Below are 60,948 nucleotides of genomic sequence, written 5' to 3' on the forward strand. Positions count from 1 at the left end.
TGGAAGTGTGATACTTAAGATACATGGAAGACAAGAGATGTGGAAGTCAGTGGCAGGCGGCACAGGTAGAGAAAGCTTTCCAGCTCTTGCTGCCACTTCTTCTGGAGGAAGGTAGACCAAAATAGGGAGGACTGTGATTTCTGTGCCACTAGCAGTGTAGCTTTTGCATCTGATACCACAGGAGGCTATTTCAAGGCATATAAAAACACTGGTGGGTGAGGTCTGGGACAATGAAGGGCCTGCTCATGTTTGGGGGTTGTGTGGGAGGACAGTGAAGTAGCATCAAATTTAAAGCTGCATTTGATCCTTTATAATGAATTTTTGTAATGTTAGATATGTAGTGCTTTTGTTTTTTTAAACTCTTTTCAACTTTGAAATGCAGTGTTTTAACATTCTGCTCTGTAACTGGGTATATACAACAGTGATTAGTTTGGGAATTTCTTCAGATCTTTAGGGAGGCCACAGTTTTTTTCTTGACAATATAATAATATATGAGAGCCCATCTTGGAAGCAGGCTGTGATAATTAGCTTGTTTTGGTATAAAGCTGTTCTAGCAGCGCTTTGAAGCTATGCCAGCTGACAAAGCCCTTCAACTTAGCTAGGGCCGTGCGAGGTGCTGAGAGCTGTAGGTTACTTTTATTGATGTTAGCCTCTAAAACTACGTATGGCAAATGTCACCAACAGCAGAATCCAGCTGGATTATGGGGGTTCAAGAAAAGTGTAAACACTGTATTTTTGTATGAATATTCCAGATCAGTCTTCTTCCAGAAGGCAATGTGAGCGAATAAGCTAGGCAACAGTGGTCTAAATGAAACAAGTGATAAAACTCTGTGCAGTGAATATAAGGTTGATTAATTCTTACCTAAATCAGAAAAGCTGGATTATCTCCAAAAGCGTTCATATTTCAGAGGCTTTGAGTGGTTACTTGATGTTTATTTTTAAAGACATCTAGAGGGGTGCTGCTCAGAAGATACTTTACATAGGAAAAGATTATACGTGGTAAAGGCAGTGAAGAGAGGGTTAGGAACCAAATCCAGTGAAACAGCCTAGGAATAGTATTTGTGAATGATCAGAGGCATTTGTCTGTATGCATGCTTCTAAGAGTCTTTTGGAAATGACTTCAAGATTTAAGCCCTTTTTCCTGCAGTAATGCTAACACTTCAGCTATATTTCCTTTATTTATTGTCTGTAACATATGGCTTGCTCTACTCTGCATGCTTTCTCCTTGTGAGTAACACCTCATAAGCATTCAAGATTATATCTTTAAATGAAAATATGATATCCCATGTTTGTCCTAAAGAACAAACAGCTATGGCACAACACACTATTTACCTCTTTGGGGTTGACACAGCAAAGCTGCAAAAGAGCTCTGATATTTAACAGTCACTACAGTTGAATACAAGTAGTTTTTAAGACTGCTGCTTTGTCTTTTATTACATGACTGCTTATCTTTATTTACATTATGTTTTCTCAGAAAAGTTTGACTTCAATAGCCAGCATTCATCTCTTCAAAATGTTGTAGAAGTACCTACTGGCTCCTTCTCACATCAGTGGCTCCAGAAGCTGCGTTACTTCTTACCATCCCATCAGCCACTAGCTGAACTGGTATGGAGATCTGTGCCCAAATGCCAGTTAGGATCACAGTGAGAGAGAGCTGTGGCTGTTCTTCATTATGTTTGACCACATCACACCCCCAGTGAGGCTACAGCTTGCATGAGATCAGCTCATGGAGGAAAACCAGCTGCCATGGCAGGCAGGCAAAGAGCATTCTCAAGGACAGAAGAAAGCATTCTGAAGAGCTTTAAGATAAGGTGTGGTGTCCTTGGTTGAAAGTAGAAAGCCATAATTGTCCAATTCCATCTGCCATTTAGGAGTACGGTTGGATTTCACAGTACTGCTAAGCTGTCTCACAATGGCACCCACTTGTCACTCTTCCCAGTACCTTGGGAAGGCTTGAAGTCTTGGGTCATTTCATCATTTTGTCCAAACATTCCCACAGATGGGCAGAGAGGTACAAAGCCATATTGTTCAATGCCTGCTGGGCATTTTTCAGTCAGGTCTAATAATAAGATTGCACTTCTGCGTTAAGCAGGAGACTTCCCTTTAGACGTGTCCTACAAGCTTTATCCGAGGGAAAGCTGGACGTTTTGCACATTTGTTGGGATTCCTGCATGTCTGGAAATCCAGGCTATGCAAGTGCTTACCTGGGTTTCAGTGTTTACTGGCTGATTTGGACCTCTTGTAGCTTTCTGACAGAGAAAGGCTACAGGTATTAATCTATCTGACGCATTTGGTGTGTCAGGCATTTTGTGCATTTGCAGTCTGTGCAAGGGTGTTCTGAGCAGGTTGGGTACCTCTCAAACACGTTGGTGCTTTGAGACAGTTATGCCTTAGAGACAAGGAAAGTGAGATGGCTGTCTGTGACAATGAGTGCTGGCTACAGGCAAGGTGAAAATGAAGGGTTTGGCTTCCTTCACAGATACTGTTTTTCTATTGCGTACCTTCATCTCTGGGCCAGTCCTGGTCTTATTCACCATCTCCAAGGGAATGATGAAACCTGCCACTGAATTCCTCCTGATTTCATCCTCTTTTCCTGCTCTTTCCTTAATGGCCTTGTATTGGCCAGAGTCAGAAACAGGGTTAGGCTAGATTGGTCTGATCCGGTCTGACCCACTATGGTGGTTCTCTCCTCCTTAAAGAGTGCTGTTAAAACCATAGCCTTTGCTTGTGTGCTGGAAGTCCTCACTTGTTAGTATTGTAACACACGTGAAAGCTGGAATGATTTGAGTTTGGTTTTCTTCTTTAATGTGAAGCCAACCCTACAGAAACTAATGGGTGCAAATGGCCCCACAGGGTAAACAGGACTTGGAGGACTGCTGGGAAGAGAGATCAGCAGAAGCAAGAGTCTGCCTGGCATAACTGTACCAGGCACCACACACTGTGTACTTTCAGGATTTGGGTCTCAACGCCTGCTGCTGTAGGAGGTACTGTGCACTTATATAGTCTGGTGCCCATGGGCTTTAGGAAGAAACATAATTTCTTAATACCTTTTCCTAACATTTTTCCTACAGCCTCCTGTCTAGCAAAATGTATCCAGCTGATGCTGGGCAGGCACTACCATTCCATTCCAGCATTCCCATCTCTGCTGCTTCGGTGTGGGCTTTCCCTGACTTGCTCCACCAAGTGGGTTTTGCACAGGGCTGTTTGCTGGCTCTTGACCCGCTTCACAGTGGAAAATTCTTCCACAAGTGTTACTTACAGGAAGCAAATGAACATCTCTTTAAATGGTCTGGCCACATGGGGAGGAAACGGGTCATTTAGTGAGGTATACTGTTTACCGGATAGCCAGTGGACTGTCTCCAAAATACATACTTAGCCCAAAGGAAGAAAAATATCTGAGGTGATTCAATTTTTATGTCAGTGTTTAAATATTATGTAGTTCATGGCTTATGAAACTGTGGGCTAACCCCCTCCTATCCTGTACCAGGAAATTGGTAAAGCCAAGTTTTCCATTTCTAGAAAAAAAAAAGTCCTGGGTGTGCATGGCTTGCACACTTTTTAGCTTCATTATAGTGGTTGGTGGTAGGGGTATGAAACAAAGGGAGTGCTTCCCTGGGATACTGACAAATTCTGTACTTGTTTCACTCTGTAGCTTTAACGCAGCAGCCAGCTCAAGGCTGGAGCATGATCTCAGCTTCATGCAGGGCTGGTTTCGTGATGTCTTCATTTATAATTACAGTTTCTGCCAGAGTCTCTTTGGTATTTTTGGTCCAACCTCAGGCTGAAGGGAAAGTGCTGCATTCCCTAACCCAAGAGACATGAGTAAGCGTGTTGACATGGATTCAGTGCAAGATTAGCGCTGCTTTGGCTTCAGATTATCTAGATCAGACACCATCCTGCAATGTGATACTCAATTCATCCAAGTTCAAAACACTGTAATCTGGCATAAACAAAATGCAGCCAAACACAGTGTTTAATGAGGAGCTAAGGCGAAATGCCATGCTGTGGCATGGACACTGTCAGGGAAGGCAACAAGTGAACATGAGCGCAGCACCAGGCTGTTGATGGTGTTTAGGGGGAACTCTGCCTGCGAGCAGTACAGAAATGCCTGTAACATTCATTACGTGGGTGCTCACTGCTTCACACTGTTAAATACATATCATCTTTTCAAAACTGTCAAATATAGAAGAAAACAGAAAAAAAGCAGCAGAAATCCCTAAGTATAGAGGCTGAGCTCCATGAAAGTGAGCAGCATGTTTGGGTCTTCTCTAAAGGTTAGTAGTTGGTGAAACACCCAAGGGTCATCCAAAGCTTCATGGTCAACATTTGAAACTGTCAGAGCACAGAAAGCATCCTGCATGTGTATGTGTCTCTGGATCAGCTCCATGATCACTATCGGATTTGGTGTTATCGGTTACATGACTCCTCATGTTTCCAACAAGTAGGTGTTTGCACAGTGGATAAGAGCCTTCATTTTCAATCCAAAAACATTCATCAGTCTGCTCCAGCAGTCAAATCTTCAAACAGATGATTCTACCATCACCTTCTTCATGTGATTCCAGCACAACGTGGTTATGACTTTTACTTGAAGGTATGTCCAGGGCTATGGCAAACTCCTCTGAACTGTTTTGTCAGGCAAACTCCCATACCTCTAGACTTTGCTTGATAATTGCAAAATGGTTAGCCAGTTAGTATTTATCTTATTGTTACTAAAGCTCACAGTTCAGTGTGTCTTACTTTAGAGAGCAGTATATATGTCAGTAGTAATTACAAGTTGCTCCTTGAGTTAGAGCCTCCCAAGCTAAATGAAAAGCAACTGTGGCTTGAGCTAAATGACTAAAGGACATGTTTCCAAAGGCAGCCAATCCCTGAAAGATGCAGTTACATTCAGTTCCTATCACTTATGCTTTCGGGTGGGATTTTCATTCCTAATTTATAATGGGATCTTTGTGAGTCCCTGTGGATATCCACCCGTTTTAATTTTATTTTTTAAGTCCTGCTTGAAATCTCCTTGCTGATGACTGTTCCAGTCTAGCATCTTCTGTGGATAGCACACAGAACAGCACAGACCACATCCTGTCTGGAAACTGCATCGCTTCATGAGTAGCAGAAAACCCAGCAGTGGTCAAGCAGAAAAACAGTTGTAGAACAGTACCACCCACTGAAGGCTTTGCTAGGGTTTGAGAATCTGTTTGTGCTCCGAGTTTGGATGTCTCAAAGGGACAAGATTTGTGTGAAGCTGTCTGTGAGGCACTGTAAGTCTGGGACACGATACAAAGGTAGGCATAATCTGTCTGCCATGGCTCTGGATTGTAACGGTCTGTGTGCAAGAGCCGCAGCTGGTGCCTGCCTCCTCGCAGCTCCCCGGGAGCAGTGCTGCCCCTCGTACTCCACAAAGCATCACAGCCACCTCCATTGTTTTCCAGACCATGGAGTGGTACCTGTGAGATTCTGGGAGGTGCCAGATGGGGATGGCTCCCAGATGACTCCCTCCTTTTTGCATTGGGCCGGTCCCCATCGGCCAGAATCATTCCCTCCAAATGCAGAAGTGTGCCCTTGTGAGGGCTGGTAGTGGGTGCAAGATGCTGGATTGCCAGTATAAAATTGGCTGGAAGTCCTTGTCACAAGGGTTTGTTTCCACTTGTGTAGAAAGAGCCACTTTGGTCCAGTTTGGAGTAAGCTGTTTTCTAGTGTAGAAAGAGCCACTTTGGTCCAGTTTGGAGTAAGCTGTCTGCAGGCAGTCCGGCTGGGAGATGTGATTCAGTGCAACCACTGCCTGGGAAGCTGTGCACAGCCACGCGGTTCCTGTGCCGAACAACTGGAAAAGATGACTGGTTTAATGGGATGCAGGTTCACGAGCTAAATCAGCCTCGGCAGCGCTTTTGTGGTTTCAACTGCTTCATGCATTGAAAACTCCACGCCATGGCCATCTGTGAAGGCTGGCTACGTACCAGTGGTGTAAGACGAGCACTGGTGATGGGTGCTCACTGCGAGGGTGAGCCCAGCCCCTGGGCAGAGGGGAGGTGGAGAGGGGCAGGTTAAACCTGTACCATTTGCTCTGCGGTGGCAGAGCTGAGGAGAGAGAAGGTGAACAGCCTAGACAGCAGTGCATGTCCTGTGCCCTGAGCAGCAAAGCACAGGCTTTCTGTGGAGAGCAGAGAGAGCAAAGAGAGAGGCAGCTGTGCCAACCCACTCTGCATGCTTAGTCCATTAAGGTTTTGTCTGTCAAATGCATGTGGGCTGCAGCCACAGCCATTGCTGCCCTTTGATGGAGGCAACTGGGTGCTGGAGCTCTACTGGACAGGGGACCTTCAGGATCTTGTGGCTTGCAAAGGGAGATGCTTTTCAAACCTCCTCCTTCCCTCCCATGTAGAAATGGACACAGAAAAACAGATTTGCAATCAGGGAGCCCTCCTTGCACTTGCCTCCCAGAGTTCTCAATCGACTTTTCCTTGCCTAGATGCAGTGAACCTGCGCGTTCATGTCACATAGCAGGGGACTATGCACACTGGCTGAGGTAAATGGCAGTGTAGCCAGTAAGACCCAGACAAGTGATTCTTGGGCCATGTTCAGCAGAGATGTGGCTACAGCTGTAATTCTGGGTCTGGGTTTTGGGTGCTCTAGTTGATGAAAGTGGTGGATCACACTAGAAAAAAGCAGCAAAAGTAACAGCAGCACTACTCCCCTGCAACATATTCCATATGGAACAATTGAAATAAGGGTTATACAGGCTAAACTACAAAGAATTAAAGAGGGGAAAATTAGGGTTTAAATGTGAAGTCAGTACCATACTAAAGGACCTGCTCCCCAGGTGTATGGTGGATGACACAAGAAGAAGTGGGCTGAGCCTGCAGTGAGAAGGGTCATTGTGAGGCAGGAGCCTGGGGTCAGACTCCTGCCTTTCTGCTGCAGAGGATCTGATCAATGTGCAAAGCATTGAGTTGTTTTACCTGAAAATTAGGGATGATGCCTCCCTCCTTGCGTGTATGTCTTTATCATACGTGGGGGCCCTATGGGAAAGAGTGCTATGCAAATGTCAGGTATGAAACCTGCAGGAGCAGGTCTGCAGCAGAAGAAATATTATCTGGTTGCTTTGATCCCAGCAATCAGCTTGTTTCTGAACTGCTCGAGTGCTTTAGAGGTGTAAGGGAGCTCAGCCAAGCATTGCACTTGAGTAGCAGCTTGTGTTTATGGTGTAAGGCTGTAGCTGATGAGCATGTGCACACACGAGGGGTGTATGTGTGTGTACGCAAGCCACTGGCACTCCTGCACACACAGCAGATGCTCCCTGTACCTACAGCCGCACAAGCCTGCTGACTGCATCCTGCAGAGCAAATGGAGAGCAGCCGGTGTTTTGCCTTGTGACTGTATCCGTGTGGCTGCTAGCGTTCTCAGATCTGTTTTAAAGCATGGCAGAGGGTTGTGCTGCATTCAGGAAGAATCTGATTTTGCTGGCAGTGGACTCCTGCGCTGAGGTCCTCGGAGCCATGAGAATTTATGCAGCCAATATTGTCTCTGGTGTGATTCTTGTGGATGGTAGAAATAAGGTTGAAAGTAGGGATGAGGCTTGCCTTTCATCTCCCAGAGCCTTCTCAACCACAAGCACAGAGAGCTTTATCAGCTCTTGAAACTCCATTGTGAGTCCCAAGATACTTGGTAGCTTGACAAAGAGACAGCTGCTGAATACACAGTATTTCAGAGAAACTGAAGTATTTTTTAAAGGGCAATGAGGAAGAAGAGATGTTTCCAGCTCCAGTGCTTGCAGAGACTTAAAAATGCAAAGGGGTCATAACCTTTTTTTCATGCTGAGCATTGGTTTTAAGTTCAGATCTGTACAAAGTTTTGTACTGGTACTACTGCCTCTTAAAAGCCCCTAATTCAGAGTATTCCACTCCCAGGCATTGTGCAAGACTAATGAACAGCAAGGAAATGACTGCTAGAAGAGCCCTTTGTTAGGCTTGTCCAGCAAGCTGTGGAAGGTGCTTTACCTGCCACGCAGGTTGGCTGCAGACTAGAGAAGTGTGATGGGAGAAGGATGGTGCTGGGAAGAGGTTGGGAGGGGCAGAAATGCCACTCTGGGTTCCCTTATAGTCACCACTGGTTTAGACAACCAGCAGCATGCTTGCAGCAAGGCTTGTCTGTGTGGGGCTCAGCACAGTCCCCACGAGGTGAGATGCTGCTCTTACATGTTCTTGGATGTCTTACATGTCTTTGGATGCTTGAGCTTGGCTTCAGTTCCCAGCAAAGCCTCTGAAGTCCTTTCAAGGTGCCTGGATGAGTGTTTCTACCAGTCTCTTCATGAGAGGATCTGAGAACCTTGGGTCTGAGGGAGCGCTGGGAGCATTGTGCCAGTGCCTCCATTTTGTACTTTAGCAAGATTTTATAAATAGCAGAAAATGTGGTCATTCTCAGTGTGCTTTTCTAAAGCCCTCATTACTCACCCTGCAGTGAGCCCAGCATCTTCTGCAGTTAAGGCTGTCTATAATTTCTAGCTTTGACAGCCTTGACCGTGACCTGGCTGTAGTCAGACCTCTCTAAGCACTGCAGGGCATCTTGGAAGGATGCTTCAGCACAGATCTGCTTCTGCCTGGATCTGATGCATGGAGGAGCTGAAAGCTGTTCATGCAGATTGCTCATTGAAATGCAAACCTCATCCCAGTAAAGCTTCTGTCTGCCAGCATCCCCTTTGACAAACTGATAATCTGTGATAATAGAGAATTTTATCTCCATTCTTAAACATCATCAGGCATGATTATTAATGTCTTCCCATTGCACAATAAACACGGAGCCCTCAGCTTTTCTGAAAGTGGGAGGCATGCAAGTTACATCTGCACCGTGGGTGAGCTGTGCATTTACTGCTTCTGCAATCAGCCAACAAACCCCTCCAGATTTCCGAGGCCAGAATGTTGCTGCTGGCAGCTTATCTCCTTACTCAACAGCAGAGCAGACTCTTGGGGTGAAAAGCTGGGCCTGTTGAAATCAGTGGCAAAGTCCTGCTCGTTTTACTGGAGTCAGGGTTTCTCACTTGATCTCCTCATTTCTGAGCGGGCAGGGGAAAAAGCCCTTTCTTTTCTGAGAGCCTCTTTTGCGGTGCAGACTGTATAGATGTTCTGCTCTTGGTCGTGCAGAAGCTGTGCAAGGTGTTAGGGGTCCTGCAATCCTGCCCTTCCCCAGGTGAGCTGTGCTTGGGAAGGCAGGAGCAGGCAGACTGGATTGGTCTGCGCATGGCACATGGTTTGCCAGCCCAAATACAGTACCTGTTTTTCACCCTGTTGGGACTAAAACACATCTCAACAAAATACCCTGAATAATTCTGGTTAGGGTGGAGGTCAGGAACTTCTCTTTTTGATCCTTTGGTAATTTGTGTGACCCCCTCAATCTGATTAGGCAGTTTGCTTAGTGCTGTTGGAATCAAATTTACAATTCTCTTTACCAAGCATGAACTTTCCTACAGGCAGCCTCAACTTGTTCACAGGTATGTGTATGGAGTGTTACTCTTGCATGTAGGGAAAGTACAAGAGAAGTATGAGCCACCTTCCCAGCAGCTGCAGCAGGCAGTGACACAGCTGAGAGATCCATAACAGTCTGAGAAATCCAGTAGCTGCAACCCAACCAGATAGATGCTTATGATCAATTCTGAATCAGAAAGAGCCGTGGAACTAGCAGTTCAAAGATGGTTTCTGGCCAAGGGTAGATGGAATAGCCACTACGCTAGATCTAACTGGGAGTAGATGCTCTCAGCTCTGGTGCTCACAGTGCCGCACTAATTGCACGTGTATTGCAAGTACCTTGCTCCTTTCCAGAGAATACTCTGACCTGCCAACTGGTCACCTCCAGCTTCTGTGAACAGAGCAAAGTCATGGGAGCCAATGGCCCCAGAGGGCAAAGACCCCGTGTCTCGCCTCTGAGGCACAGCAACAGAATTGGCTTTTCTCTCTTATTTCCTGAAACCTGCCCTCTGGTTTGTTGTTTAAAGAGCAATTACACAAGCCTTTATCTCATCTCCTATTTTGTGCCGAGGATGTCAACTGCACCTGGTTTGTTGGGGGCTTTTTGGTTGTTTGGTTTTGGGGTTTTTTTCCTCCCCTTTATCTCCTAGAGACTTTGATGCACCCTTGTTCTTAGGACACCACCTTTATCGCAGGCCACCTAACAGATAATTCTGGTTGTGTTATTTCAAGGTATTTCCTCTTTCTCTCTTTTTATGGTAGACATTGGTAGAGCTCTGCTGAAGCACTGGCTGAACCCCTTCCAAGATGTCTTTCCCTGTGCTCCAGCAACATCCATAACAAAATCCCAAGTAAGGTGGAGGTAGAAGGATTTAAGCTGTGAGTAACCATGCTTCCAGCGATGCCGGGCTTGTTGGTTTTTACCTGCACGCTGCCCCAGTGCCTACAAGCCTGTGCTGCACCTCTGTAGAGCTGACGTGTGCTTGAGTCACCGTTAAAACCTGCTTCCTGCACAGCCTCTGTCAAACTTGATCAAATAACCAAAAATCAGAGGTGAAGGACAGAAAACGGCTTTTCTGCAGCTGAGACACTGCCGGGCTCTAGACTGCAACCACAGACATCTGACAGCCATCTACAGAGGGGGAATGTGGTGGTCCTGTTTGCCAGTGCCGCAGAGTGTGGCACTGCTGGCTCTCATTTTCCATTTCTCAATTGAAGGCCTCATTTTGACACCTTTCATTTTTCCCCTAGCACAACTGGTGCTGTGAGGAAGCTGTGGGACATGCCAGCTGTCAGTCACTCTTGGCTGGATGCAGCTCACACAGATACATCCGGTCTTTGGCTGCAAATGAAGCTTCTTTGTGCTCCCAGCAGTGATTACACTTGCCTTACCCTGGTATTCAGAGCCATATGTGCCTACCAGGTAAGAAACCCAAGTAATCACCGGGTTGTAGGAATATCTTTGAGGTATTTCATTTCTGTGGGAAACAGAAGTGCACTTGCCTCAGCCTTTCACCTTTTGCAATGGCCTGTGTTAAGGTGCTGTCTGCATGAAGGAGCAGGGCTGTACAGGACTCTGGAGGGGCAGTTTCTGTTGCTCCTCATTCAGCCGGAGGCATTGGCATTAAGCAACCCTGGGCACACATTCCCCCTGGCACCCCAAGCACACTGCCTACATGCAGGTTGGCCCTGGGGTGCCACCACCAGAGCCCTGCCCCTGGCCCTGGGGTACCACCAACCCTGGGGTGCCACCGGCTCCCAGCCCATGTGAGGTACCTCCGAGCAGGAGCAGCAGAGCTGAGACCCTGCCTGGCTCACAGAGCTGGGGATGAAAATCCAGCAACTGCTCCAGCGCTAAGGCAATCAAACCCTTAGCACTGGGGCCGGACCCAATGCCAAGCATCTGCCGGAGCAGCGCTAGGCACAGCGTTAGCTGGAAGCAGGAGCTCCCTTTGCAGAGAAATGCGTGTGTATTTGTGTGTTTGTGTGTGCACTTGCATGGCCAAGGCATCTAATTGGTTCATTTATATTTGTATTATTACCACCTATTTTGATGCATTTAAATATTGCCAGCTGTGTTAATGATGGCTGCAGCACATCAACCACTTCTGTTCTCTCCCAGACTTGTTATTTTTCCCACTGGTTCTCTATTCTATTTCATGAAAGTGTTACAGTGCAGTTACTTTCACACAAATGGTCTCATGTAGGCAAGGGTGGTGTAGATTATATATTTTAAACATTACTCAATTTGTACTGGCAGGATCCTAGGTTTGTTAGAGCAGAGAGAGACCTCATAGCTAGGATCAGCTAGCTGCAGAGGCTGAGGCAGGCTTTAATAAAAAAGCTCTATTATCATCTTTGGGATATTTAAAAAGCATATGCCTCCTCTCCAGTACTCCAGACTATTGAGCTTTATCAGTTTTACTGCAAACTACAAATGCTTTTTGTGTAATGACAGCTCTTTAATTAGAACTTGGAAGCAATAGCATCTGCTGATTATAGCATGGTCCAGCTTGTTCATATTCCTCAGTTTTATTTCCAGCTCTGCAACTAAATTGTTGCATGCCTCAAGGCAAGTGACTTCACCTTTCTGTGTCTTTGCCTCCACAGATAGGATTAAAACCTCTGCTGGAGATCCCTGGATAGAACCTGCTCAAATGGCACAGTCTTGGGTTACTTCTGCATCCTGTGCATGTTTGGGATCCCATGTATCTGTCCAGTGGATGAGGGCTTGGGATTTTCCTTGTCCAGGCAAATACCTGTGAGAGAATCTAGGTTTGAACAATGGAAATTTTATAGGCTCCAATTAACTGGCTGGGCAAGAAACAACAGTTTCACAGTAATGAGTCCTCACTTGCATGGTATGTCATTTAGTGTCTGATCTCTCCTTGGCAAAGAGAGATGCTAAAATCTGTCAATCCAGAGTGTACTTCTAAAGTGATGAAAAAGGGGGGAAATGCTTTCAGTCTGAAGCGATTCTCAGTTCTGTTAGCAAAAGGGGTTGTTTCCCAAGGGGGGTATTATATACTAGCAATTATGGAAAGAATGAGGCAATGCAGTTCAGAGACAGCATGGCTAATTTTGCTGCCTGCAATCTTTTCCCCCACCTTGGTGGGGATACTGGTGTAGATGAAGGAAGATGAGAAGTGGTTGCTGTGATGCCTCTCTTTAAATCCTTCTTTTAGGGATTGCCAGTTTGAACAAGAGGAACAGAATATTTATCCTTACAGCCAAAGGTAGCAGAGTGCTGTGCAGTCCCATACCATGTCACTGGTGTCCCTTTCATTAGGGATTCAAATAAAGGAAATGAAAGATTGCTTTAAAGTAGCCCCTGTTATTAGATCAAACTGGGGTGAAGTCAGAAGGGATGTACACAAGGAAACAGGGGTCAGACCATAGAATAGTTACAGCTGGAAAGGACCTTAAGGTCATCTAGCTCCACCCCCCCTCCCATGGGCAAATCAGTACCAAGAAAGGACAGTTAATCAGTGTTGTGTATGCTTACAGGCAAGCAGTGCTGTAAATCACAACAAGCAAATTATGTTCTTTTTTCTAGTCTTACTTAAAAATGTTCCCCAAATCCATGAGTACAGCGTCACTGAACGCCTGATACTCTTTAATGCCGCAAACACTGACCTTAAAAGACACCAGAAACCTCTCTGGGAGTTTTATCCATTTGCGGTGGAAACATGAGGTCTGTAATAGTGAGAATGTTTCAGTAACTTTCCCGGATTTTCTTCCACTTTGGCACAGCTGTTCCCCGACAGAGCGCAAAGGAAAGGAATTTGGTAGTAACAGCTTGATCCTGCAGGATTCTACAGCCTTTCTGCCCAGCGCTGCATGCCTTCAGCCCCTGCCCAGGGCAGCTTGGCATCTCACAGGATTACTCTGTGTGGAGCCTTTCCTACCCACTTGGCCTTGCCAACGACTTTTCTATTTCTATTTCTGTGGAAATGAGCCAAAAGCAGTGCCATTCTCTGAAGGGACTCATTAGCCTTCCTGTCGAGGAAAGGGCTCGGTGTTGTCAGAGGGAAGCAGCATACGACTGTGATGATACCACTTGACAATTTATGCATCAATTTGTCCCTCTTAGAAAGGCAACATCTTGATGCTAGGTTCAGTAATGGTGGCAGCATAACTGAAAGGTTTATTACGTTGTATTAAGGTTATGTAGAAGAAATGTCAGGGGAAATGGATTCCTCCCCCTCTTCTAAAACTAAGTATAGGCTCCAAATGGGTGTTTATTCTGATAGAATTTAACAGTTTGGGAAGAGGTGGTTTTTTAATTGATTAAATAAATGAAACAAAAAGTTATCTTCGCTACAGCTGGCATGGTCAATGTTAATTACACCTCTCATTCAGCCATCAAATACCCACTGTTGCATAAACAGTCCCTGGGCTTTACCCATACAGCATTTATAGGGCCAATGGTAAAGTTCTTGCCAGCTTCATGAGGCCAAAGGAGTTTCAGACTGTTCTGTCCCTTCCTGGTATTTGCTGTTTCACAGATCAGTGTATTGCAGAATCCTCTGTTGCTCAAAAGAAGGCAGAAAACATGTTTTCCCTCTTTTCACCCTGGCCTTTCCTTCTCAGAACAAGGGAAAAAAGCAGGAGACTGAAGCAAAACAACCATGAGCAGGGCAGGATGGTATTTGGTTACTTTGGGAGTAACTTAGCTGGAGTGAACTGCTCGCTGGTTTTAATACAGTCTACGTATGAGAAAGACAGCCCCACTTTCCATCAAGCATTCCCAAGCTGCTGCTGCTCTGCATGGGAAAGGGGATGCTTTCCCTAGAAACAGACCCAACTGCTGCACTGTGTTGTAGCTGGGAATGGCGATTCTGACACCCAGAAATCCCACTTCCTTGCAGCACAGCATGTCAGTCTTTGCCTTGGCACTGCTGCCAAATGCACTGCTGCCAGAGCACAGCCCAGGGGACAGCAGAAAGCCAATCCCTCCCTGTCCAGTTTTGAAAGCCTTATAGCCTTTTGCTATAAGGGCCCCTATAAGACCCTATGCCACAGCAGAAAGAATGGCCAGACCATCACAGGTGAGCCAGTGGTGGTTGTAAGGATGTCTTGGCTCCCTCAGCAAGGACACATGAACTGGTGTTGGTTGTGTTCCTAGTGCATAATCAGATAGGACACCTTCAGTCACCTGCTGCAGGGAGCTTAAACTGATCAGGGTGGTCCTTCTCAGCTGCTGGGATGGTAATTTTGTTTTAATTGTTCCAACTTGCTTGCATGCAATCACCTGCCCTCTGAGGAGAACATGCAATGCTTTAACACTGAGGTCAACCTCTTCTAATCACTCCTTTAGGCCCACTTTGCAAACTTCCTATCTGACCAGTGTTGAAACTCAGGCAAGCATTTATCTGAATGAGGGCTGCTTTTGCTCCTTCACTAATCTCTTGGTCATTAACTATAGAAATTAATGTAGGGTCTCAGTTCATACATATATAAAAAATAGATGTGCAACACAATGCTGGATTACAGTCCACTGAAGTGTATGTGTAACTAAGTGGGTCATATCCTACAGTGCTATCTTTCCTGTGATAACATTTAAAACATGCAGCCATGGGTAAGTAACTTCAGAGGTAAGCCTTGCTTTGGTTTGTTTAGTTGTTGGGCTTTTCTTAATACAAAGCTTTTCAGCAATGGACCGCAAAGCCTGCCTTTGAAGTGGGACATGAGACACTGCACTGATTCAGCGAGCATGGGGCTGGGAGCAGCCAGCCCTGGACTGGGTGCTCCCAGGGACCTGCTGTCCTCACTGGGGGGCTTCCTGCCCCCCCCCCAGCACTCACTTCCTCCCTCCAGGGAGCAGGGCTTGTTCTCTCCCTCCTCCCCACAGCAGCATGACATTGGGTGTTTATTTTCAAAAGCTGGCTGCAAAACTCCTCAGGGCAGTTCTCTATTGTAAGGGGGGAAATTAAAACTGAGTGAACAGTCACCTCTTGGAAAACAAAACCCAAAGCAAGTGATTTTGCTTTGTGTAGCAGGGTACACTGCCTTCTGCATCTGAAAAGGACAATGGCTGCAGATTTTTCCAGCATAAAGTGACTTGCAGCTTAAATTTGTCCCACAGGTCCTTAGAACCAGCTCCACACTAGAAGCTTATGATACTAAGGAAATGCTGATTAAAGAAAAGATTTCTTTTATGCCATTTCTGTATCATTAAAATCCCATTGTAGGTGTATAATTAAATCAACACAACTTTTTTCCAGCTTAGGTTATTTTACTTACTGAACTGGGAGATGCTCTGCCAGCAGAAGTACCCTTAGTAGGGAAGTTTGTCATTTTTACTGCTCTGAGAAAATCTGGGGTTAGAGACAGGGCTGTTATGTAAAGGCTTTTTTTAGTCTAGGCTGTGTCTTCAGACCAGAGATTTAGGAGTACTTTGGCTAGCAGGTAGTTGCCAAACTGACTCTAGCAGCCTGACTCCTGGGGACCAAAGCCCACTGACTGTCAGCGTCACTTCTGACAAGGTGACCACCTGCTTGTGCCATGCAGCAGCGCCGGTCTTGCTGATGAAGAATGAGTTTTGTTAGAAATGAGATAGACAGTCTTTGTACAACAATATTGCCATCAAAAGCATGGAGAAAAGAAAGATGTATTTCACTTACATGTACTGCTTAAGTGAACAGCACAGATGAGGTATCAAAGCAAGTACCGAGTGGAGTACTCTTTTGATTCTGATTCAGCAAACTGTTTAAGCATACACTTATCTCTGCTATAGATCTGCCTGGTTAAAAAATAAAAGAGAGAACTGAGGTGTAGTAGCCAAATCTCCAGTGCTGATTTAAGGGTTTTTTTTTTTCCTCTCTGTGGTTTTCTTCTGTCTGTGGTTTATAGGCAAAAAAAAAAAAAAACAAAACAGAGAGCAGCTTCTGGATGTTCTGGCAGCCCTGGAAGGCACAGAGCAGCCTTTTATGAAGGGAGGAGAGCAGCAGATCCAACACACGGGAGGGAAGAGCTGTTCTCACATTCTCCAAGGCTTGTGATGATGTTTGGCAAGCCTTAGTCCTGCTCAGGGAGCCAGGGGAGCTATTCCTGACATGGGACATCCCATCCAAGTGCTATCGTGTCCTACAATTTTAGCATTGCTAAGTTTATAACTGATCAGGAGAATAAGCTGCTAAAAAGAGTAAGTGAAGTAGGCTCCCAGCTTGGATTGCAAGAGAGGGAAGGCACAAGCTCATGGCTGGAGCATGGGCAGACCGTGGGGTGCTTAACCCACAGAGTGGCCACAAAGTGGGGGATAGCAGGTAGCTTGTCAAGCGCCTGTGAGTGTTGGAAAGGTTTATGGTCCTTATACCCAGTGGGCAGCAAACAGATGTGGTAATTAAGGCAAAGAACCTCGTCATCACTTACAGAGATTTACACTCAGAAATGCTGACAACTCAGGAACAGGTTTGAAGGTTCAAGCAATAGATACACAGGGTTGCGGGGCTGCACAGAGCAGCTTGTCTGCTGCTCAGACAAGCAGGCTGGGCTCCTGACTTGCCTGCTCTCTCTGCCTTAGTCCTGCACCTGGAGTCCCTAGCTGATGTTTTCCTCATCAGCCTGAAACCCCTTGCCCTGCCTACAAAGATATTTTGAGCTAAGGTAGTTATTTTGGGTGGAGATTCTGTAAAAGCCTGTGGTTTCAGCAGTTTTTGCTTTGAGTTTTGGGTGGAAACCTGCACCCAAAGCAAGGTTCACATGCTGCAAAAGAACCAGGCAGAAGTGTTCACACAAACTCCTGAAAGTTCAAGTTTCAGATTTATTCAGCTTCAAATCACCCTTCAGTTCCCAGAGTGCTGGAGCAGAAAGGTATGTCTTGGTGAAAGCAGAGACAGTGAGTATCCTTCTGCTTCTCATCCTTATCGAGCCTTACCTGCAGGTGTTTTTATCTGCAGGCTGGCATCTGGCTGATCATTCCACCAGAAAGGACACCCTCCTCTTGTCTGCTGGGCATGCAGTGAGACCTGCAGCATGCACTGCCTGGCTGGTAATGCACTCACTATCAGCTCTCACAGGGTGATGGGACCTGCGCTCAGCCTCTGGAGGGGTGGTGGAGGAGAGAGGCAGGACAGAGCAGAGGGGATCCCATTGGGTGCTCAGATCTGGGACCCTGCTGAAGAGCAGGGGAACTGCATGGCTGTGGGAGCAAATTGATGGCAGCCTGGGATTTCAGTCCCAAACTTCCCTCTGACTGTGGGAGCCATGAATGGTAAAAGTGAACATCTGAGAAACAATGGAACAGTGAACTGACTTTAGCGGGGATGATGAAATGGAGTCGTAGCATGGCCTGCAGCAGTCCTGCTGCTTATGTGTACAGACCTGCAGGCTTTTTCGCCCTTTTGGTTGTGTGTGTTAAATATAAGGGTTGAACCTTAGAGACTTTTGACCTGCTTCTCTTTGGCTATGGGCCTGTTGCTGGTTCCCAGGTGGTTACTGGTCCTGGCGAGTGGGTAGTGCTCGAGCTCCTGTCAAGCCCAGAATTGGAGACTGCTCTGTATCACTGAGCTCAATCTTTAATTCAATGCTAATCAAAGATGTAGTTTTCTTTCCCTTCCCTTGTCCTTTAGTCCTGGGTGGATGCCTTGGCTGCATGCTGGAGGATTTCTCTGTGTCCTGTGCAGGGTGAGGTTGAGGCTTTGCCCTTTCTTCTATGAAAAGTTCAGTATCTTTTGGAAGTACCTGGGCTGAAATCTGTGAGGAAGGAAAGATGGGACCCAAGTGCAGGTGGTGGCTCCCAGCCCTCCCTCTATTCTCTGCCTTCCCAGCCCCAAAGGAGAAGCAGTACTGGTCCTAGGACTTGGTGTGACATCTGAATACATGTAATAGCTCTGTCCTGTAATGGGTTAAACAAAGAGCCAACTATTAATACTACAGAATGCTGGGGGAGCCTGCCTGATTTGAAGTCCAAGTGTGTGGTATTTTTCTAATTGTCACTGTGTGTGTCCATCCCTAAAGCCACCCCCTCTCCAAATACACAAATGGAGCATCTAGAAGAAAGGAACTCTGTGACTTCTCAAGCTGAGAACAGATATTGCTCCATTTGCCATCCTCCAGTGTGCTCTCCATGCCGGAGCTGGAAGTCATTAACTGGCATGTTTCCACCTACTTTGGACTCTGATTTAAGCTTGTTATGGCAGAATTTCCTCTTTGGATCTGTGCAGTGCTGATTTCACTGCTGCTCTGATGAAAGAATAGCTGTTTGGCAGCTTAAACACTGCCTCTTTGCTTCCAATATGCCCTTGTGACCTGCTCAGAAGATACGGGCTTAATAATGCAGGATCATAGGTACTTACAGTCCCACCTGCATGGTGGGAAGGAAGCTTGTGCCTGTTTAAATGGGAAGCTGTCTGGGATACAGGAAATCTGCTCCGGAACAGGCAGCGCTGGAAGGCCCTGGCAGTATATACGAGCCATATGTAACCTGGAGCATTGTAAAGTACGTTTCTTGTCCCATGGGACAAAATGAGGAAATGAGCCCCATTCATCTTTGCAATCAATGAGAGTTTGTCTGAGCAAGTAGGGTAGGACTCAAGGTGCTGACTAACCTCATGGCAAAAGCAAGGACTGAAATAAAGTGTACTGCTGCACAAACAGCAAGTAGTGGACTTCGTATCTGGGGACAAAAGCTTTAAAAGTAGGATATTGAAAGCAAATCTGTGACTAGGTGGTCCTGGAGAGATCTAACTGAGGGATATCTAAACTGTTTATCCCGTCCCAGGGGTATGGAGGGGCATGAATAAACTGAAGTGTGCTTTGACAGTTAATGGCTGCATATAGTTCTGTCCCTTATCTCACCATGAGAAACGGTTATTGAACAAAGCCTTACCCAACCTGGGTGTATAAATGTATTAAACAGTTTCCATTTGAACTTTACATGCTGATCTAAAGTATTCTCTAACACAGGTACATACCACTACTTACAGCATTTGGTTCCAAAATGAAAAAATACCACAGCATCCAGGCTATTGTAATAATCACTGAGGGTAGCTACAGGTGCCCTGAGAATAGCTGCTATTTCATTTTACTGCAAGAACATTTGTGTAAAGGATTTTATGGCACTTTAAGCTGCCTGATCCTCATGCACAATACAATCTCTGTTGAATTTTTTACCTTCCTTATTTCGCTTTCCTCTTTCCCCTGTTCCCCCTCCTTATAAAAGTTGTTTGCTCTGGAGTCTGAGCTCCTGAGAAAGGCTTTGCTACTTTCACCAGCATTAGGCACTGCTCATTTACAGGGTCAAGACTGAGCCAGCTACAGTGAGGATGTAGCAGGAATATTTCTATGTTTGGGGTGGTGTATCTGTTGAGGATATTATGCTTCTAGGCTCTGAATATACACATCCAAACATCTTGGGCCAAGTCAGTAGGCAGCAGTGTGAATTGCTCGATTTACCTCTCATGGTTGGGCTGTACAGCAGGCCCTAACACCATCTCTCATTGTACAACCACCTGTCTTCAGAGAACTTGTAGGGCTGTATAAGGATGGTTGTGTCTATGCTGCCCTGTTACAGCTTCCTCCCAGCTGTGACCTTAAGGCTTAATGTTTCACAGACCGAGTTGCTGAAATGACTTTAGCTGGGCCAGGGAAGGGCTGCAAGGGAGGCTGAGCAGGTAAAGCAGGTAGAGCAGAGAGCCGGGCTAGTCAAACAGTATCTCAGCCTGCTTTAGTATCTCTGTTGAAAGCATGAGAGCTGCTGGTGCTGAAGGCACAACAGTGAGAGTTCAGCCACGGGCTCTGGAGGGAGAGGTCAGCCAAGAGCGTACCCATAGATAGCTCCTCTGCCAGCTCCTTCGTGCTGAGCCAACAGGCGGCTGAGGACCCGCCAGGTGCCAGCACACAGCAGTCCATGCAGGTGGCAGCATGAGGCCCACGTGCCAAACCCACAGCATCAGGAGGTGGGCTCTCCAGGGGCACTTGGCCTGGCAGTGGCAGCTCTCATGAGCAGAGGTGCTCAGTGGACATCAAGACAGCCGAGGGCTGTATGGCTTTTCCTTTGGAGTTCTGCTGAGCCTCGCAGGTTGGGACTGGAGACCTCTTGGTGAGCGCGTAAATGGGCAGCCCAGCATCTGAGTCTCTGGTCCAGAAGCAGATGGCACCTCAGGGCCCTTTGTACACTGTGCCCAGCAGTGCTTGGCCAGGACATGGCAGGAACTTTGTTCCCTGTGACCGTTAGGAGCTGCCCAGGGCCCCTCGGAGCACGAGTTGCAAAGAGAAGCTGGGGCACAAAGGGAGAGCGGGACCAGGCTTGGCCAGCCCTGATGAAAGCTTGGGGCTGCCAGGGAGCTGTGGACTCTGAGCTGTGTGAGCTTGTTCCCGTAGGCTGACCTAATCTCTCCTTGGCTGTCCCGGCTGTGCTGTGACTCGTGTGTGCAGGCTGCAGGCAAAGTGCTGGCTTCTGAGTAAGAGCAGGGCTTTTGTTTGGTTTGGCCTCCTTCTTTCTCCTGGTGCAGCACTGTCAAGTCTGGGCCAGCTCGCAGGGCTGGAGCTGCCTTCCTGCGGGAGGCTGTGCGGTCTGCCCGCGCTGAAGGAGAAGTGGGTCCTGTTTTGGTTTGGTTTTTAATGAAAAGGAAAATATTTTCCCTTTCTGGATCAGTGCTCTTTGTGGAAACATGAAGCTGGCCTGTTCTCCTTACCCAGCCCTTTCCAGAACACTCTTCTACACTTGCCTCTTTGAACAACTTCCCTTGCTAGAGTGAAGCATCTTAATTACAGAATAGCTCAGGGCTGCTGGCCCAGGCTTGGCACAGCCATGCAGCCCACCTAAGATGGGATACCTGTGCAGAGCAATGCCACCAGGCATAAACCTCCTGTGGAGAGGAAGCAGGAAGGGAGATCTGGTGTTCTGCTTGGTTTGTACCCCGAAAGTAGGGGCCTGAACAAGGCTTCTTTTCCTGGGCTTGCTAGCAAGAGTGAACAGTGTGGCATGGGCTTGTCAGCACAGCCAGGCTGCATATAATGAGTAACAATTGTGGGTGTGGAGAAGAGTGGGTGTAGAGAAACTACTCAGTGGAGGGGTGAGGTTGGAAGGAGTGGATAGGGAAGATCCAGAGGCATAGGTGTCAATTAGGATACTGGTGAGGTTGCTCCTGCCCATGTGATGCTCCAGCATCATGCATGATCTTCTAGGCAAACCCTCTCTGGTGGGGTTGTTGGACCTAGGAGGAGTCTCTCAGTGCATCTCATCTTCTGAAACCTTCAAGAATTCATCACATGGTCCTGGAGCTCCATGGAACATCAGCCCTGGTGTCTCCAGTGTCACTGCTCCTGACCAGCAGCAATGGGTACAAGTTTGTGCCATCTTGCTGCAGGCACAGCCAAACACATAATGGCATTCAAGTATGTGCCACCCATGTCCCTCAGCCTCGGGGACCTCTGGGGTGACAGTGGTGCTACTGGACATGCTGGTGCTGTCTGACTGTGCTACCAACTGCTGGGCATGGCTGTGTCCAGGGAGCAATGTCAGGGACATGTGTCAGGTCACCAGTGTGGCCCCTGCAGTCCCATAGCCATCTGGTTCTGCTGCAGGCATCTGCCCTCACTCTCCTTGGCAGCATATTCTTCCTCTTCCTCCCCAGCCCTCATAGCAACAGCTCTTCTGAGTGTGCTGGGGTAGCAAGATCCCTGGGTGATGGCAGCCAGAGCTCTTTACATCAGGTAGCTCCGCTGCCAGGCAATGGAATGTGTGTGTGTTGGAGAAACCAAGCACTCTCAGATGAGGAACAGGTAGTCCTGGCATTATCTGTCCCCTTGCACTGCATATAATGGGTAGCAGACAAGGAAGAAATGAAAGCTATTTTTTCCCATCTACTTCTGTAAGTGTAGGCACCATGTAACTCAACCCCAGAGGTGTGCTGAAAATACAGGAGTCCACAGCGAGGTGAGTCCTGGGTCACGAAGCAGCAAAACACAGTCTCTGCCACCACGGGCAGGGAAGGGGGTTAATGTTTCACAGTATAGTTAGCTGAGCAGAGTAGCTCTGTCAGTGTTTCACTTGGTAGAAATTATTTATTGGCAAAGAGGTTTTCCAGACTGTCCCAAGGAAAATTCTTTGGGAAACTGTTGGGATTTCTTCCAAGTTAAGAGGAGCTATTTGGATCAAGAGCTGAAAACTGACCCAGGGATGCACACTCCCATCAAGCAGTTACATTTAGGAAAGGAAAGATTAAAAAACTCTGAGGCAGAGCCAAGCACTTAAAAGGCAGAAGTCTTTGCATCGATTCCAGTGGTAAAATGCCAAGCCTTGTGCTTTCTTGGACTGAGTGCAGAGAAATAAAAATATGAATAGGCCAAATACTGAGATCCTTATTACAGAAAAGGGCCACTTGAGAGTACCTAAGACCTGGCCTCTCATCAGGGAGATGCAATAACTGAGGAAGCTCATGCTGCAGTTCTCAGCTGTAGCCTTGTGCTGAGCATCTTCAGCAGCCTTCTTCTTCCTCATCTGTCAGCTTTCTTTTTGTTTCCATTCCAATTAAAAAAAAAAACAGGAGACGAAAGTACCTGCTCTATTTTTAATTCTATTTGTCTGTAGATAAACTTCGTGTTAGATGATTAATAGATTGTTATCACTTCATAAAGTTTAGACTATAAAAAGCCTGCCCTTCTTTTTTGACGATGTAAGCCTTGCTGCTGTTACTTGGAATCTAAGAGACAGCTGTTCTGAAAGCATTTGTTCACTCCTCAAGTGCTCCTTTGCAGATCCAGAGGGGAGTTTGTCCACTTGTGTGGCCTTCAGGAAGCACAACTGCCTGGTTCCATCTAGAAAGATTGTGCAATGGAGCCTATCCGGTTAAGGAAAGGTTGGGCATTGGTGCATGCTGTGTTTGACCATATGTTCGGGCCAGCAGTCTGCATCTGGTGGTCGTACCTTTAAACTCTAGTGATACTAGTTAAATTAGAATTTGCATGCAGTGAGGGCATGGCCCATCACACTGACCCTTCTGTTCCCAGGGCAAGTGCAGCAGCCAGGCCCGACGCTTGGTTATAAGAGGAACAAATGAATGGTATGATAGCTACCTCCTGAGTCAGGAGTTAGGTTACTTCTCTTGAAATGAAACACCAACAGAGCTAACTTCTGCTGACCAGCCTTCGAAGTTGGTACTCAATCCTGCTGTAATTGGCACATGACTTCCCCAAGGTGAACAGAGGCTACCCCCAAATCCACAGGAGAGGAATTTCAGCACAAAAGTGCACCCAAGGGCACTCGAGAAATTAACTGTTGTTTCCTTGGCCAGGATTTATTTCCTTGTTTATATCGTATTTTAGAAGAAAAAAGGAGCATAGGCTGGAGTGGTTGGCATTTGGGCAGACATTGGACAACGCCTGGAAAAGCCTTGACCTCAAAGGTACTTGACAGCAGAGGCTGGAGCCTCTTCTGAACCAAGATCATTGCTTTGGATTAAACTAGCAACTTCTTCAGTCAAGAAGAGAAAATCTGAGCAGTGGCTTCTGAGCCTCCCCAGACTTCGTACATTGATCTGGTTGTCACCAAGTCAAGCTGGAAATTGATGCTTGCCTGTAAAGACAGTATAAAAGCTGTTGCAATGTGGTGCTTTATGGAAGCTGTTAACTGCCAGCTGACCCAATCTGTACCTGAAAACGTTTATCTTTGATCACACATTCACCTTCTAGTAACAATTCAGTGGTTGCAAAGACTTTTCAACCTTTATCCACAGTTTTATTTCTGGTTTGAAATGATATGTTAGCCTTCTCTCCTTGTTAATGTGTATTACTATGATTCATGCACTTGCTTTTTAAAATGCAGACTAAAGGGAAGGAGGGAATAGTCATGAGACCTCTTTGGCTTGCTAACCTTTTCAGGCTGCTGAAGACCAATGGGGAAATTGGAGGCTGCTCTGCAGATTTTTTAGCAATAGTACATAAATGCTTTGAAATCTGAACAGCTGCTTGCACAAGGAGGACGTTGGTTCTGAAATAGTATGTGTGTATATAGAGTGGAGGAGAATGTACAAGGACAAAGGGAGTCTGACTTACATCATGTTTGACACTACGAGTATAGGGAGCAGCAAATATTTTGTATTCCAGTGGACCAGACCAAATCCCTTCACATAAAAAGAGAGGTTTGCTGCTTGAGGGACTTTTCTGCTTCTTCCAGCATTTTTCTTCTGTGGCCAGTGACACTACTCAGCACCCTAGCTGGCTGAAGACTGAGCCCTCTGGCTACTGAGATACTAGTGAGGCTGTTGCCTTGGGAGTCCAAATAGTCTTCAACCTGCAGTAATCAGACACTTGTTGGGGCCAGAACTGTCACTAGAGGCTGACACAGAAGCTCAAGGGGTTGGTGGATGGCTTCTTCCTCTGCATGTGTCTGGGAACATGAGTCCAGTTGGGAGTGCTAATGGGGTAGACAGCTAATTCCAACCTTGTGTATCCATCTTACACATGAGGCAGCAGTGGTGGTGGAGCTGGTGCCAGGAATTAAAGCCAGTGTGGTAGGCCTGTTCTTCCAGCACTCCCAAAATCCAAGGAGGAAGAGCCTAACCTCTCCTGCACTATTACAGATACAGAGAAGAGGGTATTTTCCTGTAGACCTTGTCATCTACTCTCATGAGCACTCTAGACTGATCCCATTTCTCCAACGTGCCCAGGGGTCTGATATTGCTTTATGTACAAAACTTTGTAGCAAGTTCTGAAGACCAGTTTTAAATGGTCACTCTGCGGGGACACTGACAACAGATATGGGGAGATCTGATGAGAGATGTTTCTGTAATTTATTAATATTGTGAATCCTGTTACACAGGATGCATCAAATAAAACCTCCGTATCAGTCAGCGGAAAACAGTATCAGCATTAACTCAGGCTGTCTGCAAACCTGATTTCGAAGGATTAGGCTAAAGAAATGAAGAGGGAGAATGTCTTTTCTTGAATACAAAACAAATAGAAAATTTATGATGAAGAATTTGCCTTGGTGTGCTGAGAACCGATGTTATTGCATGAGTTTGGCATCTCTTAACGGTTGTACTTTGTGTGCCTTGTATTTTCATGCTGAGCACTGAACTGAACGCTTCTCTGTGGATGTGTTCTGTTACAAACTGTTAGTTACTTAGCCTCATGGACATTTGTGGAGTTTGTGCCCGTATCTCTAGTTAAATGGATGTTTATTACCTATATGGAATTATATAGCCAACAAGGCAGTGCTCAACCAGGTGTGTCGTAGTAACAGTCTCTGCTAACAAGGAGGAGTTGGGCAGAATTAAAAAGAAAAACCCAGCCCCAAAAAACCAGCATGTGAGAAGTGTGTTTATATTGAATTGTTGGATGAAGTTGTGCAAGCCTACATGCAACCAAGCGCGGTCAGGCTGCCTCTGCTGCCAGGGATGCCACCCACATCTGTCTGGGTTATGCCTGCATCAGCTGTTTCCTCCAGCCCTCCACCTTGTGCTGAGCCTGCTCTTGCTGGATGCTGCTGCTCTACCTCCTGAAGCGCTCCCCCAGGCTCCCCAGGGCTGAGGCTCTGCTCCTCATACCTCCTCCTGCAGGCAGCCACTCCTGCTCCTGCTCAGGTCTCCTAAGCCTACCCATGTCAGGGACCCCGATGGGCCAAGATGATGGAATAAGCCTGGAGGTAAGTGAGCCCTGATTAAAGACATGTTTTTAATCAACATGTCTGTAGATAAATGGCAAAGTACAGCAGCGACTCAGCAATTCTTGGTGAGGAACTGCCAGGCCAGGCTCCCGCAGGCGGCTTTTTGCAGGAAGCATAGAAGCTTGCTGGAAATACACTGAAATCTAAGAAACACCATGTACAGACCTGGAGCACTGGTTGCTGGATTGATTTGTTCATTAGGTAATGGCTGCTTCTGAGAGTAGAAACAGAATTTAACTTGCAGTAGTAGAACTAGGATAATTTCTAGACTTCTTCAGGGACCAGTTTGCCTGCTTTTATTCATGAGGTAATGAAAGCAAGCCTTCCCACTCTAGAGCTCCTAATACTCCTTCTGTGTTCGTGGCCTATTTTTCTGCTTAAGGACAGGGAGGGACCATTGAGTCACACACAATCTTGTGCTCTCCTCCTCCTCTCATTTAAATATTAATATGATGAATTATTACTAGAGTAACAGCTGTGCACTACTCATATCACAGCAACATAACCTTCCCCTCCTCATCAGAGCACAGCTATTCCTGACTCGCCTTTTCTGGTCGACCTTCTCACTTATTCTGGATGACTTTTTCAAAGTTACTTTGTTAGTTCTGGTGTGGTATCATTCAGATAATTGTTTGTTCTGTTCTTTCTGCTTAAATATTAATGATACTGAGGAAGTCAAAAGATAGCTTCAGTAATGGTAAGTTAAATATCTGTGTGTATTCTCCTATGAGGTCTGCTTGTTTAGAGAAAGAAGTACAAAGGATTAAGATCAGTGTTTCCAACTAACCCTTAAAAACACCTCTCTCTTTGAGAATTAACAAAATAATAGTATATTTATATAAATAAAATCACTGTATATTAGTCAGTGTCTGTAGATAATTCAGAGGAATACCTAACATTGTACCTAGAAGTACTAATGCATTGCATTCTCTGCAGATAAAGTATTGTAGGAGATACTGCTAATAAAATCATAAAACAACTCTGTACAGACTGCCGAAAATAAGTATTTGGCATCAAACAGAGAAAGGAGGGAATATGAAGGAAAGATAAACCATCATGAGAGCTCGATACAATTGGAAATACCAATGTAAAGCAGTCCCTGCAGATTTGCAAATGTTAGCAGATGTTAAATTTTGTGGGCAAAGGTCCTCCTCTGCTGAGCACCTTTTGCATGCTTCTTGTGTTTGTGCATGTGTGTGGGTTTTCTCTCCTTGAAAATGTCCCTCCTTGGAGTACTTTCATGCTGCAGAAGGAGCAGCTGGGTTTGTTGGTTTCTGGACCATTTCTGTGGAGGACTTAAAGCCAGCAGGAGCGTGTAGAAATCAGGTTTACTGGATTTGCTCAATTGCTTATATTTAGCACTGGATGAAACTCACTGCTCTTGTTACTTAGGCAGGAAAAAATCTGAAATGCTCTTACAAAGATTTTAAAATTAAATGTCCATATTTTTATTTGAAAATTTTCATTCTATTATTTTGGTTTAACAAATCAGTAAAAAAAAGTCAAACAAAATGCTTTCCATTTGAATAAACTATTGGTTTATTGCTTTGGGTTTGGTTTTTGTTTTTGGTTTTTAAATAGCTCATAAATAAAATGGGAAACTTAAAAAAATAAATCACAATTTATAAGTTATTCCCTTCTTTTCCCACTCCTGAAGAAATCCATAGAAACTTTTTTTCCCGATCAGCCTTACCAGTGACAAGAGAAAGTGATGCAGGAGAATTCTACTGCCTGAGAACTCTTTCCATTCAAAATCAGTGCCTAACACCACACCTGGTTAAGGGCTGGGGAGACATAAAAGTGAAAAGAGAGCACAGAATGTGTTCCTCAGTCACTGACTGCTCTGATGTAATGCTAACAGTACTGCTGTTGCTTCTTGAGTATTTTTTCCACTCTGCTTTTTCTGTACAATTACTTAGTGGAAACAAAGAGCTTGATCCTGTCTGCAGTTCCCACTGTAGTCAGCAAGAGGAAACTCATGGACTGAGACATGCTCAGTACCACCTTTATACATGTATATATGTAGTTTTCTCCCCTTTATGTTCTGCTCCTTCTCAAGTTTGTGGGAGATGGGTTTTTTCCTCAATTTACCATCCACACTGAGGAGTTTTTAGTTCTGGTGCAGGTTACTGTATTGCAAATTACTTGGCAAAAACGCTGCTTTTATAAAAAGCCTTGGTAAACTTGTAGCATATCCCCCAGATTAGATCTCATTTCAAACAGTCCCTTCAGATGATTATCTGCAGTGATTACGACTGAACCTTGTAGCGATCTCGTAACTGTCCCTGTGGACGGAAGAGAAACCTGCTGTCAGAACTACAAATAATTTACGTAACCCAATTTAAAGCTCTAACAAAATGTTCCCTTGGTAAGAGGATTGTTATACTTAACGTGTGAGATGAAAATACTTTCCGAAGGTCAGGAATGCACAGACGATAGATTAGATCTCTCGAAAAGACAAAAAATAGGGTTTTAGCAGAAGTTTTTCCTCTGTCAGACGTTCAACTTGGCATTCTCTGGAGCTTATATAAGCATAGCTTTAGTCCTGCAAGTGCTGTGTTCGCTCTGCAGAGGGAGAGGAGCCTCAGAGCTTCAGGTCTGCACATGGTAAAATGTAACTGAAGGTGCAGTGGGGACTTGGGCTATTTTCTGCCACCACCAGCAGTATAAATAAAAGTCTATTTTAAAGAACAGAAGGGTGGATTTGGGATGTGTTACTAGATTGTGCCTGCTGCAGGTGAGCAAGCACCCCACTGCAGTGGGTGCCCCATGGCTGGCTGCTGAAGGATGGAGGGGTGGGACAGGCTCTGCAGATGGGGGCTCTGAAAAGCACATCTGACCCAGACAAGGCATTGGGGCACTGTCATGCACTCCTGGTGTTCAGTGACCTGGTTGCTTATGCTCAGTCAGAAGTTAATGCTGTCTTCGTGAAACTGTCAGACAGAGCCTTGAAACCTGAATTTGGCACACTGGGAAACAGCTTCTTGAGATCTAGTTTTTCATGGCAGGATCTGGGGGTAGGGCAGGTATTGAAATGCTTTTCACACAGGATTCAGTGAGAATAAAAATAAATTACAGCCTCTGTAACCACCAGAAATTCAGGCTGATGTTGCTGTTGTCCCCATCCCCTGCACACAGTTACGTGCGGTTTCTGTCCATCCCTCCAACCAGCCAAAAACTGACATTACAGAGAAGCTAATGGTGGAGATTATTTAAGTACTTATCTCCTCACCTCCTTCACTGTTGCATTCCCCTGATCTTGGGCCTCTCCATGTAACTGCAGGCCTCCTGGGTGGTAGGAGAGGCTGTGTGACTGTGCATCAGAGTAAGATAATAGAAGAAGCCTTGTCCTGGAGAGTGGGATATTTCCTTACAGGAAGCAGCCCAGCCCTCTGCTTTCCCCTGCTGAGACCCTTTTCCCAAAATACCTTCACAAAGGTGAAAAGAAGCTGGAACAGGGCCCAGCAGCAAGTGTCCCTGTAGGGGTTCCCTGTGCCCTCCTAGAAACCTCTCATCACAGGGAGAACACTGATAGGACCATATCTTTCTCAGAAGCTGTCTGGTCCACCTCCCCCCTAGTGCATTCCTGTGTAGGAAGACCCTTTCACCACCATCTTCCCTGACAGCTAGTGGCTTTCCAGCCCCAGAGATGTCAGGAGAAGGCTGCCCAGAGAGGTGATGCAGCCTATGTTAGCTTTCTGGGTACCTCCTCCTGGGAGTGGAGAGGGTGTGAATGTCCCTATTCCTTTGCCCAGGAAGAGAAGCAATGATGGAGAGGGGCTGTACAAGTGCGAGCAGTACACCTCTTGGTGACTTGGGCAAGGCTGGGAAGTTCTTGTGTGCCTTGGTCTTAGTGCTTGCCTCAGTTTCAATAGACCATGATCTTGCTGATGGCTAATTCTTTGGATGGAAACATTTTTGTGACAACTGTATTTCCAAATCTGAGCTTTACTGGAATGTTTAGCTCAAATACTTTGTTGTTTTATGAGAACTGGCATGAAGGAAAGCATTGATTTTATCCTACCTAAAATCAGGCAAAAAAAAGGCTCTTAAATGGCCCTTGCCTATTCCAGAAAAGGAAAGCACTCTTGAAATCCACACTCAAAGACGCACATTTTATCCTTGTGGAAATTCTCTTGATGTCTATGAACTGGAGACCTCGCGTTTTGCAGGCTGGATAAATGCGGTAGCAGGTAAATCCCCATATTGTCGCTCCTGGGTGTGCTCCTGCCCAGTCCACTTCTGAAAGTTCTCCTGTGACTGCATCCAAGGCTACTGCAGGCTGTGTTGGGTTTGTGCATCTAAATTGAATAGAAGTGGACTGTTCCTCCTGTGCACTGCTTTACCGGCTCCTGTTGGCTCCAGTTAGGAAGATGGAGGTAGCTACCTGATAGAAGCAAGGACAAAATAGGAAATTTTTCAGGAATATGGTGGGAGAAAAAGCTTGTAAAAAAATGAGGGGGGAAAAAAGGAGGAGAAGAAAAAAAAAAGAGAGAAATTGGGAAATGGAAGGAGACTTGGATAAACTAGATGACTAGGAGTGGCAAAGCTGGCATGGAGGGTTTGCAAACACAGCTACTTGGGGTATACAAGCACAGCTACTCAGGGCTTCTGGTGATGGGGAAAATCACAACTGCCTAAACAAAGCCTAGAATAACTTGCAAAGAATGAGAATTCAGAGCTTTGGGGATCTGCACTTATTGCAAGAAGTACCAATCACTTTGAAAAGTGGGTTGGAAAGTTGAACAGTGGAATAAAGTACCAATCCCTTGCAAAATTCAGTCTAATAATGTTTAATGTATCTGCTCTTAAGGGCTACTGCGACCTTGATCTTTGTGGCTCAGTTCAGGAAAGTGGAAATGCTAATACCCTGATGTTCTTGCAGATTGTAGAAATTAATTTAATGGGTATATGCAAAGCCCTTAAACCCTGGTGGTTCTGTCTTTAGACTGGGGCAATATGTGACGAATAAGACATAGGGCAGTACACTGATTTTATTTTGTCTGGTATCCAATTACTGCTAATCAGGTGAGCACTGTTTGTCTTGCGCAATGAATGAAGCAGAGGGCTGAGCACTTGCAAGTGGAAAAAGGAGTATCTGCTCATGCAGTAAAGCTGTATCAGAGCAGATAGAGCTTGTTCTGATTACTGTGATTGTCATGTCACATGGAGTTCCCTTCAAAGGTCAAAGAAACTGACATTAAGGCCCATATTCCCATGTTCTCCTGCTATCTGAAACATCAGGGCAATCAGGAAGATAAATCTTGTTCCTCTGTGTGAAAAGGTTCAAAAGTTTCCATTACTACCCTGCTGTTTCACTTGATTACAGCAGGCACCGCAGGTTCTTGGTTGAAGTTTTCCTACTTGACAACAGCCTGTTCAAGCCTTGCCACTGATTTACTATCGCCTAGCAATGATTACACTTGTATTGTTTACTAACAAATGTCATTGGACCTAGGATGATAAACATCGGGTACAGGGTAGTACTTTGATCTCAAATTGTACATAGTCCTTGAATCTACAAGCAAATGAATTGCCTTAATTATTTAAACAGCAAAATTATCGCAAACCATAATAATCTTACTTTCGTCTGTTCTTCTAGGAAGCATTTAGGCAGTTCATGCAGCTGTGGAAATACCAGCTTGGGTAGTCTGTCAGGAAAAAAAAATAGCTGACATCTTGAAACCTTTGTTGGATTGAGAGGAAACCACCACCTTGGTTTTGATGAATATTGTGCTGTCTTGTGAAGTGTTTGTGAAGCATCTCTGACAGACAGGCTTGAGAGTGTTAAGTCCTCCTTGGAGCTGCCCTTGGAGCAGGATGGTTTGGGCAGCAGCAATGAGACTCCTAGTCCAGCCCCAGCAGGATGGTTCGACTCTGAAAGCGAGGGCTAAGACTCATGTCCTCCTGGATTTCTGGGATATATCTTTTCCAAGGCAGTTTGTAGCCAGGGAGGCTGTCTGTCCTGGAAAAGTTAATTGCAAGGAAAAGCTGAGAGGTTTGTGAGCTGCAGTCTTGCCCCTCTAGGCCACCATTTCAGGACATAGGCTACCAGGAAGGGTTTGCCCACTGTTGTCTAGTGGCTAAAGCCACTGATTTGAGTGACTGGGATCTCTACTGTGCAGCATCACCTTGTCACAAAGTCTCCCACTACTGAACACAAGTGAACGGATTTGTGCACCTAACTTCTGTGATAATGGATACAAGGGAACAGAATGGTCGTTCAGTTGGCTTGTGGTGCTGTGAGCCACTGGATACATCAGATTACAGATAGGAACCACATATAGGGCAATGTCATGGAGCATACATGAACCCTATGATCATGTTGGAGTCTGTTGAATTGCTGCAATCATGAGAACCAAGTATTGCAATTAGAGCTGATCTAAAGGTTGAAACTCCTTTTCTTTGAATCATCTGATTGCTTTTGTTTTGGGAGTGTCCAGTTTAAACAATACAGAGAAATTTGAGATAATGGTTAGCAACTTTTTGTGTTTACTAAAATAGGCTTACCAGGAATTGATTTTATTTTAACTGAGGCTTAAATGGTTCTCCAGGGCTTCATAAACCACAAAGAATGAGGGAGTAACAGCTTTCCCTTGTCATAAAATACAGCTTTATATGTATATGTAATCTCTTTAAGTTTTCTTTGAACAGTTTTCCACTGAATGCGATTGAAAACAATTTAGAGATATGCTGAAGATAAGAAAATGCTGATGCACTGAAAAGCAGAAGGTTTCTCTACCTCTTTATCTTTCTTAATTCCAGCTCACTTGCAAAGTAAATCTCACATTTCAAATAATGGAAAAAACCTTTAGACATAACTATACAGTTTACCTCTACAAGATCACTTTCTGGTTTTAGGACTGCTTCTCTGATTCCTCAGCACCAGGGTAATCTATGGAGTTACTTTTGAGAAGCAGTCTGCAGGGGCCCTTGACAAGAAGAGCGTGTCTCTGCGGAGGCAGCTACACAGCAGTGCAGTAAGAGGCATGTGAGACACATTTTCTCTTAGGTCAAGAAGCAAAAAAGATATACAAGATCTCTTTCCAAGTGCAGAAAAGAATGCAGTCTGTGTTTACAATTTTGGGAGGTTTTATGCTTGTGGTCATTAAGGAGAGCTGGATCTCAGGCACTGGAGCTCTTGTTGAGCTCTACAGGGGCTTTCTTCACATTCACTTATAGCCTTCTCTCTTGCACACATGCAGTGTGTGAACACCTGCTAACAAGTGGATTTGCTTTTATGTCCTGCACTGTATGCATGGACAGATGTATTCCATTTCTGTTTGTACAGCCTTTAGCCAAGAAAGTTTGGGATGGCCCAGTTTCAGCACTGTTGTACCTCTAAGAGACATAATAAAAATAGAGGTAATAAATCTTATGTTTTTAAAACAACAAAGATTTCATCAGATTTAATGTCTTTAATGAAAAAAAAAAATAAGTTCTTTAGACTTACAGAGATGTAGATCATGGGTAAAATCAGTTAGTACAAAAGGTCAAAAAATGTGTGGTGTATTATTTACTCCTGTCACAGGTAGGAAGGCTTCTAGGCTTTTCTGTCTGCCATGGGAACATGTAGCTTACAAATGATGGGTAGAAACCATCCACTCTGGAGAGCAGGATATTTCTGAGGTATAGGTCACGAGAAGGGTCAGATATACCATTGTCTGTTAAAGTGAAATCTCAGCAGACGTCTCAGGCTAGCCTCCACAATGCTGGGTCCGTGGGAGAAAGCACTGTGGCTGGTTATGACAATGAATGTGGCTGCTTTGAGGCCAGCTCCTCTAGCCCCACGCAATGCTTAACTGCAGTGTGGGAACATAGAGGATTTAAATGCATCACACGCTGGACTGGATGACTCAAAAGCACATCTGCTGGGGAGGTACACTATCTATTTCTCACTAATACTTGTAGTCTTACATGTATATCACTCTGTTCAGTCAGCAGTGTGAAAGTGTGGTAAGGAGTGGGCTGAGAGGTGCTTATTGCTGTTAGGAAGAGGAGGCAACTTGGTAATGGGGGAGAAGGCCAGAGTCACTGCATTTAAATTAAATCTGTTGAGAATTTTGACATGGACTTAAGAAGGCTGAGAGTTTGCTCCTATTCCAAATAAAGCAGTTATTTGAGGTTAAATTACTGTGCTTTATCTTTATGGAAGCTGATAGAAACAAAATGAGACAGTGAGTTGATGTTCAATTCTGTATTACTACTGTGAATACGAACAGATAGTTCTTGAGATCAGATGAATAGACACAGATTAACTTCTACACAGTTATTATTGGAGCTATTATTGGAGCCCATTTAAAGCAGTTTGAGTTGGAAGGCCTTTGCTGAAGCTGATGGGAAATGCCAAGGTAAGAAGATGATCCCAGTGGCTGGCACCAGTCAGTGTCTGGAGAATCTCCAATGCATGTGTTAGCATTTATAAGTGTGTTAGGAGGGGAAAGCTCCTCCTTGAGAGTAAAAGACAAAGCATGTTTAGACAATTCTGGTCAGTTTTTCCTCTTCAGAGGAACATTCAATTTTCCTGGTTTTCATTGTAGTGTAGTTGCAAGCTTTTTGCTTGAGCTGTAATACGATAGAGAGATCCTGTGTTTCATAAGCCTGATACCCTCTGTAGTAAATTATGCTTCTGTGCTTCTTTTCTTCCCTGTGTAGTAGTCAATGGTGCAAGTCCCTCTTTCCTGAGCACTTCAGACAGTTGGCCTCTGTGGAGTGGCCTGAGATCTTGCATCATTTCCTGTCATCTGTCCAAAGCTATTTATAAAATGTCTCCTGATTCTGGCACACAGGCAAAACCCAGTTTTCATGAGAAAACAAACAGTTTGGAAATGTACTCCCTCCAAGCAAGTGTCCCAAAACTGTTGAGAAAACCTGAAATGTCCTAGAAAATCTTAATGAAAGCCAAGATATAATGGGGTTGGGGAATATGGGGAATTTAATAATCCCATATCTTTGTAGAAAAATCTTTAGAAGTAGATAGCGCAACATGTGCTGAGAAAATGTTACAAAGCATTAAGGGACAAGAGATGGTTCCAAAGTTTGTTAACAAAATAAAAACTTTGGGGTTTGATGTCTGAAGGTATAACAGAAGTGACTCAAGGCAGCTTCTGTGCTGCTGAGTTTTTGACATATAATTTGATGGTAGATGTTCTATAAAAAGTTTCTACTTTTTGGTATTTCTTAGGTTTTCCATCTCTTTAGCTTCAGGAGACTCACTGGGGTAGGAGCCTGACAGGGACAGTAAGAGGCATTAAGTGAAGCAGTGCACTCCCCAGTGAATCTGCTGTTTATGATAAGTGCTATTTTGGGAATCCTGAAAAAGCATGTTGGCCATAGACAAAACGCACCCTGAGCAACAGCGCTCACATCGGCTTCCCACTGGCCTGCCCTGACCCTGCTGTCACCGTGCTTCTTGTCTCTTGATCTTTAGCCATCCAATATGCTGCTTGCTTGTGAAACTGTTGTATCCATGAGCTTTGGCATGTTGGAGACCACTGTGTGCGGGGTAAAGTGAATGGAGGATGACCTTTGCCTGAGCAGTCACAAAGATGAGATTTCCTAATGTGTCTCCCAGTCCAGCCTGTTTCATCCTGTTTTCACAAATTGCTATAAGATGTACCAGAGTCCTGCAGGTGCCTAGGCATGATTGGAGTCCATGTTCCACTCATGAAGGCCTCTACAGGGTACAAATCTAAGTAGCAGAAGAGGTCGGACACTCTTCCACTATAACCAATTAGTATTGCTTTTCCAACCCTAAGTTTCTCATGGCAGCAACGGATCATCCTCTTGATGGCTGACAAAGATTCACTTCTAGCCATGCCGCTCATATGTAGGTTATTGTAAAATAATATTTGAAAGTGTTTGAAATGCCTTAACTCACTGCACCTCCTTTCTCCCCTTGTAAGATCGTAGATAACATTTGTTGCTATTTGAAACGTAGAAGTTTTGTAGCCTCAGGTTGTTAAAGCAATGAATTATCTGATGCCCATGTATTCGTATTTAGTTTTGCCCCCCGTAAATGTATTTCAAGAGGATCCTGGTGTTGGTGAAAATGTTAGTGAATGCTAGTTTAATTATTTTTTCCTCTGTAAATGACAAGCTCTGCAGCACCAGCTGTATTTACAGTTGCACAGCAGAGGTTTTATCTCTGCAATGCAATAGAAGTCAAAATGATGCTTGTAGGAGGGTTTACCGCTCTGTAGGAATGAACAAGAACAGTTCTACATAGCAATATGTATAGTTCTGCCATTAAATGCAACAGTTTTACAAAACCATATAATTGTTCTACATAAATCCATCATTGGGCCCTTGTAACTTCTGTTCAAGAGGTGACATATGTTCCAGTAGGGATCCAAAATCAAATGCACTTTTTGCTGAGAGCACCCAACCCTGCTTCCAGGGCATCTCTCCACATTGGAGTACTCACGGTATTACAGATACTTAAATAATACCTGTACAGTAATATGCTGCCTTACAACTCTAGCAGCACTGCAGCCAATGCAATAACTAGCACAAAGGTGCCTTAGACAATTGCTCTGGTGCCACTTCAGTGGGCAGATGTGTTCTAAGTACTTCATTTTGTCTGTTGGAGGTGGGGATGAGAGCAGTGTCTTCCTGCAGATCTGAACAGGGCATAACTGTTGCACACAAAATTCTGTTGTGCTGGGAAAAAACATTTGGTGCTTCTTGTTTCCAACTCATCCTATGCTTTGCCTTGTCACAACAACCCTTTTCCTCTTTCTGTGGAATGTTTTTCAGCTGTAGATTTATCCACTGACTGGATCTACAGCCTGGTTCCAGCACACCTCCTGTGTCCCACACTGGGAAGTTAGAAGCAACTCAGGTCACTTGGAGAACCCAAGTGTGAAAACGTTGGTACTAGTCATGCTTTAAAAGGTGATTAAACCTAACACATACTGCCTTAATTGCCTACCCTGGTAATCTTTTTCTATGTGTTTGCTATTCTGTGCATGAAATACTGACAGATATCTGTGTACAAGGTTAACTAATGAGGAATTAATGAAAAGCTGAGAAATCTGGGAGAGCTCCAGCCCTTCAAGTGAATTTCACAAAGAGGGCTGATGCTTTCAGTGATGACCCACCTACAAGGCAAGTTTTCTAAGCTTTTCTCTTCTCCCAGTATTGCTATGGCTTTGCAAACTACTGCTCTAGGCAGTTGCTATGTCTTCTGTGCAAAATGTTGGCTAAGACATAGAAAATGTAGGCAATGGAATTGTCTGACTTAATGAAGATGTGTGATATTAAGTGGGGAGCCTGCATGCAGCTAGCTGTACCAAGTGTCCTAGTTTGCTGATGATCTACCAAGGGGGGAAGAATGACTTGTTCTGGTTTAAGCGTTTAATGACTTTTTTCCTGCAGATTCACAGAATTTCCAAAGTATGTCACAGAATCCATTTATTTCTCACCTCAAAGTTGAATATCTTCTATTACTTTCTTTTTCCACCTTCATTTGCCCTTCCTACTTTGCTGCTTTTGGTTTGAACTGCTCTCTGTTAATGGTCTGTTCTTTTCCAGTCTTCCTATTGTTTCACACAGGGATGAAGATCTGAGGGTTTGCCTTTTCCTTTCTTCTAAGTCCCCTAACATCGTCCTAGCTTCTTTCCTGATCAGAATGTAGACGATACAAATCTTGCTCGAACAAAGCTAGTTCCACCAAGGGAGTGCAAATGAGGTGATAGCATGCTGTCTGTGTCCAGGTAGCTTTGGTTACCATCAAGCAGACTTCAACTAAAAAAACAAACCCAAAATTTTTTAGATATCAAAATTTATAAGATGTCAGCTTCTGTGCGGTTACCTGCTAATAATGCTGGCATGAAGTATGCTTTAAGATTTATTGGGAAAGCTTTCATGTCTACAAACCCAGAGAGCATTTGTTAGGAGAATGTGCTTGAGTTTCAAAAAGAACAAATAAAACCCCCCTATGTCCAGTATGGAAGGTTATAGTCCTATAGTCCAGGAATTGGAGGTGCACAAGAAGTGAAGTTGGGCTGTCAGTGAAACTCCAATTTATCTGTTTGTGGTGAACATCAGCACTATGCAACTGTAAGCTGGAAGAGCAAGTGCTTTGTAAAGGCTCTGCCTAACACAGTTAAGGTAGCAGTTAGAGACTCAACCAATCTATTCAGACTCTTGGGCGTTGTGCCAGGAGAACCAAATTGTACTTCAGGGCCCATATCACCCTGTAGAACACAGGTAAGCATGCGCAGGCCAGGGAGGCAGCAGAAATTGAGTGTTACTTGAACCTCTGCCCATCCCCTTTAATAAGTTGCATTTTCTGTCTAAAATCATCCCTATACCCATGCAAAAAAAATCCTAGACTTTGATAAGAAGCATGGTCAGTCCTTAAAAATGTGTCCTAGGATACATCTCCCTTCCTCTGGGAGGACATGTAAGTCAAGCAGGAGTGGTCCAGCAGGCATCCCGGGTACTGTCTGCTGCCAGTCTTCCCCTTTGTGTCTTAGCAAATTCAGCTGCTCAGGGGACTGATCCTGCAGGACAGTCCAAGAACCAGGTGTCACCTTAGATAGCTTCATCTTCACTGGAGGTGGAGGCTGCTGGATGTGAGCTATGCACTTAAGTTGAGCCTTTTCTGAAAATACCTGGAATCATGAGAGAGAACTGCATAATGCCAGAAAACAAAGAGTTCCCGCAGAAAAGCCCAGCAAAGCAGTGAAACTGAGAAAAAAAAAAAGCCTGGAGCTGCCAAGTCACCTTGGGCAACCTTTTCAAACAGCCTCCAAATCTTTCTTCCCTTGCCAATCATAATGGGTGTGGACACTTAAAAATACTTCATTATCTTTTAAGACACAAGTAACACACAAGACTGAAATATTACATTGGAATTTACTGTTTGATCTTTTTCAACTTTAATACAATAAATGAATCACTGTTTCACTTCTAATTATTTTTTAACTGCTGGGCTTTATGACCTTCAAAGTCCAGCTCTTTTCTTACTCTGCACTTTATTGAGCTAGTATCTGCAAATGCTTTAGAATGGGTTGGTATCACATAGCATATCATCTGTGTGCTATGTAATGGCATTTTTGGGGAATGCGGAAACAATCTGATGCAATAATTTATAGCCTAATCAATAGGATATTAAAAATCTGATAACAGATTAGCAATTTGTTGGATTAGATAGCTATATGTTGCCATGTGATACACAATTAAATTCTGAGCAACTCTGACAGGCATTGTAATTCTACAGTGAGGCTGAAGACAAGTAACATTGCTGCATCCCCTTTTTGCATGATTTTCCTCTAAATCCGAAGGATCTCATTCACTGGATCCTATCACAGACTCTTAGAATTGCAGAAAATAACTGGGGGGTGGGAAGAAAAGAAAGTAGATCTTGATTTATTGATTAGGAAGTCACCCAAATGGTGGTACTTCTGGACTATGTGAGATTTATGAGTGAGTGTGTGCTACCCAGACAAGAAAGTGTGCCACTTCCTCCAAGGCTCCTCCATGTTTCCTAAACAGTGTGGGCTGCTGCAGGGCAAACTCCATGTATGTGCAACTTCTCCACCTGACTGAAATGGCAGTGTGGGAACTGGCAAATAGTTCCAATGGATGCATATGATGATGGGCTCTCTAGGTGCTGTTGCAAAGTTATATAGAAATTTTTTCTTACTGCAGTACCCTAGGATCAGCTCTTTTGCCTCTCATAATGAAAATACTTCGTATGGGTGGAAGGATTCTTTAATTAACTAAATAGCTCTGGGTTTAGACAAACAACCACTGCTGCTCCTGCCTTTTTTGAGTCCCAAATCTCTTTCTTTAATGCAAGTAAATACCCCTCTGTGGCTTGGCTCTGCTTGCCGTCCTAACATTACCTCTTCCAAATATGCACTCCTGCAGTTTTGTTTTCTTTATAGGCTGTATTTAAATACAGCCTTCTGGAGCAGCCAGTACTGTAATCTTCCAACTCTTTTGCTGGGTGGGCAGAAGAACTGCAACTTTGTCTCTGACTTTTCTCCGCTGTTGGCAGCACAGTTAGCTGACTATAAATTACCAACTGCTGTAAAGTGTTAGATTAGTTAGTGACTTCTGCATGTGTGCTATCAGCACAGCGCTGTGTTATCAAGTATCACCTCTCCTGCTAGTGGGGGCAATGTCCAATGCAGGCAGGTTGGAACTGGATGATCTTAAGGTCCTTTCCAATCCAAACCGTTCTATGATTCTATGCTGTGTTGTGGCCAAGGGAAACACTGAGGCAAAGCCCTAGGCCTTGCCGAGTGTGGCCTTGCCTGGGCTCAGGATGGACTTGGGGGGTTCAAAAGCGCAGGCCTGACCCTAGGTAAAGCTGTCAGGAGGCAGCAGAGATCAAATAGGTGGAGGAAGCAGCAACTGTACTTGAAGCTTTAGAGCATCACTGCAGTACTAACGGGCCACCATTCGCATCTGTAAGCCTCTAACTTATGTTAAGTCCAGCAGCAGCGCGTACCCCTCCACTAGGCCCCTTTCTTTGAAGTTGTTGGCTCAACTGTTCTTTGAAAGTGCCGAATTCCTCTAACTGGACACAGGGGCTGCTTGGAGCAGCCATGTCCCATGAAGACAGGCGAGGCTCTGAGGTGACTGCTCAGCGAGAGGGTGTCCTGCTGTGGCCCTGGGGCACAAGCACCGGGGAAGGGGTCGGGTGCTCTTTCGGCCTCCATAGGGCGGCCAGGACTCGAGGACGACAGCGGCACAGGCGTGCGGCGCCGGACCCGCCGGGCTCTCTGTGCTTCCCCCGCCCCGCCGCTCTGCTCCCCGCCCCTCGAAGGCGGAGCCGCCGTCGGAGCCGCCCCTCCCTGCCCTCCGCGCCGGGTTACATGGCGGCGGCTGCGGCAGCGGCAACTGCGGCGAGGCGGGCGGGCGCCGGGCGGGAGCCGGTGGTGGGGCCGCGGGGCCTGGCCGTGTGAGCAGCGCAGCCCCCGATGAGCCTGGGAAGGCCCGTGAGTGCGGCGGGGCGGGCGGCGAGGTGGGCGGCGGGAGAGGGGGATTTCGGGCCGCTGCACACGCGGGCCCGGCCCCGCCGCACAAAGGCGCTTTGTTCCCTCCCGATGGACGGCGGCGCCCCCCGGCCCGCTGCGGTCCGCGTCACCCCCTTTCCCCTGCTCCGCCGGGGCCTGGCCCGGCCTCTCCGCACTGCGGCGGCTGCCGCCCGGGGGCAGAGGCGGCCACGGGGCTGAGGGGGACGAGCGGCCGCAAGCAGGGCGGGCGGGGGCGGCCGCGCGGTGCTGCGAGCGGGGCGCTGCCAGCGGCCCCGAGGGCCCTGAGGGTTGGTTTCCCGCCGGAGCGGGCCCGGCGGCGGCGGCGCCCTGAAGGGCGTTTGAAGGTAGGGGGTAGGGCTCCGCCTGCGGCGGACTGCCGGGTCCGCTGGCCGAGGGCGGTGCGGCTGGGGCCGGGCTGATGCTCCCTTTTCCCCGCCGTGGCCCCGGGCAAGGCGGGCGAGGGTCCCCTCTGCCTGAGCGTTCGCCGGTGTTCGGAGGAGCGGCGCTGGCAGGCGAAGCCGTCCCGTCCCGGAGGGGCGGCGGGAGGAAGGATGTCCTCTGCCGGGACGGCTGCGGGCTGGCGGCGGGCCCGGCTCTGCCAAGTCTGCGGAAGTTTTGCTGCTGAATTGGGTGCCGCCGGCGGCTCCCCGCGGGGCCCTGGGCGCTGTTCTGCAGCCGCCGTGCCGGAAGGCATGGGGACAGGTACCGCCGGCTCCTGCAGCCAGCGCGCCCGCAGGCTCCCTGTAACCTCCAGCGCCTTTTGTGGAAAAAGGGACTGAATACTTCCCATAAGTAGCTTGAAACGCCCGATGAAAATAGCTTGAAGGGAGGCTGCTCGAGTATCGGGGTTTGGAAGAACAGGTACCCTTGGCTAGGCAGGCAAAGGCACACGCTTTGGCTCTGTATGATGAGTATCTGGTTAATTCAGTGCCATTTTAGATCAGCCTGACAATAGTGAAGTTAACTCATGGAAAAAGAAACGGTGGTTGACGTGTTATCATACGGCTCATGCAAACGTTGATAAAAGTGCTTTTGCCAACAAGCTTTTTTTTAATGTATGTATGAATATATATATATGTGTATGTGTAAAAATAACACTGTGACAGTTCATAAACCAGTTACAAATTCCAGGCTTACAGCAGAGGTAGATTTTTGTTTGGTAATCAGCTGCAGAAAACGTGTGCTGTAAAGCTGAAGCAGGAACTTTCATTTCAGCCTCTCTCAGGCTCAGTCCTTGCAGTGTGGTTGTTATCCTTAATTTGCTCTTGACTAGGTAACTGTTCAGTGGAACAGCACACGGTAGCAGATCTGCCGATGTGCAGAAGGATGTGCTTAGCTGATGATAGGCTTCTTCAGTGGTGAGTTTTCATTGAATTATCCGAAGGCAGAACCAAACTACTTTTATTTCTGATACAGAAAAACGCAGTGGATTTTTGTGTGCTTTTACAGAGCCCTCAGAAGATTTATAAACTAATAGTAACATTTGCTGACTGCCAGCACAGAGTTCCCTAAACAGTGTGGGGAGCAAGTAGGAGGCTGTAGAAAAGCAGCAGTTTGGTGAGTTGGACGGTGACTCACTCTGCCTACTGACTGCAACGTGGCTGATCTAAAAAAATACTTCTGCACCCCGTATTTTTATAGTCAAAGGGATAGTACTTGGCAGGTTGTATAATATGTCATTAGTCATTCTTGGTCTTTGTCTTGTGAGTAATGATTTGATCATTATGTGGTCTGCATAATCAGATTAACTGGTATCTGTCTGTCTTATTTGTATCTGGAAAAGTAAACGCCTCATACTTGACTGTGTTTCAGTGTACATCCTGTTTCCTGAAAACTGTGATAAATCCACGTGCAGAAGTTGAGCTCGAATTGAAGGGGCTGTTTGCATAATGCATGAAGCCAGTCGAGTGTGATGATGTCTGCCAGCACTAGGGATAATGTCAAAGATGACAGCCCTTCTGTGGGTCACTTCAGTTGCCTTCTCCCAAGAACCAGTTTTAAAAGCATAGTTGTAAAGCACTTAAGAAACTAGTGTCTTTGTGTTTCCCTCTTTAAACTTTGTGGGAGGAAGGAATGAAAGTATTGCTTACACAAAACGGTAGTTTTGGGAAGGTGACAGTTTAGGCTAAATGAAAACAGAAGTGCCTGTGTGAATAGCCTGTTCAGCAGGCATTGGGGTTATAAATCCCTCTTTTTCTTGATACTATAGTCCAGGTGGTCAGAGCACAACTAAAGAGCAGTTTGTCATGTTTGTTTTAGTGTGTATTTTCAAGACAGACAGTTGGACTGACCGTTATGACTTTCATTGAAACTGAAAGTGTATAAACTGAACAGGTGTTGGTGTCACTCTTTGTAAATAGTAGTATTTTTAAAAACCACCTCATTATTTTCCAAGTTGAAAAATCTCAGTACAACCCAAAGAAGAATATGTTATTTTGAGCTCACTTTTGGCTTGAGGAAAGCCTTGATTTCTTCTGGTTGATTACCCTTTAAATAACTATTATCTTAGAGTGGAAGAAAGTTTGGAGTTAACTTTTTATTTTCCCTCCCTCCTGTCTGCTTCTGGTCCCCAGGACTGTTTGTCTTAAATGTCTGTTTGCTATTAACTCATGATGGGGAAACTAGTTCAGCAGCTTCCCTGGCACAGGCAATGCTCCGGGAGCTGCAGTCATGGCAGGGGGGCCAGGTCACGGGTGATGGCAGCGAAGGAACTATAGCATGAGAGCAGAGGGCTGTGCTAAGTGAGAGATGCAACGGGTGTAGTGGAAGAAGCGTGTCTTTAATGTGAAGAAGATGGGTGTAGGTGTGGCATTAGCTTAGAAGCAGGATTTTACTGTGTAGACAAGGATATATGAACCTGCTACAGCACTGTCATCTCTTACATTTCCAGAGTAGAATTTTCAGTGGCAGTAAACAAAACATCATTCTCAATTACTGAATCTTAATATGCTTTAGTAGTGGGGCATTTTTGCTAGGACGATCTCCAGTTGTCCTCATCCTATTCGTGTGATGTACTCTGGTTGCTAGACAGGCTGCCTCCTGGTCAGCTTGCTAGGACTAGATCCTTTTATGAATGATAGCTGGGCCCTGCTTTCTGTGGCTTTGGGATTAAGTAATTTGCTCCTGAGTTGCGTAGAAAGTTTTGTAGCAGGATCAAGGAAGTTTGTTGGAGGATCAGGTCAAATTGAAGGCTGTGATGGGTTGCTTGTGTTGTCAATATTTGTTTTCTTAGCTAAATCACTGATGCTGAAAATCATTACGTGCCTTCTGGATTAATGGTCATCTAGTGGAAGGATATAGTATAAACTAATTAAAAATGCATCATTTCAGAGATAGAGAATGAAAATTTTAGGACTCCTGCTTCAGTAAGCAAGTGGGCCATAATTCCCTTTCTCCTTGAAAGCAGTAATGTCATTACTGCTTTTGTGTTGCACTTTTGCTGCTGCCTTTGTTTAGTCATAACAGGGATAAAATCTGAGTTACAGTGAAGCAGTCGGCAGATCTTACACCTTGCTGCTCATAGGCATCTTTCTGAATCTGTTCCTGTGCTGTTTTATGGAACTAGCTAAAAGAGAGGTTTCAGATGTGTGACCCAGCTGGTGCAGACCTCTTTGGTATGGCTGCATATTGAAGCCATCAGCAATGTGAAACAATAAGCCTAATTATGGGGAAGAATACAACTGGGTTTAGATGGTCCCCAGGATATAAACCACAGCTTATTGCAGGGTATTTGAACAGAGGCCTTGGACCTCTGTTAACATGATACTATATTATGTTATACTAACATTATATAAATGTAATTATATAATCTATAATATATATCATTGCATTAATGCAATTCATGTTAACATGAATTTAAAGTGTTAGTGTGAGCTACAAAAGTGAATTTCCATAACAGTTTTTTGCAGGGGGTTGACAATGAAAGGGAAATGGGCTGGGTTGATGTAAACTCTTTTACAGGCAGCAGCTCAGAATGGGAGCCTGAAAGTGGTGTATGTGAATGAGAAAGTATTTTTAGGCTTAAAGAAATAAAATGAAAAATCAAGAGGCTAGACTTCTGGGTTTTATAATTGTGAACAAAGAGTTCTTTAGGGTAAATTTCATCCTTTTTCTTTAAGAAGACGCGTGTATATTGTAAGGGTCCCTACGCTGGTTTCTTAATGCCGATACAAATTCAAGGTAGTTTTGGGGAAAGTAACAGTGTTACCTCATTATGTTTGTATGAAGGTTATAATAACTCTAAAATTAGGGCTTTTGGCAGCATGCGGAGAAAGGAATCTCAAGGCAATAGTTATACTTGCTGAGTAAAGAAAGCTTTGAAGATCACCCTTCTGGCAGGGTACTGTACCACATCAGTGGAGCGCAGCTGAATGCTTTTCAATTTAGAGATCCTCTATTTGGTGATCTTTACTGAAAAAAAACCAAACCCCAGCAGACGATAGCATCTGTTTGCTCCTTCTTTGCTGTGTTTGCTATGTGGCTGTACAAACACCTGCAGGCAGGTGGTGTGGGGCAGGAGGGAGGGAGAGCTGGGGCACTGGGGCTGTGTGTCTTGGTGGCAGTCAGGCTTGAGCCTAAGGAATGGTAATGTTTAAATGTCGTGAAACAGTCTTGTTTCTGCTTGCCAGTGTGCCTGCCTTTATTTTTTTTTTTTTCCTGCATGCAATTCTGATTACTTTAGTGAATTGAGGCCATTATTTCCAATATGTTAATAATTTGTCAGCTGCTCTTGTTGCCCGGTTAAGAGTGGGGAGACTTGTTTTGCTTGGTCCGGTTTGCCCCACTGAAGTGCCAGCACGGTTTTAAGGGAGAACATTTGTACAATTAATTCTAAAGTATTGGGGTAGTTTGGAGAGCTTAGAAAACTGGATGAAGGGCTGAAATGAGTTAATCTAAGGTTGAACAGAAGACATTTAGTGGTTTGATGTGACCTATAGTTGTGGGGGAAGAACATGCAAGTGACTTATAATGGAATTGCCCAAATCTTGCCACAGTGTGTAAGGTATGCCTCTGACTCTTCTCTTTGTGGTATCTTTGAGCTTTTAAAAGAAATGAGGATGTTGTGCACAAAATGCAACCTGTGGTCTTTATGACTGCATTCTGCTGCAGCAAATAAGGGCATTTACCAAGGAAATTATAACTTTCGTTTTCATAAGTAGTAGGTGCATTCATTAAACTATTCAAAAATAATTTCTGAAAATGCACATATGTATGGAGAAATGGTTATAGAATGTACCAGTTATTGTGTAAAATGTACTTGCTGTTTCTCTTTGTAATCTAGGTTGCATAAGTGACAGATAATTGATAAGGTAATATTTGTCTAATATGTAGGAATTACCCCTGCGATTCCTGTAGCAGTTAATTTAGAGGGGCCAAATTATGATTTGATTTGTTAGTAAACTTTATCCAAAACCACAAGGATTTAAGCTTTATAAGTGGCATTGGATGTGTGCTGTATATTCTGGAAAGTCAATAAATACTAGGAGTGCACAAACCATTACCCTTTTTGTGTGAATGGTACCCAGTAATCTCTTATTATGATGAAATAGTCAGATTTTGGCTTTGAGTAAAACTTTAGTGGAAAGAATTATTCCAGAATTTAGTGACTAAGGTGCAGGATATGAGTGTTTCTCACTTGTCTTAACAGCTATGTTGGAGAATTACCAAGTTTTCTGTGATATTCCCTTCTTTATTAAGATTCTGTAAGATTTTTCGTTGTGTGCTGTATATTCTCAGTAGATTATATCTAAAACTTTCACAATACTTGTTTATAAATGATGGTTGGTGATTATCATTGGTTTTCCTCCCAGAGTATGAAAAGCCTATGCTGTTTCTGGTTAGTTCAGCTTTTATGATCATTCCTTATTTTGTAGCTAAGCACTGAAGTTGTATATTTAGGGAGACTTAAGTAGTTGGGGGAAGAGGAAGACTTGTGTATGTGCTGGAATACTGATGTATTTTTTCTCTGCTTTTCAGGTTGTCACGGAGTAAAATGGATGGTAGCTTTGATTGTGATTGTGGTGAGCTGGAGCCACCTGATCATTAACAGAAGGCATCTTTTGTAAATCAAGAGCTGCCAGTTTCCCATTTAACTAGACTGTAAACAAAGGAGAGAAAAAGGAGGAAGAAGAGAAAAAGGAGGAAGAAGAGAAAAAGTAGTGCTTACCAGCACCATAGAATGATGCTGCTCAGGACCAGTCCAACACTGAATGTATCTGCACTGTGAGGAGGAGGATGTTAACAGAAGCCTATTATGTGCATATTTATTCACATTTTTGTTAAATGTTAACCAGTTTAGCCCAGTAGAGCTGAGTGCATAGTATGTCATTTCATTCCGTTTGAGTTTCTTGTGAGTATTTTCTTTAATGTCTGCAGAAATGCTGCACCTTTCTTGAACTATGAATGCTGCAATCTTTCTATCTTATGCTCGGTTTGAGTTCTAGAGCTTACGAGCTCTAAATTCAAGGGGACACAACAGGCCTGGCTGGCTCATAATGAAATGAGAGTGTCAAGAAACCATCTTGCAGTCAAAGCCAAGTGTTTCTTCTCCCTTTCCGTAAGACCTTTCTTTCAGATACCAGTGGAAGTGTCTCCGCGTGTTTACAGAAGCTTAGTAGTTTGAGAAAAGAGAAAAGTAAAGAATTTAAACATGGCAGAAAAATTTGAAAGTCTCATGAACATTCATGGATTTGATCTGGGCTCTCGGTATATGGACTTAAAACCACTAGGCTGTGGTGGAAATGGCTTAGTTTTTTCTGCTGTCGATAATGACTGTGACAAAAGAGTGGCTGTCAAGAAAATTGTCCTTACAGATCCTCAGAGTGTTAAACATGCTCTACGTGAGATCAAAATTATTAGAAGACTTGACCACGATAACATTGTCAAAGTATTTGAAATCCTTGGTCCTAGTGGAAGCCAGTTAACAGATGATGTGGGCTCCCTTACAGAATTGAACTGTGTTTACATTGTTCAGGAATACATGGAGACAGATCTGGCTAATCTACTAGAGCAAGGCCCTTTACTGGAAGATCATGCTAGACTTTTCATGTACCAGCTGCTACGTGGGCTCAAGTATATTCACTCTGCAAATGTTCTGCATAGAGATCTCAAACCGGCTAATCTTTTCATTAATACTGAAGACTTGGTGCTGAAGATTGGTGACTTTGGTCTTGCACGAATCATGGATCCTCATTATTCCCACAAGGTATGTGAAGAGTGGGAATATTCAAGTGACACACTCACAGTTGTGCCTTCTTAGAGTAGTGTTTTTCTCCCTTTCACAGAGGTAGATAGTCTGTGGAAGGTCTTGTTAGCGGATGGGATATAATGTTAGAAATCATACAGTAGAACTGGATGCTTGTGAATAAAGTAAAGCAGATCTATTTCTAATGATACGTTTTGTCTCAGACAGGACTAGTGCAAGCATAAAACTTCTTTTTTTACTATCTGTGTTCAGAAAAACAGATTTTTAGCAATGAATGCAGGACCCAAGATTAAGAGCAACATTTAGAGGCATAACTATCAGAAGCCGTAGGCAAGTTTATATGTGATGCATTCATAGTGTACAAGTGGGGCTACTTCCTGGGATTGATTTAGAGTTACTGTGTTCCTGGTTTAGATGTTTCACAGAAGAGTTTGTTATAATCTCTGTGTTTATTTGGCATCTGGGAATAAGAAAGTTTTGCTGCAGTACCTCATTTGCAGTACCTCATAATAAATAGTGGGATATTTCAGCACTGTTGCTGTGCACTTGTAAAGATACAGCTGTTATATTTTAAAAGGCAGAAAGGCACAGCAGGGGGCACATGGTAGGACCTTGAGACCAAGCATCTTGTAGTTGTGCATTAAAAAATAAGAACAAGTAATTAAAAACCCCATAACTCTTAAAAATCTAAGTAACCTCTTTTCGTTTTTTAATCAATTTAGGGCCATCTTTCTGAAGGATTGGTTACTAAATGGTACAGATCGCCCCGTCTTTTGCTTTCTCCTAACAACTACACTAAAGCCATTGACATGTGGGCTGCAGGTTGCATCTTTGCTGAAATGCTGACTGGGAAAACCCTCTTTGCAGGTGGGTAGAATAAAAATATGTGTATGTATGTATTGCTACAAGGAGTGGTACTGCATAATTATCTTCCTCCAGAAAGGTTGTTTCTCATGGGTAATAGCACTAGTCACTGACTATCAGGATATGCTATATTATCATGCATTTATGTAAGCAAATTAAAATCAATGTACTTGTAAAGCAAAAGATGTTTCAGTTTTTGTTACTCATACCAGTGTGTATACAGATCGCAATTTGACGTAGTACTCCTGTATGGAAAGCTGTCTGTAATTAGGTTAAGCTAAATTTATTGTATCCCTATGAAGTGTACTAAATACATGTGTTTTAGTGAACTGGTTTATTCAGGGACTGTCTGAGGATTATGACTGCCCTGAGCATTATATAAAGATTTTTATTTTAAAATACAGTCAGCCTAATCACATCTCACTTTTTTATGTTAAATTACAGAAGAGTGACCCTTTTTTCCCCATTCCCAATTTTTTTTTGTCATCTGCAGGTTCGTTTGGCCTGACCTTTGTTTCAGTGGTCTAGGAAGGAGACTTAAGATTTAAAATTTAGTGTGGCATACCAGGGAAATGTGTAACCTCTTTTTAGATAAAATCAAACTGTCATTTGCATTGTAGGAGATCACCCCATAGGCTCCACCTGCTGTTAGGCATTCAGTCCATGGGAGCAATTGAGCTAGTCTAGAGTAAACCCCTGACATGCTTACTTTCTGTGCACCCTGGAGCCTCAACAGCGGCTGCCTTATTCAAGCTCGCTCTTGGATTTGCTTCTCTTGGTCTAAATTACTGGAGTAATACAGAAAAAACCGCTTTAGAACTGAGCTCCTCACATTTCAAAGGTCACATTCCTTTAGGTACATGTGGACTAAAACCGCATCTCTGTATTAATTCTTACCTTTGTATGTCAAGGTAATGAAATTGAGAGCTTTTCTCATTAAGTACTATTAATGAATTTCTGTCACCTTGGAATCATTATTTTAATTAATTAAAATTAATGATAATGGTTAATCATTAATTGTATAAATTGCTGATAGAAATCAGCAACTAATATGCAAAGAGGCTTTTCTTAACTTGCAGTGAGTTGCTAACTTTGAGTTACTAACAGTTGCAGTAAAGTTCAGTGTATTAAATGCTCAACTGATAAGAGATTTTTTACGTTTCCATTGCATCAAGCAGTTCTGCTAGAGGATAGTGAAACAGAGAAAGTCTGCAGATTTCAGTGCTCAGCATAGAGTGATTGCAGCTGCTAGCACTTTGGCTTTTCTTTTTCTGTAGTGTTGGTATTTGCCAAAAGTTTTTATTGGTCCAATAGCTGTGCAGTGAGCTAGAATTCTGGGGTTTTTCCAACTTGGTCTTAGTAACCAAAATTCATTTGGGGTCATGTTTTCTGCAGTGGCTTTGTCTTGGCTTTTCTTTAAGTCATCTGGCAGATGTGTTGGTTGGATGTCCAGTGCAGACTGCTGAAGTGAACTGCATAGACTTCATCTCCATTTATTTTTGCATTTAATGTCACATGCATCAGTATAATTATCTCCCAGAGCTGCTTGGTGAAGGAGAGAAACACTGGCATCAAATAATTCTATATAGTTTAATCTGCTAGTTGACTTTCTAGGGTGCTGTGTGCTTCTTTGAGCTGAACAATAAACTGAGGTAGACAAGCTGTATTTCTGGGTGTTCCAGCTACATTGGTACAGCATATAGATGCTGTCCATTATTCGGAATTGACCTGCTATGTGGTTCTTACCCAAGGAGATTTCAGTAATGCTAAAAGTATGCTATAATTTCAGTCCTAACACAGTATATGAATACAAATGGCTGTGTCCTGTAAGATCTCTTGCTGAGCTAAACCTCTGGTTTTATTAATAAGGGACATAAAAGTCAAAGTGAGGTTAAATATTGAATCCATTAAGTGGATCACTTCAAAGAGGAGGATTGCAGTAGTATAGTATATAACAAAAAGGTTGTTGCTGTAGAGTATTGCATCTTGAAGACATTCTTGCAAAACCTTAAGGTTGGGTCATTTTATCTGTGTGTAGCAGCGCTGTGATTCTTCATATGCTACCGCATTTTTGAGAGCTCTTCGCATTTATCAGTCAAATTTAGAACTCCAGCCTTTCCTCTGTTGTGGGAGATAATAGTCTTCTGCTGAAAATAGCTACTCAGCACAAAATTTTAACATGCTTTTCATATACAGGGATCAGGAGTGTTTTGAAGTTGAAATAGCAGCTTGTGTTTTCTCTGGGTGCTTAGGTGCGCATGAACTTGAACAGATGCAGTTGATTCTAGAATCAATTCCTGTCGTACATGAGGAGGACCGTCAGGAGCTTCTCAATGTAATTCCAGTTTACATTAGAAACGATATGACTGAGCCACATAAACCTTTAACTCAGTTGCTTCCAGGCATCAGTCCTGAAGGTAAGTAATTAAAAAAAGTACTTCCTGTATTTCAAAATCATAAAATAGTGAATGTGTGTGCTTGTTAAAAGCAAGTGTCAGTGAGAAGAATCTCTACGTTCTCTGAAGCAGGATTATCTGCTTGTATGATAGCTACTTGGTCATCTTTGGAGTGGAAATGTGAATCTCTGCTGGACCTGTTTGCACTAGAATTGCTCTATTTTGAGACACTGGCCTCCTAAATATAAGGGAGCACTGGAATGGAGTCAGTATAAAACAGCTGTCGTTCAGATGTTTCCAGAAGTGTCTCAAGTGAACTGACAGCAGTGTTTCCTGGTAGCTGTAGGTGGATACTGATTCTGCTTGAAGCGTTCTGTCTCTTAGTATATTTTCCTGCTTTAAGTTAAATTGTTGTTGATCGTAGGTTTGACCTCTGCTCTTCTAGCTTTCTTATGGCTACAGAATGCATATTTGGCAGTAAACTGTCAAGAGCTGATACTTCACAGGTGGCTATTTTCAAGCAAATGCACACCTTTAGAGCAAAGTTCTGGACCTTAATCTTAAATTCTAGATGTCTGAAATGTCATTTCTCTTCTATTTACTATAACTTTTTTGCTGCAGCACTGGACTTTCTGGAGCAAATTTTGACATTTAGTCCCATGGATCGATTGACAGCAGAAGAAGCTTTGTCCCATCCTTATATGAGTATTTATTCCTTTCCAACGGATGAGCCTATTTCAAGTCATCCTTTTCACATTGAAGATGAAGTTGATGATATTCTGCTGATGGATGAAAGTCACAGCCATATTTATAATTGGGAAAGGTAAATTTATCACTTAGTGAATGGTTACGTGCTAGAAGTAATTCTGCTTCATGGGCATAACATCCTTTTCTGCTTGTTTCTTGTCAAGTTGACCTGAGAATAAACTTTTCCCTTATAGGCAGTGCCTTGTCATTGGGTTTATAATTCATGAGAGTGACTTGGCAATGCTGATGCGTTCCTGAGATGCACTCGGCAGTCTAGAATCTAAAGCTAATCTCCCCATTATTTTTTTCCCAAAAAATGTTTCTCTAAAACAGTTTTAAGTGTGAATGTCTCATCCAATGCTTAGTGCATGTTATAGTAAATAGATTGACAATAGTCATTGAAAGTCAGTTTAACACACTTTAAGGAAGACTTCTGTAAATGAAGTGAGTTGTCATACATAATTCTGGATATAAATCTCTCGGATGTGTGTATGAGGATTGCTTTATGCCAGATTAATTTAAAAGCCTGGAGGATGTACCCAGTGAATTGAAAAAATTTTATCTGTGTTAAATTGTCGTTATTCTGTAAGAGAATTTCTAAACTTAACTCTCTCTGTCTTGGGAGTGAGAAGACTGGTTTTTAGCTGCTAACACTTAGGAAATTGTTTTACAGATACCATGAAAGTCAGTTTTCAGACCATGACTGGCCTATTCATAATAACTATGAAGCTGATGAAGTTCAGCGTGATCCAAGGGCTCTCTCTGATGTTACTGACGAGGAAGAAGTGCAAGTAGATCCTCGCAAATACTTGGATGGAGATCGTGAAAAGTACCTGGAGGATCCTGCCTTTGACACCCACTTCTCTACTGAGCCTTGCTGGCAGTATTCAGATCACCATGAAAACAAGTATTGTGATCTGGAATGTAGTCACACTTGTAATTATAAAATGAGGTCATCTTCATACCTAGATAATTTAGTTTGGCGAGACAGTGAAGTTAACCATTACTATGAGCCCAAGCTTATTATAGATCTTTCAAACTGGAAGGAACAGAGCAAGGAAAAGTCTGATAAGAAAGGCAAGTCTAAATGTGAAAAGAATGGGTTGGTGAAAGCTCAGATAGCGCTTGAGGAAGCATCACAGCAACTTGTTGAAAAAGAAAGGGAGAAGAATCAAGGATTTGACTTTGATTCCTTTATAGCAGAAACCATTCAGCTTAGTTTACAACACGAGTCTACTGATGTTGATAAATTAAATGACTTGAATAGCTCAGTGTCTCAAATAGAGTTGAAAGGATTAATATCAAAGTCAGTTAGCAGAGAGAAGCAGGAGAAAGGAATGGCTAATTTGGCACAGTTAGAAGCTCTGTACCAAACCTCCTGGGACAGTCAGTTTGTAAGTAGTGGGGAGGAGTGCTTCCTCATAGACCAGTTTTGTTGCGAAGTAAGGAAGGATGAACAAGTTGAAAAAGAAAATACTTACACCAGTTATTTGGACAAATTTTTTAGTAAGAAAGAAGATGCTGAAATGCTAGAACCTGAGCCAGTAGAAGAGGGGAAGCTTGGGGAGAAGGAAAGAGAAGAGAGCTTTCTCAGTAACAGTGGAGAGCTCCTCTTCAACAAGCAGCTTGAAGCTATAGGTATTCCTCAGTTTCACAGCCCCGTTGGTTCGCCGCTGAAATCAATACAGGCCACATTAACGCCTTCTGCTATGAAGTCATCTCCCCAGATTCCCCACAAAACGTACAGCAGCATTCTGAAACATCTAAATTAAAACACTCAGCAGACATTTCTTTTATATTCATGAGATGTGTTTGTCTTTTTTTATTACTAGTGTAAGTAATTTTTTTACTTGAATCAGACGGTGTAATTTTGGTATGGATTTCATTAGTTTTCTGTTTACCATTGTTTTTACAATCCAGAATTACTTTCTATACATAAGTTAGTTTTGTTTTTAAACTGGCATGTCGTTTGCACACAAAATTAAAGAATAGAGCAAAATAATGCAAAATGCAGGAGGTAACAAAAAAAAATGCACTAAACCAAGTAAAAAAAAACATTCTCTCAGTAAAACAGTGTCCATGTTTTGCAGAAAAAGAACCTTGCCTTGAAATTTACACAGTGAGACTGTACATAACTGCATGAAAATATCTATTTTTCCCAAAACATTTTTTCATTCATGCGTATTTTAGAGTTTTTCATACTGTACACATTTCTTAGACACATGATACCAGCAGCAACTGAAATGAATGCAGAATTTGGTACGCATGTGTTATCTACCTCAAGGTAACAGCAGTATGTGGCAAAACATTAACCACCCATAGTGCTTCTCATTATGCACTTCTATTTAGCCAGCATTATTGTAGTAGCTATTCTTATTGAAAATCATTCAATATTTATAAATGTTCTGGTATGCATTCTTTATAGTGAAGTGTTAATATGCAGCACTTTTATTTATTTTAGCAAATAAGTATATTTCTGTAATTATAGAAAGTCAACTTAATTTTTGAGTTACTTTTCAGATAAAAGTTTCTGTTTAGCACTATGGTTTTATTGCCTACATAGCTGGATATATATTAACATCAGCTTATTCTGAGGCTATCAAATACATTCTCTTTATTTTTATTTCTTAGTTTTCATTTCAATGAAAGCACTCACTGTGTATAGGAATTTGTAATTGGAGGTGCTTGATCTCAACAAAAGAAATTAGGAACTGCTTTATTATCAGATGCTCCTAGAAGTCTTAATTGTGTTCATTTTTTAAGATTTTGTAATGTTAGTTGTGTGCATGGAAATAATTAAGGTACAACATTACTGTAGGTTAAAGTTCTATATGGTGAGACATTTTGTTTTTACTGTATGTTTTTACTGAATGATTCCTGTCCCGCTCCCAACCCCCCTCAAAAGCAAGCATGACTAAAATTAGGTTAAATATAGCATGTAGCATCTCAGTCTTCTGAAAATTTGTTTTACCTTCTGATTTTTTGAAATACTGGATGTATCATTGGCTCCCCTGTTTAAAACGAAGAACAAATAAAAACATGGCCAGCAAAAACGACTGATGTTGCTTTGTGCAATGTAAGATAAAGAGCTGCTGCTGTCATGTTGCGTTGTGAAAGGCAGCACTCCCTCTACAAGATCCTCAGGGAAACATGAGGAATTGCCTTCCCTGGGAGTCTGCCCTAGATGTGTTGCTTACAGGGGGTGTAGCGCCCTAGTGGAAGGAGCCTCCAGAAATATAACTTTGTCCCAGTGCACATGGCCTGTGTTGAAGAGAACCTTGTGTAATGGTGTGACTATGGGAGTGTGAGTGTGCATAGCATCAATAACCATGTTTTGTTGAACATACAGCTGACTTGCAGGTGTAAGTGAGCTTTACTGTTCTATCAACTTTTTAAACATAACAGTGTTAAAGCAGAAAAGCTGCTGTAAGCATCTTCATGTTGTGGGCAACATGGAGTGAAGGTGTTGATGCAGGTCCTTCACCTAAGAGTCTGTCAAGCACTTTGCACGAGGAGTATAACCAGGTAATTCCTATGGGGTTTTCAAAATGTGCAGATCAGGTCTCTGTTGCAGCAAGCCCTAAGATGTATTTCTCTTCCAGTTCCTCCCATCAGAGCTGTTCCTGGGGGAGCTAATTAGCTGCGCAATAAAGCTACATCTTTTGGCAAACTGCAGCTTTTTCCGTGATGGTATCTTAGTTCTTCCAATTTTTCCATCCCTCCTCCTCTGGTAAGTAGCACAGATGCAATTTGCATACAGCAAGGAGCTGCCCTTCAACATGGCAGACAGTGGTCACCTGGGGAGATGGGCCCCAAAGTATGTCTTTGGGTATGGCGTGTGAATGCTTAGGTACATCAGTTTGTATGTATGGGGCTGTGGGGAGGAGGAAATAGCTCATTGCCTTTTCTCCTGGGCAGGGGACTGTGGTAGGTTTTACAGAGATGGAAAGCAGTGGGTGGGAAGTGTTTAGAAACTGGAAACAAATTTCAGCTTGAAAACACATCTTTGGCAAATGAATCTTTTTTATTTGTTTAGTTTTTAAGCACACCAGTGACACTCAGTGGAACTTAAGAAGCCTGTAATGGTAGAAAGGGAACATTTTTAAACTCAAAAAGGGAGAGGCTAGCACGGGGCTTAAATCCAGCACAGTGCTTCTCACTGCCTTGGACTTCTACTTGCACTGGGGAAGCAATGCTGTACAGGCACTGCTGGCTGCTTTGGTGAAAACCCTGCTCTCCTAAAGGGGTTTCGTTGTTGGAGGTTTCAGCTAGGCAGTCAGGCCTATGACTTGGAAGTAATTCCCTGTGTGGAGATGGTTAAACAGAGTAAAAGTACTTTGTAAGGCAAAGTGAAATCTACTGTTAGAAAGTGAAAATACTGAGCGTGGTGCTGGTTTCTCCCTTGGCAAGGCACAGGAGTCCTGCCTTAGAAGAGCAGTCTATGGGAAAGAGCAGGTTTTCATGGAATGCTCCCAGCAGGTGAAAGATGGTTTTTGTCCCACACTCATCAGCCGTGCCCATCCTAGGCCAGTTACATGTGTAACCCTTTGGCTATGACCTAGCAACTGATATGTCTTTAAAAACAAGTTATGGAAGAGGCTTTAATTATGAACTAGATAAAGGGGCTGCTATTCCATGCCAATGTACTTGCCAAGTAAAATGGAACACCCTTTTTAACAAAAAAGCAATAAGGAATGAGGATACTAAATGTCTTCAAAATACCTTTTCTTCTCTCTGTGGTCTTTGGTTGAAAGGCAGCATTTTAAAATATATCCAACAAGAGCTTCAGCTAAAAGAGGTGATGTTTACCCTTACGGAACAGACCAGGACAGAGCATTTTACATGTGCTCTGCCATCACATGGGATCTAATAATTGCAGAGTGGCACAATGCTGAACAGTTTGTTCTGATCAAGAGTTGTCAGTCATGGTCACTTCCTCACAATTGTATTTAATTATAATTAAATGAGAGTTGCTATATATAACCTTAGCTATTTATATGAGACTTTGCCCATGCGACTTAGTGGTATGAGTACAGCATGAGTTTCCTTCATGGCCCTGGTCAGCAGGACAGCACTGACTTGCAGCAGTAGCTCTGCTGCCTACAGCTGATGTTGTATGCCTTGATTTACTTTGTTTTTCTATTACCTTACCCTTGCTTTTTCCATGCTGTAGCAGTTCTTAGAAGCGTGGCTGGTACATTTAAAGCCTTGTGAAGTTCTCGCTTCAGTCTGGCTTGTTGCCTGGAGGTGTTAATTTACAAACAGGTTTTTAATACCTTTTTTTTGCAGAGGGGAGGCTTCTTCCTGGAGAGTTTTTCTTCCATATGGAACTGATGTTATTCTGGGGCTATCTTTGCTGTCTTTTTCTGTCCCTTCTACACTCTGTGATAGTCAGAGGTAACAAGTTTTTCCATATGTGGACTTCCATTCCCTATTCTACAGGCACATATACCACAAACCACAGAGAACTGTACGTGGGGTCCTGAGGAATTCGGTGACATGCTGTGGTGCATGTTATTTCTGGGTATCAATAGAGGGGAAAAGCATCCTTGAACTAAATCTGCTCTCGCAAGTCATCTTTATTTATACTCATGTTGCTTTTCTGTTGCTGAGGTTTTTTAGAAGCGCTTGTCAAGCCTTCACTTAGGGTTTATATGTAATTGAACAGTAAACTGTCCTCATTCCTCCAAAGGTGCAATCCTGAGCAAAGCAACCCTGTACCAATTTGCTCCTCATTCTTTTGAGTTACCTCAATTCTTACAAAATCCTGCAAATTCCTGTTTGTTGTTCTGCCAGTGTTTGCGTCAGTGAGCGGAACAACCTGGGAAGTAATGCTGCAGGGTATTTAGCAACAAGCAAATAATCCAGATCACCAGCACTCTTGGGCTTCCATTCCCGTGTCTCTATATTTAAAGTGGTTATCTGCTTACTCCAAGTGCTATTTGAGAACTCCTTAAAATATTGACTGTTGAAAAGTTCAATGACTTCTTTTGACTGAGAATTAACATCACTGATAAGGTGATTTGCATGCACCATGTGCAGGGGGAGCTCTGCCCTGGTAGCCCATGTGGACATGGTGATAGCCACGTATAGCTGTGCTCTGCAAATAGCTGTCTCAATAGGCAGCAGCAGGCACATAACATCATTGGCTTTTCTCTGGAATCCGTCTGTTGCATCCTGACTGCAAAGCAGCCCTTCTATAGAGAACTCTGATAATAAAATTCCTCTTGTAATCTGTGTGCTGGTCTACTGCAGCCAAAATCACTTAACCTTTATGTCACCCGGCCTGGCTGTTATGTGTGGTATGAAATACAAAAGTCTGCTTTTCGCAGTTGCATGTGGGACAGGGAACTTATGACTTGTCTGGCTTTAGAGCCAGTGATACTATTGCCTTTGACAACCCGCTCACCTCCCCAGCTTTGGTTCCCTTGCTGATGGAATAAAGGTGCTGGGCTGTGATTACCTGCAGGGCTGCAGCAGTGCAGCAAGGCTCCTGCTCCGGATCTTACATGATTTATTGTAACTTCTGGTTTAGACTTCTCATAGACTTATAGTAACCATTCATGGCTGAGTACAGCCCAAGGCATGTGGTGATCCCCTGCCTGCTTGGTTAAAGATTGCTGGCCACTTTCAGAATAGATGTGATATAGGCTTTCCTTTATACCTGGTTTGTTCCTCAAGCCATACCCCAAGGCTCTGGTGCTGTGCAGCATGGAAGCTTTTTTGCCATCCCAATCCCACCATGGCTGGTGCAAGGTCAGTATAAACCCAGTAATTTTCCTATGCCACCATCCCCACAGCATCTTTCCCAAGGTGTCTGTACTGCAGGTGTAGCCAGGGCAGAATTTCTGCTTTACCAAATGGTTGATCCTTAGACACGCTTTTACTTTGCAGCTCAGGCTTCAGAAACTGATGCTCCAAACCCAGACTCTGTCAATAAAAGGACATTGTCTTGTTCTTCCGGGTGCTGTTCAGACTGGATTAGAGCTTAAATCTTCAGTGCTAGAGGCTGTAGAGGAACAGTGTTTCCATTTAACATCTGTCATGAATTTTATCGTTTTTAATCATTTAAAGCCATAGACCTGAATAACTGCATGACAGATTTATTGTGACTTCTGTGTTTGGATATAGATTTAAATGGTACAGCTCTTTAAATAGCTGGATAGCTAGCAGAGACATTTTTAAAGCCTGTGATTAAGAAAGTAGATAGGTTTGTATTTTCTTTTGTTATGTCTGCCTCAGATCTTTTTCTGCTAATGCTACAGTCTCTTAGTGAATTTGATGTTGACGCATATTGAAAGGTTGCATTACTTCCATGTAATACATTATCTTTTGCACCCTTGCGTATGATATTTCACTGATTTTTCCATCATTTTGTTTTTCTTGCTTTATGCAGAGAGACTCTCAGTTGTTTGAGTCTCTCAGTTTTGTACACGTAGCCCTGTGAAGCAACAAGGTGCAGGTCTATGCAGCTGTTGGAGTGCAGAGTGGACAGGAATGTTCTTTGGGTATTTCTGGCACTTCTGTCCATATTTCCGTTGGCCTTGCTAACCACATCACCCGGCATGCAGCATCGATTTCTAGCGAGACAAGATACAAAACCTCACCGTGACTGGCTTAGGGACCTATACAGGGCAAGGAGATTCTTCATCCAGGACAGAGGAAATCCAGGAGTGAAGCAAACCCTGAAGTCCAAAGTGGAGCTGTAACAACTGGGCAGCCACTGAGCAGCTCACACTTTGCAGCTGCCAAAAACTGACTGCTAGCATTTGTGTATGACTCTTGGATAGCTCATCAGTACCTTGCATCCCTTCTCTTGTCCCAGTAGAAGCTAACTATGTCAGCAGCAAAGCAGGTTTTTTGGTTCTTCAGTTGTCATAGAGCAAAATATGGAAGCACAGAGCTGCTTGAGCCATTTAGTAGCTGGATGAACACAGAATGGCTTGATGTGAAGCAGGCATTTGGCCATGGTAGGGGTTTGGGGCCAGCAGCAGGTACCAGTGCCTGCATGGAGAGGAGCCAGGAGTGACCAGAGCAGGGTCCGGCTCCTCCTCAAGAATGCTGGTGTGGCCTGGGGAGGAGATTTCCACCCTGCCTGCCAGGAATCAGTCTGTGTTGGCATGGGCAGGAGGAAAAACACAATGGGAAACGGGGAGATTAAAATAACCCCAGTGAAAACAGATGTTGGAAAACTGGTCAGAGTGGGGCTGCAGGGCTGCCTGGGCAGAGGGTGCTGGGAGGTTCTCACATGGGGGCTGTCCGGGGGTGAACACCCGGTTTCCATGTGCCTATAGGACCCACCAAAGCCCTGAGGCAGAGGCAGCGTGACTGTGCTGGCAGCAGGCTGGTGTTTTGTGTTCCCAAAATATGACTGATTACGGCTATTTACTCCAATGTGTTCGCTCACCTTCTCTCAACACCTGCCTTCTCCCTTTCTCACCGGATGAAGGTCATAAACCATTCCCTGCAGCACATCAGCCTGGCATCACATTTATTTAATTGATATGACCTCGCAGGCGCTGCCAAGCAGCAAGAGGCAGCTCTATTTCACAGCTCGGCTGTCACCAGGGAGCTGTATTTCTCTCCTGCTCTCCGAGCTGTGATCCATGGCTCCCTTCCAGCCGCAGACAAAGTAAAAACCAAACAGTGTTTTTCTCTTGCTAACTGTCTCTTCCTTTCA

General features: G+C 44.1%; 1 protein-coding gene across 3 annotated transcripts; it reads left to right on the plus strand.

Annotated features, from left to right (window-relative positions):
• The first annotated feature begins 26,560 nt into the window (after positions 1-26,560).
• MAPK6 (mitogen-activated protein kinase 6) lies at positions 26,561-55,321 on the plus strand. Of its 3 annotated transcripts, XM_057397564.1 has the most exons (7): positions 26,561-26,758; positions 36,820-36,957; positions 47,034-48,261; positions 48,984-49,128; positions 51,378-51,542; positions 52,143-52,344; positions 52,942-55,321. In XM_057397564.1, the coding sequence occupies exons 3-7, from the start codon at positions 47,707-47,709 to the stop codon at positions 54,038-54,040; spliced, it is 2,166 nt and encodes a 721-aa protein (XP_057253547.1). In that variant the 5' UTR covers positions 26,561-26,758; positions 36,820-36,957; positions 47,034-47,706; the 3' UTR covers positions 54,041-55,321. The 3 variants fall into 3 exon arrangements, with proteins under 3 accessions (XP_057253547.1, XP_057253557.1, XP_057253539.1); XM_057397574.1 differs by lacking the exon at positions 36,820-36,957; XM_057397556.1 differs by lacking the exons at positions 26,561-26,758; positions 36,820-36,957 and adding an exon at positions 40,866-41,018.
• The last annotated feature ends 5,627 nt before the right edge of the window (positions 55,322-60,948 follow it).

Source organism: Pezoporus wallicus, unplaced genomic scaffold (genome assembly GCF_028554395.1).
Source record: "Pezoporus wallicus isolate ANWC-B61680 ecotype Strahan unplaced genomic scaffold, APGP_CSIRO_Pwel_v1 contig_3952, whole genome shotgun sequence".
NCBI lineage: Eukaryota > Metazoa > Chordata > Aves > Psittaciformes > Psittacidae > Pezoporus > Pezoporus wallicus.

What these genes read in the sequence shown, in the direction of transcription:
- MAPK6 (XM_057397564.1), top strand. Translation starts at nt 47,707, where the DNA reads ATGGCAGAAAAATTTGAAAGTCTCATGAACATTCATGGATTTGATCTG. An exon ending in ATCCTCATTATTCCCACAAG is followed by an intron (nt 48,262 to 48,983) that starts GTATGTGAAGAG and finishes TAATCAATTTAG; the next exon opens with GGCCATCTTTCTGAAGGATT. An exon ending in TGGGAAAACCCTCTTTGCAG is followed by an intron (nt 49,129 to 51,377) that starts GTGGGTAGAATA and finishes CTGGGTGCTTAG; the next exon opens with GTGCGCATGAACTTGAACAG.